Here is a 71,115-nt window from a genome sequence, read left to right on the forward strand (position 1 = left end):
GAGACGTCACCGGGCTGCACGTGTGTTGAACGCGGAGGTGCCGTGCGTTCGGCACTTGGTCATCGGTGATTTGAATCACGACGAGTACGACTCCATCAACCCCGTTCACTTGAACGCTTCCGCTTAGCGATCTACAAGGGTATGTAGATGCACTCTCCTTCCCCTCGTTGCTGGTCTCTCCATAGATAGATCTTGGTGACACGTAGGAAAATTTTGAATTTCTGCTACGTTCCCCAACAATGGCATCATGAGCTAGGTCTATTGCGTAGATTCTATGCACGAGTAGAACACAAAGTAGTTGTGGGTGTTGATTTTGTTCAATATGCTTGCCGTTACTAGTCTTATCTTGATTCGACGGTATTGTGGGATGAAGCGGCCCGGACCAACCTTACACGTACTCTTACGTGAGACCGGTTCCACCGACAAACATGCACTAGTTGCATAAGGTGGCCGGCGGGTGTCTGTCTCTCCCACTTTAATCGGATCGGATTCGATGAAGAGGGTCCTTATGAAGGGTAAATAGCACATATCACGTTCTGGTCTTTGCGTAGGTAAGAAACGTTCTTGCTAGAAACCCATAGCAGCCACGTAAAACATGCAAACAACAATTAGAGGACGTCTAACTTGTTTTTGCAGGGTATGCTATGTGATGTGATATGGCCAAAGGATGTGATGAATGATATATGTGATGTATGAGATTGATCATGTTCTTGTAACAGGAATCACGACTTGCATGTCGATGAGTATGACAACCGGCAGGAGCCATAGGAGTTGTCTTTATTTATTTATGACCTGCGTGTCAACTTAAACGTCATGTAATTACTTTACTTTATTGCTAACCGTTAGCCATAGTAGTAGAAGTAATAGTTGGCGAGACAACTTCAAGAAGACACGATGATGGAGATCATGATGATGGAGATCATGGTGTCATGCCGGTGACGATGATGATCATGGAGCCCCGAAGATGGAGATCAAAAGGAGCAATATGATATTGGCCATATCATGTCACTATTTGATTGCATGTGATGTTTATCATGTTTATGCATCTTGTTTACTTAGAACGACGGTAGTAAATAAGATGATCCCTCATAATAATTTCAAGAAGTGTCCCCCCTAACTGTGCACCGTTGCGACAGTTTGCTGTTTCAAAACACCACGTGATGATCAGGTGTTTTATTCAGACGTTCACATACAACGGGTGTAAGACAGATTTACACATGCAAACACTTAGGTTGACTTGACGAGCCTAGCATGTACAGACATGGCCTCGGAACACAGAAGACCGAAAGGTCGAGCATGAGTCGTATAGAAGATACGATCAACATGAAGATGTTCACCGATGTTGACTAGTCCGTCTCACGTGATGATCGGACACGGCCTAGTTGACTCGGATCATGTAATCACTTAGATGACTAGAGGGATGTCTATCTGAGTGGGAGTTCATAAGATGAACTTAATTATCCTGAACATAGTCAAAAGATCTTTGCAAATTATGTCGTAGCTCGCGCTTTAGTTCTACTGTTTAGATATGTTCCTAGAGAAAAATTAGTTGAAAGTTGAAAGTAGCAATTATGCGGACTAGGTCCGTAAACCGAGGATTGTCCTCATTGCTTCATAGAAGGCTTATGTCCTTAATGCACCGCTCAGTGTGCTGAACCTCGAACGTTGTCTGTGGATGTTGCGAACATCTGACATACACGTTTTGATAACTACGTGATAGTTCGGTTAAACGGTTTAGAGTTGAGGCACCGAAAACGTTTTTGAAACGTCGCGAAACATATGAGATGTTTCGAGGGCTGAAATTGGGATTTCAGGCTCGTGCCCACGTCAAGAGGTATGAGACCTCCGACGATTTTCTTAGCCTGCAAACTAAGGGAGAAAAGCTCAATTGTTGAGCTTGTGCTCAGATTGTCTGAGTACAAAAATCATTTGAATCGAGTGGGAGTTGATCTTCCAGATGAGATAGTGATGTTTCTCCGAAGTCATTACCACCAAGCTGCTAGAGCTTCGTGTTGAACTATAATATATCAGGGATATATATGATGATCCTTGAGATATTCGCGATGTTTGACACCGCGAAAGTAGAAATCAAGAAGGAGCATCAATTGTTGATGGTTGGTGAAACCACTAGTTTCAAGAAGGGCAAGGGAACAAAGGGATACTTCATGAAACGGCAATTCAGCTGCTGCTCTAGTGAAGAAACCCAAGGTTGAACCCAAACCCGAGACTGAGTGCTTCTGTAATAAGGGGAACAGCCACTGGAGCAGAATTACCCTAGATACTTGGTAGATGAGAAGGATGGCAAGGTCGATAGAAGTATATTGGATATACATTGTGTTGATGTGTACTTTACTAGTACTCCTAGTAGCACCAGGGTATTAGATACCGGTTCGGTTGCTAAGTGTTAGTAACTCGAAATAAAAGCTACGGAATAAACGGAGACTAGCTAAAGGTGAGCTGATGATATGTGTTGGAAGTGTTTCCAATGTTGATATAATCAAATATCGTACGCTCCTTCTACCATCGAGATTGGTGTTTGTGTTGAGCATAGACATGATTGGATTATGTCTATCGCAATATGATTATTCATTTAAGGAGAATAATGGTTACTCTGTTTATTTGAATAATACCTTCAATGGTCTTACACCTAAAATGAATGGTTTATTGAATCTCGATCGTAGTGATACACATGTTCATGCCAAAAGATAGTAATGATAGTACCACCTACTTGTGGCAAAGCCACGTAAGTCATATCGGTATAAAACGCATGAAGAAGCTCCATGTTGATGGATCTTTGGACTCACTCATTTTTGAAAGGATTGAGACATGCGAACCATGTTTGTTGGTAGATATGCATGAAGAAACTCTATGCAAATGGATCGTTTGGACTCACTTGGTTTTGAACCACTTGAGACATGCAAATCATACCACATGGGCAAGATGACTGAAAGCCTTGTTTTCAGTAAAATGGAACTAGAAAGCAACTTGTTGGAAGAAATACATTTTGATGTGTGCAGTCCAATGAGTGCTGAGGCGTGTAGTGGATATTGTTATGTTCTTACTTCACAGATGATTTGAGTAGATATTGAGTATATTTACTTAATGAATCACGAGTCTGAATTATTGAAAGGTTCAAGTAATTTCAGGGTGAAGTTGAAAGATCGTCATAACAAGAGGATAAAATATCTATGATATGATCATAGAGATGAATATCTGAATTACAAGTTTGGCACAGAATTAAGACATTGTGGAAATTGTTTCACAACTAATACAGCCTGGAACACCATAGTGTGATGGTGTGTCCGAACATCATAACTGCACCCTATTGGATATGATGCACACCATGATGTCTCTTATCGAATTACCACAATAGTTTATGGGTTAGGCATTAAAGACAACCACATTCACTTTAAGTAGGGCACCACGTAATTCCGATGATATGACACCGTATGAACTATGGTTTAGAGAAACCTAAGCTGTCATTTCTTAAAAGTTTGGGGCTGCGACGCTTATGTGAAAAAGTTTCAGGCTGATAAGCTCGAACCCAAAGCGGATAAATGCATCTTCATAGGACACCCAAAACAGTTGGGTATGCCTCCTGTCTCAGATCCGAAAGCAATAAGGGATTGTTTCTAGAATCGGGTCCTTTCTCGAGGAAAAGTTTCTCTCGAAATAATTGAGTGGGAGGATGGTGGAGACTTGATGAGGTTATTGAACCGTCTCTTCAACTAGTGTGTGGCAGGGCGCAGGAAGTTGTTCCTGTGGCACCTACACCAATTGAAGTGGAAGCTTATGATGGTGATCATGAAACTTCAGATCAAGTCACTATCAAACCTCGTGGGATGACAAGGATGCGTACTACTTCAGAGTGGTACGTAATCCTGTCTTGGAAGTCATGTTGCTAGACAACAATGAACCTACGAGCTATGGAGAAGCGATGGTGGGCCTGGATTCCGATAAATGGCTTGAGGCCATATAATCCGAGAGAGGATCCATGTATGAAAACAAAGTGTAGACTTTGGAAGAACTACTTGATGGTCGTAAGGCTGTTGAGTGTAGATGGATTTTAAAAGGAAGACGGACAATGATGGTAAATGTCACCATTAAGAAAGCTCGACTTGTCATTAAGATGTTTTCCGACAAGTTCAAGGAGTTGACTACGATGAGACTTTCTCACTCGTAGCGATGCTAAGAGTCTGTTGGAATTATATTAGCGATTACTGCATTATTTATGAAATCTTGCAGATAGGATGTCAAAACATTGTTTCCTTGACGGTTTTTGAGGAAAGGTTGTATGTGATACAAACCGGAAGGTTTTGTCAAATCCTGAAAGATGCTAATAAGTATGCAAAGCTCCAGCATCCTTCTAAGGACTGGAGTAAGCATCTCGGAGTTGGAATGTATGCTTTGATGATGATCAAAGATTTTGGGTTTATACAAAGTTTATGAGAAACTTGTATTTCCAAAGAAGTGAGTGGGAGCACTATAGAATTTCTGATGAGTATATGTTTTAACATATTGTTGATCGGAAATGACGTAGAAGTTCTAGAAAGCATATAGGGTTATTTGGAAAGTGTTTTCAATGGAAAACCTGGATTAAGCTACTTGAGCATTGAGCATCAAGATCTATAAGTATAGATCAAAACGCTTAATGGTACTTTCAAATGAGCACATACCTTGACATGATCTTGAAGTTGTTCAAGATGGATCAGTCAAAGAAGGAGTTCTTGCTTGAGTTGTAAGGTATGAAGTTAAGACTTAAAGCTCGACCACGGCAGAATAGAGAGAAAGGACGAAGGTCGTCCCCTATGCTTAAGACATAGGCTCTACAGTATGCTATGCTGTGTGCCGCACCTGAAGTGTGCCTTGCCATGAGTCAGTCAAGGGGTACAAGAGTGATCCAAGAACAGATCACAGGACAGTGGTCAAAGTTATCCTTAGTAACTAGTGGACTAAGGAATTTTCTCGATTATGGAGGTGGTAAAAGAGTTCGTCGTAAAGGGTTACGCCGATGCAAACTTTGACACTAATCCAGATTATTCTGAGTAGTAAACTGGATTCGTATAGTAGAACAGTTATTTGGAATAGCTCCAAATAGAACGTGGTAGCTGCATCTAGGAGATGACATAGAGATTTGTAAAGCACACACGGATCTGAAAGGTTCAGATCCGTTGACTATAACCTCTCTCACAAGCAACATGATCAAACCCAGAACTCTTTGGGTGTTAGTCACATGGCGATGTGACCTGTGAGTGTTAATCACATGGCGATGTGAACTAGATTATTGACTCTAGTGCAAGTGGGAGACTGTTGGAAATATGCCCTAGAGGCAATAATAAATTGATTATTATTATATTTCCTTGTTCATGATAATCGTTTATTATCCATGCTATAATTGTATTGATAGGAAACTCAGATACATGTGTGGATACATAGACAACACCATGTCCCTAGTGAGCCTCTAGTTGACTAGCTCGTTGATCAATAGATGGTTATGGTTTCCTAACCATGGACATTGGATGTCGTTGATAACGGGATCACATCATTAGGAGAATGATGTGATGGACAAGACCCAATCGTAAGCATAGCACAAAGATCGTATAGTTCGTATGCTAAAGCTTTTTCTAATGTCAAGTATCATTTCCTTAGACCATGAGATTGTGCAACTCCCGGATACCGTAGGAGTGCTTTGGGTGTGCCAAACGTCACAACGTAACTGGTTGGCTATAAAGGTACACTACAGGTATCTCCGAAAGTGTCTGTTGGGTTGGCACGAATCGAGACTGGGATTTGTCACTCCGTGTAAGCGGAGAGGTATCTCTGGGCCCACTCGGTAGGACATCATCATAATGTGCACAATGTGATCAAGGAGTTGATCACGGGATGATGTGTTACGGAACGAGTAAAAGAGACTTGCCGGTAACGAGATTGAACAAGGTATCGGGATACCGACGATCGAATCTCGGGCAAGTATCGTACTGCTAGACAAAGGGAATTGTATACGTGATTGATTAAGTCCTTGACATCGTGGTTCATCCGATGAGATCATCGTGGAACATGTGGGAGCCAACATGGGTATCCAGATCCCGTTGTTGGTTATTGACCGGAGATCGTCTCAGTCATGTCTGCATGTCTCCCGAACCCGTAGGGTCTACACACTTAAGGTTCGATGATGCTGGGGTTATAAAGGAAGTTTGTATGTGGTTACCGAATGTTTTTCGGAGTCCCGGATGAGATCCCGGACATTACGAGGAGTTCCGGAATGGTCCGGAGGTAAAGATTTATATATGGGAAGTCCTGTTTTGGTCACCGGAAGAGTTTCGGGGTTTATCGGTAATGTACCGGGACCACCGGGAGGGTCCCGGGGGTCCACCAAGTGGGGCCACCTGCCCCGGAGGTTTGCATGGGCCAAGGGTGGTGAGGGACCAGCCCCTAAGTGGGCTGGTGCGCCTCCCACAAGGCCCAAGGGGCAGCTAGGAGGAAAAAAAGGGGAAACCCTAGGCTTAGATGGGCCTAAGGCCCACCCTAGGGGGCGCCTCCCTCTCTCCCCTCTTGGCCGCCCCCCTTGCTCCCCAGCTAGGGCTGCCGCCCCCCTAGGGGTGGGAACCCTAGAGAGGGCGCAGCCCCTCCCCTTCCCCTATATATATGAGGCCTAGGGCTGCCCATAACACGCGCGATTCGATCTCTCGTTGGTGCAGCCCTGCATCTCTCTCTCCCTCCTCTTCTGGGGTGCTTGGCGAAGCCCTGCAGGATTGCCACGCTCCTCCATCACCACCACGCCGTTGTGCTGCTGCTGGATGGAGTCTTCCTCAACCTCTCCCTCTCTCCTTGCTGGATCAAGGCGTGGGAGACGTCACCGGGCTGCACGTGTGTTGAACGCGGAGGTGCCGTGCGTTCGGCACTTGGTCATCGGTGATTTGAATCACGACGAGTACGACTCCATCAACCCCGTTCACTTGAATGCTTTTGCTTAGCGATCTACAAGGGTATGTAGATGCACTCTCCTTCCCCTCGTTGCTGGTCTCTCCATAGATAGATCTTGGTGACACGTAGGAAAATTTTGAATTTCTGCTACGTTCCCCAACAAGTTCATGATAAATTTAAGTTCAATTAATCATATTACTTAAGAACTCCCACTTAGATAGACATCCCTCTAATCCTCTAAGTGATCACGTGATCCAAATCAACTAAACCATGTCCGATCATCACGTGAGATGGAGTAGTTTCAATGGTGAACATCACTATGTTGATCATATCTACTATATGATTCACACTCGACCTTCCGGTCTCAGTGTCCCGAGGCCATATCTGCATATGCTAGGCTCGTCAAGTTTAACTTGAGTATTCCGCATGTGCAACAGTTTTGCACCCGTTATATTTGAACGTAGAGCCTATCACACCCGATCATCACGTGGTGTCTCAGCACGAAGAACTTTCACAACGGTGCATACTCAGGGAGAACACTTATACCTTGGTAATTTAGTGAGAGATCATCTTATAATGCTACCGTCAATCAAAGCAAGATAAGATGCATAAAAGATAAACATCACATGCAATCAATATAAGTGATATGATATGGCCATCACCATCTTGTGCTTGTGATCTCCATCTCCGAAGCACCGTCATGATCACCATCGTCACCGGCGCGACACCTTGATCTCCATCGTAGCATCATTGTCGTCTCGCCAACTTATGCTTCTACGACTATCGCTACCGCTTAGTGATAAAGTAAATCATTACAGGGCGTTTGCATTGCATACAATAAAGCGACAACCATATGGCTCCTGCCAATTTCTGATAACTCGGTTACAAAACATGATCATATCATACAATAAAATATAGCATCATGCCTTGACCATATCACATCGCAACATGCCCTGCAAAAACAAGTAAGACGTCATCTACTTTGTTGTTGCAAGTTTTACGTGGCTGCTACGGGCTGAGCAAGAACCATTCTTACCTACACATCAAAACCACAACGATAGTTTGTCAAGTTAGTGTTGTTTTAACATTCTCAAGGACCGGGCGTAGCCACACTCGGTTCAACTAAAGTTGGAAAAACTGACACCCGCCAGCCACCTGTGTGCAAAGCACGTCGGTAGAACCAGTCTTGCGTAAGCGTATGCGTAATGTCGGTCTGGGCCGCTTCATCCAACAATACCGTTGAACCAAAGTATGACATGCTGGTAAGCAGTATGACTTATATCGCCCACAACTCACTTGTGTTCTACTCATGCATATAACATCTACGCATAAAACCATGCTGGTAAGCGGAAGCGTTAGCGCAACACGATTGATGTAGTCATATGTCTTCACGACCCGACCGATCAAGTACCGAATGTACAACACCTCAGAGTTCAGCACACGTTCAGCTCGATGACGTCCCTCGAACTCCGATCCAGCCGAGCTTTGAGGGAGAGTTCCGTCAGCACGACGGTGTGGTGACAATGATGATGTTCTACCGACGCAGGGCTTCGCCTAAGCACCGCTACGATATTATCGAGGTGGATTATGGTGGAGGGGGCACCACACACGGCTAAGAGATCAAGATATCAATTGTTGTGCCTAGAGGTGCCCCCTTCCCCCATATATAAAGGAGCAAGGGAGGGAGAGGCGGCCGTCCAGGAGGAGGCGCGCCAGGGAGGAGTCCTACTCCCACCAGGAGTAGGACTCCCTCCTTTCCTAGTTGGAGTAGGAGAAGGGGAAGGAGGAGGGAGAGAGGAAGGAAAGGGGGCGCCACCCCCTCCTTGTCCAATTCAGACTAGAGGGGGAGGGGGCGTGCGGCCTGCCCTGGCCGCCCCTCCTCTTCTCCACTAAGGCCCATCTTGGCCCATTAAACCCTCGGGGGGGGGGGGGGGGTTCCGATAACCCCCGATACTCCGGTAAAATCCCGATTTCACCCGGAACACTTCCGATATCCAAATATAGGCTTCCAATATATCAATCTTTATGTCTCTACCATTTCGAGACTCCTCGTCATGTCCGTGATCACATCAGGGACTCTGAACTATCTTCGGTACATCAAAACACATAAACTCATAATATAACCGTCATCAAACTTTAAGCGTGCGGACCCTACGGGTTCGAGAACTATATAGACATGACCGAGACACATCTCCGGTCAACAACCAATAGCGTAACCTGGATGCTCATATTGGTTCCTACATATTCTACGAAGATCCTTATCGGTCAAACCACATAACAACATACGTTGTTCCCTTTGTCATCGGTATGTTACTTGCCCGAGATTCGATCGTCGGTATCTTAATACCTAGTTCAATCTCGTTACCGGAAAGTCTCTTTACTCGTTTCGTAATACATCATCCCGCAACTAACTCATTAGTTGCAATGCTTGCAAGGCTTATAGTGATGTGCATTACCGAGTGGGCCCAGAGATACCTCCCCGACAATCGGAGTGACAAATCCTAATCTTGAAATACGCCAACCCAACAAGTACCTTCGGAGACACCTGTAGAGCACCTTTATAATCACCCAGTTACGTTGTGACGTTTGGTAGCACACAAAGTGTTCCTGCGGTAAATGGGAGTTGCATAATCTCATAGTCATAGGAACATGTATAAGTCATGGAGAAAGCAATAGCAGAATACTAAACGACCGAGTGCTTAGCTAACGGAATGGGTCAAGTCAATCCGAATAACACTGGGATTTAAGATAGTTTTTTTGTAGAATTCTGAAACTGAAATCCGAATAAACCATATCTTCAAAGGTCTGCATAATGGCACTTCAAATAAATGCTAATCTGCACTCACACTGCAGTTTGGTGCACGTTGTTCCTGTGATTTGGTCAAAGCTAATACTCACTCCGTCCCATAATATAAGATCGTTTTTGACACTACGCTCTTATATTATGGTATGGAGGGAGTACTAAGCAACAATATTTTACATGCTATAAAAACCAAGTTATGGCTTTTGTGTTCCGAGATAATAACTAACAAAAAAACAGGGGATTATTATTTATAATACGGTTTACTCAAGCTTATTAACTCTAGGTCCTTTGGTATGCTAACCATTTTTTGTGATACTGAATATTGTTTCACATAACCCATCATTTTTTCATCATCGACGCAAGCATCGACCCCTCTGTCACGACCCAATTTTTTGACGCGGCGAACGACTAATTGATCACAACTGAGGTTTGCTCCATAGCAGAGCGGGGCATTGTGGGCATTAATTGTGTGTCAAAGCCGCAAGGGAAGGGAGGACCAAGGAGAAGCCAAGCCGAGAAGGAGATTAGATTCGGGCCTAGGCCACTCTTACTAGGTGGTGCACGAGCCCTATAAGTCAACGAGTTGCATACATAGGGCTCGTGCTCAAGGTTGAGACGTAGAAAGTGGCTCGTTCTCAACTTATATTGATCTCAAGATAGTTTCGAGTTAAATAAGATGATTTTATTAATGATCTAAGACAATTTTTCAAACATGATGGGCCACAAACAACATAGGAAACCACTAATTTTTTGACTTATTCTCTCTCAACTCAAGACTAGCACTTGATAACTAGGGATCATGGATGAACTAGAAAGATAAAAAATGAAGGTGCATCCGCTCTTAAACTTTGGCTGAGAATAATAGGATATTTAACAAACAGGTGATCAAATACCATATCGAGGATAAGTTTTCTCTGTGCTTAATTAGGCTTACGTGTTTGCTACTAGGTAAAGTTGAGAAAATTCATACACAACATATATGACAATAAATTATCATATTTCCATTTAATATATGTCAAGATTGTTTTATATAATTATATGACATCGAGCTATCGAGCTAAAATCGAGCGAGTCAGTGTTGGCTCAAGATTAGCTCATCTCACTATCGAGCTACATAAAGTGTTCATACTTAGCTCATTTCTTTTCGAGACGATATATCTCGACTCGAGCCAAAATACGAGTTGATCTTGAACGGCTCATGAGCCTCGAGCTTTTCTTGCAGCTCTAGTCATGTTCGACGTCTCGGTGGCCACAGGCCCGGGCCGCCTCAATGATTGAGCCATCGATGAGTTACAACCAGGAGCACCATGCCTCTCATGTAAGTGCATTCACATATTTCATGGTTACCTGCGAGAATTTGTTTCTCCCATTGCAATGCACAGTCTATGTGCTAGTACTAATAATTTGCGTAGCATATCCACTCCCATGCGGTTGGGATTAGCAGTGGGGCCCACCCACCTTCTCTCTCTTTCCTCTCTCCTCGAGCAATCGATCCCACCTATGCACACACACACACACGTCGTCCTTGCTTCACCGCCGACCCATCCGCCGGGAGAGCCTATACCTTCAGCTTGATGACATTTTATGAGTTAGCGCCATTTGGATTCTTGGGAAAGCAGAACAAGCCATCTTTAAATCAGAAAGCTTCACCGTAAGCAAGAACATGGAAAAACATAAGTGGGTTCTTAGATCCTCCATCTAGCGACTACAAAACAAGATTTGCAGATCTAATTACATTACACAAGACTTTAAGACCTATGATCATGCACCAATGCCCTCTACCGACTGCAGAACAAGACTTGCAGATCTAATTACAGTACCCGTGGACGTGGCGGTGATATATATACTTTAATGTATGAGTACTGAATGCAAATAGTGTAGAGTTTTTTTTTTGGGGGGGGGGGAGTGCTCTCCCCCACTAATGCCAAGTATTGAATAAATAGGATACATAAGGGCTTGCATGCCCCAATGCCATCTAGGATCATGCACCAATGCCATCTAGGATCACGTGGGAGAATTGGTTGACAGCCAGCACTGGGAGCTTTTGGTTGTCGTTGATCCAGAGCATCCTTATGGTGTGCCATTGAATGTGACCGGGATCGGGCCATATAGAGGATAACCCAAGAATCTGAATGTGATCTTTTCATCGAGCTCAGCTATTCTTGTATGTTACCGACGAGGTTGTAGCTATAGTAAGATCAAGTTTTTGCAGCTTTTGCACCGAGGAAGCGAAGTCTGCGGTCAGCGTCCAGCCTCCTGATGATGTGTTCATCATATTGTTCTAGAGGGAGGTGTGGACAATATTTCCCAGGCCAGTGAAGAAGTCCTAAATAATTGAGTTTAAGAGAAGGTTTCGTTGAGGTTGACGTGTTGGAGGTTGGACATGCCATGGAACGAAGGGAGTAGGGCAGAGACGGAGTTGTTCCTAAGGTTGATGTTCCACATATATTGGAGGTTGGAGATGCTTGGAGGCAAGCAACCCACAGGGCCTACCGGTTAGAGTTTGATTCTTACAACATGACCAACAGGGTTGCAAGTGACCCTCTACCTGGGAGCGTGTAGGGTTCGATGATGTTTGGTGATGTTCGATAGCTTGTTCCTTCTAGTGGTGATGGTCCAGTGAGTCACTCATCCAAATTTGGCGCTCCTTGGATTAACGGAAGTGAGTGGAAGGTAAGTATTTGCCCTGATCGTGCAAATAGCATATCTGTTGCACAATGAGGATGTACAAATTCAGCTAAGGCTGGATAATATTGGTTTGCCTAAGACAAATAAGGCAATATCTTGTTGGGCTCATAAATGAATCTTGAGATAGAAAAATATTGAAGAGATATAAATGTGGTATCGTGAGAGAAAGGGAGGGGGTGTTACCCTCCCCCATCTCCTAATTTATTTGTACTTGCATTGGATCATCTCTCTCGATTTCTCTACGGCAAGTGGCAACTCGTATAGTAGTAGCACATTGCTCCTTGTTTTTTCCTTGACGTGAGATAGCCGGATCCCGAGTGACCTAATCAATTCATCTAAAGAGAGGTGCAACACGCTTAGCCAAGGCATGGACGGTCTAATCAATTCAGTTTGGAATGTTTCATTTATAGACTGCAGAGCTTGATTAACTTTTCTTGCACCATGTGACTGTGACCTAGCAAGGAGTCTTGACGTGTATGCTATAGATTTGTGGTACGTGCCTTAACATGTAAGCTCCAAATTGTTCACATCTTTATGCAAAGTTGTTTAAATTGCATTCTTGAAAGGAAAAAAACTATTATTCCAAAGGATAATTGCCTAACATAATTCAAAACATACACAAAATGATCAAAATACTCTAGTAAATATTGTGAGTGCCAAGCGCCCCTCTGTTATGCAAATAGTACAAAATGCTATAATATCCATATACCATGGAATTTACTGCCTACATGTTCTAATACTATGGTTTTTAAAATACCATATATCGAAGTGTTTTATTAAAGAACACCTTTATATTGCAAACTGTGGGTATTCCTAAAACTGTTGTTTTAGAATATAAAAAAAATTCAAGATCCAGCGACTTTTTTAAAAAGTCAAGAAGAAAATGTTTATTGCTTTCCCTTCATCTCTTATGTCGGGCCAAGTGACATTAAATATCTACAGTGGAAGTATTCTTCTGCATTTTTTTGAGAAGTAAGTATTCTTCTGTGTCGCTTACAATTGTACAATATACCAAGAATATGTAGTTCCGTCAACTGGCATTGCACATTAAGCAATGGAAATATTCTTCTATGTTGCTTTGAACTGCATTCCATAGCAAAAATATGTAACTGACATCACATATGAAGAGTGGAAATATTCTTTTACATTGTTTAATAAATGTGTACAATACCAATATTATGTACTTCGGTCAACTAACATTGCACATGAAGGAGGAGAAGTATTGAGTGTGGCGTTTTTCTTTTGAAAAATATCCAAAAATATTTAGAAGTTTCAAAAAAATTCTACAAGTACACATATACATGGTCTCTAAGTATCTATAAAGTTCCTCCAATAATGCAGTTATTTGCGGGCTACACAAAAAAGACAAAATATCTGGCCCAAATACAACAAATAAAAAGCCCCCCCTTTTCGAAAAAAAAACAACAAATAAAAAGCTCATTTTAATCTATGTATTTCTCATTTTTGTGTACATCACATATGAACATATATATTCATGAAATTTCGCGCTATTTATCACCGTAGGTGAGGAATAGTTATTCTTCACCCCTCTCTTATTACATTAAAAACCACATTTTTATGTCCCGTTAATTTGTCTTACGTCGGATTTTTTTTGAGCATTACCCGAAAAGATTAGGCTACACCATTACAATCATCACCCAGGGTATATAACACATCATCAGTCACTGAACCCAACTGGACAAAGTCCCCAGAGCTCTTGGCTCGGCTCGCTAAGCTGTGTGCTACTTTGTTCTGCTCCCTCCTGACCCAACTTATCTTGTACCCACTGAAACCTGCTAACAATGTCTTAATATCTGCGACAACCGAAAACAAGCCTGATATATTTGTAGCACCTGGTTTCAGGGCCTTGGACAGAAACAAGCAATCCACCTCCATCTGAATTGGTCTTATGTCGGAATTGAACGAGAAGATAAGAAAATGTATATCGGTCGAAAAAAGATATTTTAAGTAACGTAAAATTGCGAATGTAAAAATATAATATAAAATATGTTGGGGACCGTAGTAATTTCAAAAAATTTCCTACGCACACACAAGATCATGGTGATGCATAGCAATGAGAGGGGAGAGTGTGTCAACGTACCCTCGTAGACCGAAAGCGGAAGCGTTAGCACAACGCGGTTGATGTAGTCGTACGTCTTCATGATCTGACCGATCAAGTACCGAACGTACGACACCTCCGAGTTCAGCGCACGTTCAGCTCGATGACGTCCCTCAAACTCCGATCTAGCCGAGCTTTGAGCGAGAGCTCCGTCAGCACGATGGCGTGGTGACGACGATGATGTTCTACCGACGCAGGGTTTCGCCTAAGCACCGCTACTATATTATCGAGGTGGATTATGGTGGAGGGCGGCACCGCACACGGCTAAGAGATCAAGAAATCAATTGTTGTGTCTAGAGGTGCCACCCTGCCCCTGTATATAAAGGAGCAAGGGGGGAGAGGCGGCCGGCCAGGAGGAGGCGTGCCAGGGAGGAGTCCTACTCCCGGTGGGAGTAGGACTCCCTCCTTTCCTAGTTGGAGTAGGAGAAGGGGGAAGGAGGAGGGAGAGAGGAAGGAAAGGGGGGCGCCACCCCCCTCCTTGTTCTATTCGGACTAGAAGGGGAGGGGGCGCGCGGCCTGCCCTGGCCGCCCCTCCTCTTCTCCACTAAGGCCCATCTTGGCCCATTAAACCCCCGGGGGGGTTCAGGTAACCCCCGGTACTCCGGTAAAATCCCGATTTCAACCGGAACACTTCCGATATCCAAATATAGGCTTCCAATATATCAATCTTTATGTCTCGACCATTTCGAGACTCCTCTTCATGTACGTGATCACATCCGGGACTCCGAACAATCTTCGGTACATCAAAACACATAAAATCATAGTATAACCGTCATCGAACTTTAAGCGTGCGGACCCTACGGGTTCGAGAACTATGTAGACATGACCGAGACACGTCTCCGGTCAATAACCAATAGCGGAACCTGGATGCTCATATTGACTCCTACATATTCTACGAAGATCTTTATCGGTCAACCGCATAACAACATACGTTGTTCCCTTTGTCATCGGTATGTTACTTGCCCAAGATTCGATCGTCGGTATCTTAATACCTAGTTCAATCTCGTTACCTGCAAGTCTCTTTACTCGTTTTGTAATACATCATCTCGCAACTATCTCATTAGTTGCAATGCTTGCAAGGCTTATAGTGATGTGCATTACCGAGAGGGCCCAGAGATACCTCTCCGACAATCGGAGTGACAAATCCTAATCTCGAAATACGCCAACCCAACAAGTACCTTCGGAGACACCTGTAGAGCACCTTTATAATCACCCAGTTACGTTGTGACGTTTGGTAGCACACAAAGTGTTCCTCCGGTAAACGAGAGTTGCATAATCTCATAGTCATAGGAACATGTATAAGTCATGGAGAAAGCAATAGCAGAATACTAAACGATCGAGTGCTAAGTTAACGGAATGGGTCAAGTCAATCACATCATTCTCCTAATGATGTGATCCCGTTAATCAAATGACAACTCATGTCAATGGCTAGGAAACATAACCATCTTTGATCAATGAGCTAGTCAAGTAGAGGCATACTAGTGACACTCTGTTTGTCCATGTATTCACACAAGAATTATGTTTTCGGTTAATACAATTCTAGCATGAATAATATTATCATGATATAAGGAAATAAATAATAACTTTATTATTGCCTCTAGGGCATATTTCCTTCAAACTATACATATAAATGTAAAATTTGTAGTTTTATAGGTGCTACTTTTGTTCTGAATATTTATATATTTTACAGTACTATACGCATATCAATTGTTATTTTCAATATAATATGAAAATAGCAAATAGATTTAGCTTAGTTACCATCTCTTCTTGCAAATACGACTAACAAAATTATCTGTTTGAATTATTCTTTTTTCTTGTGGGTGGTGTAACCTGTTGGAAAAGCAAGAGATGAAATGCACCATGTTGGCCTTGGTCATCAAGCAGGGGCGGAGCTAGGAATTGTTTTCCATTGGATTCACTCACTAACTTGTTATAAAAATTTGGTATGAATTAGTTAAATGTAAAGTGAAATTTTATACCATCTCACAACCATATTATAGCACTAGGATAGTGTATTGGAGCTTGAGCTCATCTACACCCATTGTGAAAATTAAATTCGAAAAAATAGTAGCAAACATAAAAGAAACTCTTTTTTTGCATCAAAGATGCTCAAGTGTACCAGGTGCTTCCAAACTTTCAGGGTGAGATGCTCTGGACAAAATAAACAAAACCGGACCTCTCAAAAAGCTTTAGAAATAGACATTTTGAAGCAATTTTGTTTGTTATGTACAGAGCACCACGACAGTCATTGTGGAAGCAAATTTTGGATGCACCCAGAACATTGGACCATCTTTGAATTCCAGATATTTCAGATTTTATTTCATTTACTATTTTTTCGAATTTTTTGTCCACTGAGAGTAGATGAGATCGGGCTCCTGTAGAAATTTTCAATATGATATCGCTTATCCAATGTTGTGCTACATTAAAAACTGAATACTGCCATCATAAGGAAACTGATCTAAATTAATTTTCTACGAAAAAGGCTTCAGAAGACTACCTGCAGTGACATTTGATGCGTTTTGCCTACATCTTTATCTTAATCTGGTGATCGATTTCTCTTCGAGAAATGGCAACCCATGGTATAGATCAATCAAGTACGTAAAAGAAGTAATTAGAAAACTACGGCATGTAGAATAGAGAGGAGATTTGAGGACGACTCAGTACCTCAAATTTGGTCTACAACTGCAGGCATGATCGCCGCTTCCGACCAGAAGGGGTGGGAGATCGCAAAGTTTTATAACTTTGTTGGCTCAGTGTTGGTCGAGGCGAACAGAAGAGGGTAGATCGAGTTGAGGTATTGAGGAAGCGACAGAAAAAATAAAGGGTCTGTTGCGGCTGGCGGCTGGTATAGGAGAATAGGAATTGGGGCAGGAAGCCACGAACAAGCCTAGGAGGCTCCACGGAAGGTTTTACTTTGTGGGCTTTTGGGCTTCTCATCAAGCGATGCAAGTCGATGGGTTCAATCCTTATTTTTTACCGGGTTCAAGTACGTACGTATATGTGTATACATACCTGGACAGGACAAATCGTTGGTTCAGCTGAACCCAATGCTCCTGTGCTGGCTCCGCCCCTGTCATCAAGACGTCAACTTTGATGTGTGTTGCCCGTTTGTGCTCTCGGCCAACAATACCATACAGAGCGCCTAGCTTGTACAATGTAATGAGATATACCTCTGTCGGTCGACCCAACCGTAATTCCGTGTCATACACACCAACGCTCGAACTTTGTGTTGATTAACAATGATGATAAAATAATTTCTAATTTGTATTAAAATTTTATACTTATGTTAATTAAGTTTACATGCTTGTGACTTTTTACTACTTAGCATCATTAACTTTGTAATAATATTTATGATTATATATTAAGGTAAAACAAAATCTTATATAATCTTAATATTTATCAATGAAAATTTATTTGGCTACATTTAAATTGGATTTTTACTAGCATAAATTGTGTTAATTTAAGGCATTGTTGTTTTAAAAGATCTTTCGATAGACTAAACCATCTTAAGTAGAAAAAAAATTATTTTATGCCTATGCATAATTTGTGGCATTTACATGAATTATAGTCTATACATACATATGTGTGAGGCCGCATATATGTTAGTATCCTTCAATGCCTTGGTACCGAGGTCTACAGCGTATGGTCTAAGATATATATCTTGCTAGTGGTTTCTAGTGGTTATTATGGTTTTCGTAAATTGCGAAGTATAGAGCCAGAGTATTTAATGTTCTCAAGTGGATATTGTGGTTGAATTGTTGGCATTTTTTTTCTCAGTCTCGATCAAATATGTCTTACATCTTCACATGGGGTCAATAATCTCATGGCAACTCATGGTTGTTACGTTGTTCGTATTGAAATAGCATCAGTTTTAACAAAGATGGAAGCTTTCTAGCTACTTTTCTTTTTCTAAATTATGCGACAAATATGCATTCTAAGGTGGAAAATTGAAGTCTGCAATTAAGTAAGAAGTTAACAATGTTTTATAACATATGTGCTAGTTACCATGATGGAATTGGTTGTCATAAGCTATCAAGTATTCTAGGCTTTTGATAGGAGCTCCTCAACATGAGCACTAGTGTTCTTGGATGCTTATGGAGACCGGACGTATTCTTCCAAATTACTACATACGTACAAGTTGTGCCCAAATGGAAGCACACCCGACGACGCACGAGCTTGATCCAGCTTGTGCCGACACCAAAATTGTTGAATAAAAAAAATACATACGTACAAGTTTGCACAATACCAAGAACAAAAATATGTACTATTCCTACAATTTTTTCGGTACTTAAACCCGGAGAGTCGTCGTCTCGTTAGCACCAAGCCAACAACAGATGGACGGCAATGCACGTCCACCATACCCCATCCTTTCTTCCCTTCTCTCCAACACTCTCCACGTACGGCAACGCACCTCTCCTCATTCCTCCATCTCTCCCTTCTGCTAGCTCCGATGCAGCCATGCCTCTACGGGGCTAAATTTCGTGTTTTGACCCTTCTGCGATATAAATTCAGGATCTGACCTCGGTTGGGAAAAAATTCGGGATTTGACCCTTTCGCTACCGCCAGGGGACCTGGCGGTAGGGTGCGGCGGAGGGGGACGGCGGCCGTTTGCCCGTGCTGACGTGGATTAGTACCCTACCACCAGGGCCCCTGGCGGTAGCCCGTCTAACCCTACCACCATAACCCCTGGCGGTAGGGTGTGGCTGGGTTTTACCTTCGCAAAGTTTCTGTAACGAAATATGGAAGTGCCCTGGCGGTAGGTTCACCCTACCGCCAGGGGGGTTGGCGGTAGGCTGTGTGACCCTACCGCCAGGGTCTTTGGCGGTAGGGTCCTGTGTTTTATTGTTTCAAGTTCATTTGCTTGCTTCTTTTCAAAAACAATATCACAGCAATATGACAGCAAGTTTCACAAATATGACAGCAATATCACATATCTTAAACAATTAAACTTGGCATCCCATACACATTAACAAAACTTGAAGTGCATAGAACATTTCAAACGAACTTCAACTAATTAGTAAACGGAGTTCCACATAGTTTCACAAATAGCAAACACATAGATCCACAAATAGCAAACACATAGTTCCATGTAGTTTCACAACCACTGGAAAAGTTCAAACCAAATAGCAATCACTAGACAACCCAACCACAAGAGCCAAGTATCCAAGAGATGAATCAGTTGCTCCTTCCCCTCTTGGAGGTACGGCCTCATTACTCTTTGAACGAGTCTCTTCAGTCTTCTTCTTGGGCCGTCGAGTAACCGGTCTCTGTAAAGGGTCTGGACTCAGCAAATCATTCTTCTTCGGATTCCTCTTTGGCAGCTGAGGTGGTTGAGATGATTGAGTTGGTGGAAGTCCATAATCTTCATCGTACTCCTCCTCCCCGTTGCTCTCCTCCTCCTCCTCCTCCTCAACCAACCTAGACGACGAGGGAACATGGCTCAATGAGCCGTTGTGACCCTGTGTGGCTACAGGCCGATAAGCTTCAACCAACCCAGCTCCAGCACACCCAAGCAGCCCTACTAGCTTGCGACAACGCTTCACGAACTTCTGCACTCACAATGAAACAAGGGCATAATAAGTACCAGGTTTATGATTGCAAGTGAACAAGATGCATCTGTTCCGAGGAGGCTAAAATTCTACCTTCATCGTCCCCCTCATTTTGTTCTCAGATTGTACGCTCCCAGGGGCATCACCTAGTGCATCTGAGGCTTTAAAGATGCATCTGTTCAGCTCACCAGACTACAACGACATAAGTCGGTCACGATGACGAATAAAATAATTTAAATACAACCGTCGGTTCAGACTTACCACTCTGTTGATGAGGGGTGCAAACTCCCTAAATCCACTGTGCATGTCTCTGATGCCGGTCTGGTAGGCCTCTTCCTCGGGGGTCATCCCTCTCCAGCTCCACGATGTCTTCCTCCGTCCACCTAGGCCTAAGATGAAGACGGTGCTTCGGGCCATCATCGTACCACCTCATGTGTCGGTCCAGGTAAGCATCCCAGTCAGTCACTTTCCTCTCCACATCTTTCCGGTACCTCCGTCGATTCCACTCCGTCACATGAGTTTTATGCTCCTCTCCCAGTCTGTGATCGACTGACTTCTGCCGGCTCATCCTGCAAGGCATAGGCCACAAGAAACATCATAATAAAGTCGCCATGCAATGAAATCATGGGCACGGAGAACAAAGCGCTCATAGGTGGAGCGCGTGGCCGCCGGTATCGATGGCGGGCCCGGTGGGTTATGCTGATACACCCCAAACTGCGTGGCCACATGGTGTGGCAAGTGCCACTTGACGGCGTACACACAGATCATGGGCACGATGCACCGCCAGAGACCACGGTACGCATCGCACATCACGTTCAGATCGAAGTCCCACTCTCGGTCATGATACGGCCACCATTTTACCTATTACATATACGTTGGTAAGTTCCCACTCTCGGTCAAAAGTGGAATCAAAGAGAAAGGTATTGAGCGAGTTCATATACCTGCGTATGCGTCAAAGCGTCCAACTCGTTGATGTAGGTCTTGTACGAAGTCTTGTTTAGGCCCGTGTAGAGTTTGACAACGTCCCACTCGTAAGCTACGGTGGGGTGTCGAGTCTCATCGCCGTCTTCGCTATAGGCACCCCATGGGCGTCTTGGCAACTTCTCCGGACGCCCCATCGGCAGCCGCTCCCACATCCAAATGGGGAAGGCCCAGACAAAGCCACCCATATTGGACTTGCCTCCCGTCCTCTGTGTTGCGTCGTCAAGCTGCAAAACATCAAATAATGATCAGATACAACAAAATGTCATGGACATACTTTCGTAGGTAGGCAATTAGATGCTCTCTTATCGAATGGTATAGGTAGGCGAGAGATGCGGTCCCCCAACTGTACCCTGCATCCCAGTCCGCTAGGAAGAACAGATACGACTAGTTGGCAGAGTTCCCGGAGCTATCTAGAAACACGACCTCCGTGAGAAGATACCACAGGTAGGCCCTAGCGTACCACTCCACAGTCGTCTCATCGGCGTCTTCGGGGCATGTCTTCCGGTGCTCCGAGAGCCAGGGCAACGACACACCATATTTACGGTTACCCTTAGCACCGGGGCAGTCGCCGATGAGGGTGGTAACCCTCTGCTGCCAGTTGGTCCTCTCCACTCTCCCGGTGAGTGCATGACCCTCGATCGGCATGGCAGTAATCTGAAGGAAATATGCCCTAGAGGCAATAATAAAGTTATTATTTATTTCCTTATATCATGATAAATGTTTATTATTCATGCTAGAATTGTATTAACCGGAAATATAATACATGTGTGAATACATAGACAAACAGAGTGTCACTAGTATGCGAAAATGCCTAACGGCGGACGAGCACTATGAGGACTTTATCCAGTCCGTCTGTTTTACATATTGGCCATCTTCATCACGGTATTTGCGGGAGATGTCCCCCCCGTAGACGATTCCAGCCCACGTATTCTGGTTGCCAGCTATGGCGTTGTAGCGACAGAATCTAGCTCTGTGTTGATGTACCAGGTACACTCGAGCATGCGCATGCAGCAAAAAGTGGGTCGCCCATATGGACAGTTGTTCGCCGTCGCACGTGAGCCACTCCATTAATCCCCCGTCACTGCTATGGTTCAATATGTACAGACAATGCTTCATTAACAGCATATTAGCGCGAGATGGACCAGATTCAATCAAAGACCACCAGCTGTTGATCGACCAGCTTCAATCAAGTACCAGCACTCTTTTGTTTTGCCAACGACTACATCATGTAGTATAATCAAAGGAGTTAGCGGTTGGATAATCACAATAGCCCGCGAACTATCGTACTTAATCACAATCAGTCCCCGTTTTAGGCATGGGTTCCACCATGATTTTGTGCCTCGGTAATTAAACATGTTTTTTGTTTTTACCAGCACACCGTGTAATTTGTTGGTTAGGGCCGTGGAGGTCAAGATTCGCAATGGGCCGGATGGAACAGCTGCCATCACACTGTTTTCGTCACGTCTCGACGTACAAAAAGTTGCCTGATGGCCCACCACACATCAATTCTTATCAGTGGGGTCTAGCCATCTTCAAACTCTTGTTCTGTGACCATGTGATGCACCAGCTTGTGGAATTCACTCTTGAAATCAGACTTCTTGCTCCATAAAAGCCCCATAGATTCTTTTGCTTTCTTCAGCACATGCCATTTACATCACCTGTGAGTGGTGTTAGGCATTTCTGCTTCTATAGCCAACTCCATCGATCGTGCCTAGTCTGCAAATAAATGGATAATTTCATCATGTCAGAGTCTTACAGCGTGAACATCATTCTAACCTTAAAAAAATTCAGAACTGTTTTCAACTACAGCCGTACCGGTTAAAATTGTTTGCGGGTGTTTGCCGCCAACCATCCTGATGAATTCACGGAAAACCCACTTGAATGTGTCCTCCTTTTCATCCCTCAACATGACACCTCCAAAAATAATGCTCTGGAAGTGATTGTTTACTCCAACAAACAGTCCAAATGGCATATCATATAGATTTGTCCTATATGTTGTATCGAATGTCACAACATCTCCGAAACACCTGTACTGTTCTACACTGCGGCCGTTTACCCACATAAGTGTTTTTATTCTGCTCTCATCATCAACCTGGACAGTATAGTTGAATTCTGGATCGTTTGCCTTCATCTCTGCTAGTATGTCCATTGTCTTCCGAGCATCTGAATCAGACTGTTCTTTGTTCAGCTTGCAGCACAGCGTCCTCAGCGACCTTTTTGTAAATGGCACATTGTCTACTGATCCAAAAAAACTTCCAACTATGCTAAAAACCTTTCCAAGGCTAACATTATTTTCTCTTAGCTGCCTAACAAGATCTTTAGCGTAGCGATCAATGAGCCTGTGTGAAGGCCAGTGCATTTTCTCGCCACAAGTACTTGACAGAGAGTGGTTGTGAAGCGGCCTATGCTCTGAAATATACCATCCATTGTCATCCGACCTCAGTAGCCTGATCCTCGCAGCACAGCCGCACCTAGTTGATCTTGTATTCTCCCTCTCCGGTTTACCCCTGCAAATGGACATGGAATGAATTGTCAGTACAAAACATTTTTGTTCGGACAGTACTTCGTGTTTCCTTCTCATGGACAGAAATATTTAGAAACGCACCGCGCATCCACATACAATCTCCTGCATGCACTTGACCCTCTCCACATTTAGCCTGCTTTTCGAATACCTTATGCCAAATCCAACCTCCTACGAATATAGATTGTAGAATTGATACGCCTCATCCAGTGAATCAAATGAAGTGCCGACTGCTAGGTTGACTACATTGCCATCTTGTTTACTTATGAACGCCCTCATGGATAGTTCAAGAGCACTTTTCCGGTTCGGATTTAGCTCTCGCTCCGCAGGGGCTTTCCTGATCCTTACTCTGTCGTGGTCCAATTATAAGTTTAGTTATTCGCACATATTAGAAAAATCAAATCAGCTTTAGAAGTGCAACACACCAAAACAAATCCCCATTGCCTGACTACAAACATGATGCTCATATAAACATCTTCATCAGTCTACAAAAAACTTGTAGAAATTGAGACCGAACACCCTGGTTAAATTTTAGGAACTAGGTAAATCTACCGTAAATTCCTACAGATCATACAGCTAGGCAAGCCTGACATCCAAGCTACACATATGCCAAACAGATAAACAAAATAAACTAAGTACTAATACCTGCGTGTCCATCCGCTGGTAGCCTCCGAGCACACTTGCAAAAGCCGGTCCTCGCCAGATCCTGCATTTCCGCCGCCGCTGTAGAGGTCTCCGGCACGGCGAATGTCGCCCTCAGCGACGCTGATAGATGCCTGGGATTCCATAGGGCGCCCAAAATCAGTCCCCCCCATCTGCCCATGGCTAATCCTGCGTGCAAAAAATGCGACCAAGAAATCTTAGGAAACCGCAGCGACTACATACAATAACCAAGCGGATCTAATCATACCTTCAGCTAGAGGGAGATTAAGTGGCATTTTAATTACCTCTTTTCTGAATCACCCTGGGGCGGCACGAACAGGTCCATGGAGCCCTATCTAAGGTCTGGATCTGGAGGAAGAAGACGAGCTGGAGAGAGGAGCAGCAGGCGTCGCTTGGATCTTGGTCGCCCCGTCTCGATCCGGAGGAAGAAGACGAGCTGGACAGAGGAGCAGCAGTCGTCGCTTCGACCTGGGTCGCCACTGACGGACCGACCCTACTTTTGATTAATGAATAGCTGAACAGTTTGGTGTGGACAAGCTGTCCCACAACCTGGGTCACGTGATCTTGCAAATGCACCAAAGGAGCTGCACCAGTACCACATCGCGCTGTTCGCTGGTCCAGCCTCAAATCCACGAAACATTTGTTCCAAATCAATACGCCTAAGGCCCCTACCACCTATCCCTATCGATAGAGCATGGGGGGACAGCGACTTGACGTTTGCTCATCTCCATGAATCCACCTGCGGCCAAGATTAAGTCCGCACAAGCCCGCGTCCACCGAAAAGTTGCTTCGCACTAGTATGCCTCTACTTGACTAGCTCGTTGATCAAAGATGGTTATGTTTTCTAACCATAGACATGAGTTGTCATTTGATTAACGGGATCACATCATTAGGAGAATGATGTGATTGACTTGACCCTTTTCGTTAGCTTAGCACTTGATCGCTTAGTTTGTTGCTATTGCTTTCTTCATGACTTATACATGTTCCTATGACTATGAGATTATGCAACTCCCGTTTACCGGAGGAACACTTTGTGTGCTACCAAACGTCACAACGTAACTGGGTGATTATAAAGGTGCTCTACAGGTGTCTCCGAAGGTACTTGTTGGGTTGGCGTATTTCGAGATTAGGATTTGTCACTCCGATTGTCGGGGAGGTATCTCTGGGCCCTCTCGGTAATGCACATCACATAAGCCTTGCAAGCATTGCAACTAATAAGTTAGTTGCGGGATGATGTATTACAGAACGAGTAAAGAGACTTGCCGGTAACGAGATTGAACTAGGTATTGAGATACCGACGATCAAATCTCGGGCAAGTAACATACCGATGACAAAGGGAACAACGTATGTTGTTATGCGGTCTGAACGATAAAAGATCTTCGTAGAATATGTGGGAGCCAATATGAGCATCCAGGTTCCGCTATTGGTTATTGATCGGAGACGTGTCTCGGTCATGTCTACATTGTTCTCGAACCCGTAGGGTCCGCACGCTTAACATCACGATGACAATTTCATTATGAGTTTATATATTTTGATGTACTGAAGGTTTTTCAGAGTCCCGGATATGATCACGGACATGACGAGGAGTCTCGAAATGGTCGAGACATAAAGATTGATATATTGGACGGCTATATTCGGACACCGTAAGTGTTTCGGGTGATTTCGGAGAAAACCGGAGTGCCGGAAGGGTTACCGGACCCCCCCGGGGAAGTATTGGGCCTTAGTGGGCCTGAGGGGAGAGAGAGGGCAGCAGCCCAGGAGGTGGCGCGCCCCCTCCCATGGGGAGTCCGAATTGGACTAGGGGAGGGGGGAGCAGCCCCTCTTTCCCTCCCCCTCTCCCTCTCATTCCTTCCCCCTTCCCTCTTCCTAGTTGGACTAGGAAAGGGGAGTCCTACTCCTACTAGGAGGAGGACTCCCCCCTCCTCGGCGCGCCTCAAGGGCCGGCCGGCCTCCCCCTTGCTCCTTTATATACAGGGGCAGGGGGCACCTCTAGACACACAAGTTGATCTTCGTGATCGTTCTCTTAGCCGTGTGCCGTGCCCCCCTCCACCATAATCCTCGATAATATTGTAGCGGTGCTTAGGCGAAGCCCTGCGACGGTAGGACATCAAGATCTTCACCACGCCATCGTGCTGACGGAACTCTTCCCCGACACTTTGCTGGATCGGAGTCCGGGGATCATCATCGAGCTGAACGTGTGCTAGAACTCGGAGGTGCCATAGAGATCGGTCGGGACGTACGACTACATCAATCGCGTTGTGCTAACGCTTCCGCTTCCGGTCTACGAGGGTACGTAGACAACACTCTCCCCTCTCGTTGCTATGCATCACCATGATCTTGCGTGTGCGTAGGAATATTTTTGAAATTACTACGTTCCCTAACAGTGGTATCAGAGCCAGGTTTTATGTGTTGATGTTGTGCACGAGTAGAACACAAGTGAGTTGTGGGCGATATAAGGCATACTGCTTACCAGCATGTCATACTTTGGTTCGACGGTATTGTTGCATGAAGCGGCCCGGACCGACATTACGCGTACGCTTACGCGAGACTGGTTCTACCGACGTGCTTTGCACACAGGTGGCTGGCGGGTGTCAGTTTCTCCAACTTTAGTTGAACCAAGTGTGGCTACGCCCGGTCCTTGCGAAGGTTAAAACAACACCAACTTGACAAACTATCGTTGTGGTTTTGATGCGTAGGTAAGAACGGTTCTTGCTAAGCCCGTAGTAGCCACGTAAAACTTGCAACAACAAAGTAGAGGATGTCTAACTTGTTTTTGCAGGGCATGTTGTGATGTGATATGGTCAAGACATGATGCTAAATTTTATTGTATGAGATGATCATGTTTTGTAATCGAGTTATTGGCAACTGGCAGGAGCCATATGGTTGTCGCTTCATTGTATGCAATGCAATTGCGCTGTAATTCTTTACTTTATCACTAAACGGTAGCGATAGTCGTGGAAGCATAATATTGGCGAGACGACAACGATGCTACGATGGTGATCAAGGTGTCGCTCCGGTGACGATGGTGATCATGACGGTGTTTCGAAGATGGAGATCACAAGCACAAGATGATGATGGCCATATCACATCACTTATATTGATTGCATGTGATGTTTATCTTTTATGCATCTTATCTTGCTTTGATTGATGGTAGCATTATAAGATGATCCCTCACTAAATTATCAAAGTATAAGTGTTCTCCCTGAGTATGCACCGTTGCGAAAGTTCTTTGTGCTGAGACACCACGTGATGACCAGGTGTGATAGACTCTACGTTCAAATAGAACGGGTGCAAAACAGTTGCACACGCGGAATACTCAGGTTTAACTTGACGAGCCTAGCATATAACAGATATGGCCTCGGAACACGGAGACTGAAAGGTCGAGCGTGAATCATATAGTAGATATGATCAACATATTGATGTTCACCATTGATACTACTCCATCTCACGTGATGATCGGACATGGTTTAGTTGATTTGGATCACGTGATCACTTAGAGGATTAGAGGGATATCTTTCTAAGTGGGAGTTCTTAAGTAATATGATTAATTGAAGGTACTTCGGAGATGGAGATCGCAAGTACAAGAAGATGATGGCCATATCACATCACTTATATTGATTGCATGTGATGTTTATCTTTTATGCATCTTATCTTGCTTTGATTGACAGTAGCATTATAAGATGATCTCTCACTAAATTATCAAGAAGTGTTCTCCCTGAGTTTGCACCATTGCCAAAGTTCGTCGTGCCCAGACACCACGTGATGATAGGGTGTGATAAGCTCTACGTCCATCTACAACGGGTGCAAGCCAGTTTTTGCACACGCAGAATACTCAGGTTAAACTTGACGAGCCTAGCATATGCAGATATGGCCTCGGAACACTGAGACCAAAAGGTCGAGCGTGAATTATATAGTATATATGATCAACATAGCAATGTTCACCATTCAAAACTACTCCATTTCATGTGATGATCGGTTATGGTTTAGTTGATTTGGATCACGTAATCACTTAGAAGATTAGAGGGATGTCTTTCTAAGTGGGAGTTCTTAAGTAATATGATTAATTGAACTTAAATTTATCATGAACTTAGTACCTGATAGTATCTTGCTTGTTTATGTTTGATTGTAGATAGATGGCCCATGCTGTTGTTCCGTTGAATTTTAATGCGTTCCTTGAGAAAGCAAAGTTGAAAGATGATGGTAGCAATTACACGGACTGGGTCCGTAACTTGAGGATTATCCTCATTGCTGCACAGAAGAATTACATCCTGGAAGCATCGTGGGTGCCAGGCCTGCTGTTGGAGCAAAACCAGATGTTATGAACGTCTGGCAGAGCAAAGCTGATGACTACTCGATAGTTCAGTGTGCCATGCTTTACGGCTTAGAATTGGGACTTCAACGACGTTTTGAACGTCATGGAGCATATGAGATGTTCCAGGAGTTGAAGTTAATATTTCAAGCAAATGCCCGGATTGAGAGATATGAAGTCTCCAATAAGTTCTATAGCTGGAAGATGGAGGAGAACAGTTCTGTCAGTGAGCATATACTCAAAATGTCTGGGTATAATAATCACTTGATTCAATTGGGAGTTAATCTTCCAGATGATTGCGTCATTGACAGAATTCTCCAATCACTGCCACCTAGCTACAAGAGCTTCGTGATGAACTATAATATGCAAGGGATGAATAAGACTATTCCCGAGCTCTTCGCAATGCTGAAAGCTGCGGAAGTAGAAATCAAGAAGGAGCATCAAGTGTTGATGGTCAACAAGACCACTGGTTTCAAGAAAAAGGGCAAAGGGAAGAAGAAGGGGAACTTCAAGAAGAACAGCAAGCAAGTTGCTGCTCAAGAGAAGAAACCCAAATATGGACCTAAGCCTGAAACTGAGTGCTTCTACTACAAGCAGACTGGTCACTGGAAGCAGAACTGCCCGAAGTATTTGGTGGATTAGAAGGATGGCAAGGTGAACAAAGGTATATGTGATATACATGTTATTAATGTGTACCTTACTAGAGCTCGCAGTAGCACCTGGGTATTTGATACTGGTTCTGTTGCTAATATTTGCAACTCGAAACAGGGACTATGGATTAAGCGAACACTGGCGAAGGACGAGGTGACGATGCGCGTGGGAAATGGTTCCAAAGTCGATGTGATCGTGATCGGCACGCTACCTCTACATCTACCATAGGGATTAGTATTAGACCTAATAATTGTTATTTGGTGCCAGCGTTGAGTATGAACATTATATCTGGATCTTGTTTAATGCGAGACGGTTATTCATTTAAATCAGAGAATAATGGTTGTTCTATTTATATGAGTAATATCTTTTATGGTCATGCACCCTTGAAGAATGGTCTATTTTTGATGAATCTCGATAGTAGTGATACACATATTCATAATGTTGAAACCAAAAGATGTAGAGTTGATAATGATAGTGCAACTTATTTTTGGCACTGCCGTTTAGGTCATATCGGTATAAAACACATGAAGAAAATCCATACTGATGGACTTTTGGAATCACTTGATTATGAATCACTTGGTACTTGCGAACCATGCCTCATGGGCAAGATGACTAAAACACTGTTCTCCGGTACTATGGAGAGAGCAATAGATTTGTTGGAAATCATACATACAGATGTATGTGGTCCAATGAATGTTGAAGCTCGTAGCGGATATCGTTATTTTCTCACCTTCATAGATGATTTAAGCAGATATGGGTATATCTACTTAATGAAACATAAGTCTGAAACATTTGAAAAGTTCAAAGAATTTCAGAGTGAAGTTGAAAATCATCGTAACAAGAAAATAAAGTTTATACAATCTGATCATGGAGGAGAATATTTGAGTTACGAGTTTGGTCTACATTTGAAACAATGCGGAATAGTTTCGCAACTCACGCCACCCGGAACACCACAGCGTAATGGTGTGTCCGAACGTCGTAATCGTACTTTACTTGATATGGTGTGATCTATGATGTCTCTTACAGATTTACCGCTATCGTTTTGGGGTTATGCTTTAGAGACGGCCGCATTCACGTTAAATAGGGCACCATCAAAATCCGTTGAGACGACGCCTTATGAACTGTGGTTTGGCAAGAACCCAAAGTTGTCGTTTCTGAAAGTTTGGGGCTGCGATGCTTATGTGAAAAAGCTTCAACCTGATGAGCTCGAACCCAAATCGGAGAAATGTGTCTTCATAAGATACCCAAAGGAAACTGTTGGGTACACCTTCTATCACAGATCCGAAGGCAAGACATTTGTCGCTAAGAATGGATCCTTTCTAGAGAAGGAGTTTGCGCACACATGAGAGTTGCATAATACACATTGTCAATATTTATCAATATGACTTTGCGCACACATGAGAGTTGGCATGTTCTTCTAGGAGCCGTTACCAGCTATTTACTCGGGTCATCTCCATCTGTACGTGAACCTATGGGGTCGCGCTTAAGCGGCGGGAGCCCATTCAGTTTTGATCTGATTCAAAATTGGGTGTGGAATTCTAATGGGCCTCAAGTGTTGGCCCAGTGGAGGGGTGATATCCTCGAAAGTGTTTGACCACTCTCATGACCTAGCCACCACCATTTCCACGCTCTCACATCATGTGATCGGATCTAGCAGTATGTCGTCCAACCTTCCTCCCTGTACATGTGGACACCTTGGAGGCGTTGCACCTACGACGCTCTGACGAACTATTTGAGGGAACTATGAAGAACTGTACGAGGGATCCACGAGAAGGAGATGAAGGAAATATGCCCTAGAGACAATAATAATGTTATTATTTTATTTCCTTATATCATGATAAATGTTTATTATTCATGCTAGAATTGTATTATCCGGAAACATAATACTTGTGTGAATACATAGACAAACTAAACGTCACTTGTATGTCTCTACTTGACTAGCTCGTTAATCAAAGATGGTTATGTTTCCTACCATAGACATGTGTTGTCATTTGATTAACGGGATCACATTATTAGGAGAATGATGTGATTGGCATGACCCATTCCATTAGCTTAGCACCCGATCGTTTAGTATGTTGCTATTGCTTTCTTCATAACTTATACATGTTCCTGTGACTATGGGATTATGCAACTCTCGTTTGCTGGCGGAACACTTTGTGTGCTACCAAACGTCACAACGTAACTGGGTGATTATAAAGGTGCTCTACAGGTGTCTCCAAAGGTACACGTTGGGTTGGCGTATTTCGAGATTAGGATTTGTCACTCCAATTGTCGGAGAGGTATCTCTGGGCCCTCTCGGTAATGCACATCACCTAAGCCTTGCAAGCAATGCAACTAATGAGTTAGTTGCGAGATGATGTATTACGGAACGAGTACAGAGACTTGCCAGCAACGAGATTGAACTAGGTATTGAGATACCGACGATCTAATCTCGGACAAGTAACATACCGATGACAAAAGGAACAACGTATGTTGTTATGCGGTCTGACCGATAAAAGATCTTCGTAGAATATGTGGGAGACAATATGAGCATCCAGGTTCCGCTATTGGTTATTGACCGGAGACGTGTCTCGGTCATGTCTACATTGTTCTCGAACCCGTAGGGTCCGCACGCTTAAGGTTTCGATGACAGTTATATTATGAGTTTATTAGTTTTGATGTACCGAAGTTAGTTCGAAGTCCCGGATGTGATCACGGACATAACGAGGAGTCTCGAAATGGTCGAGACATAAAGATTGATATATTGGACGGCTATATTCGGACACCGGAAGTGTTCCGGGGAAGTTTCGGATAAAACCGGAGTACCGGGGGGTTACCGGAACCCCCCGGGGGGTTAATGGGCCTCATGGGCCTAAAGTGGAGAAGAGGAGGGGTGGCCAGGGCAGGCCGCGCGCCCCCTCTCCCCCTAGTCCGAATTGGACAAGGAGGGAGGGGCGGCGCCCCACCTTTCCTTCCTTTCCTCTCTCCCTTCCTTCCCCCTCTCCTACTTGGACAAGGAAAAGGAGGGAGTCCTACTCCCGGTAGGAGTAGGACTCCTCCCTGGCGCGCCTCATCATGGCCGGCCGCCCCTCCCCCTTGCTCCTTTATATACGGGGGCAGGGGGCACCTCTAGACACAACAATTGATCCTTGAGATCTCTTAGCCGTGTGCGGTGACCCCCTCCACCATAATCCTCGATAATATTGTAGCGGTGCTTAGGCGAAGCCCTGCGACGGTAGAACATCAAGATCGTCACCACGCCATCATGCTGACGGAACTCTTCCCTGACACTTTGCTGGATCGGAGTCCGGGGATCGTCATCGAGCTGAACATGTGCTAGAACTCGGAGGTGCCGTAGTTTCGGTGCTTGATCGGTCGGGCCGTGAAGACGTACGACTACATCAACCGCGTTGTTATAACGCTTCCGTTTTCGGTCTATGAGGGTACGTGGACAACACTCTCCCCTCCCGTTGCTATGCATCACCATGATCTTGCGTGTGCGTAGGAAAATTTTTAAATTACTACGTTCCCCAACAAAAAAATGTGTTGGCTGTAGGAAAGATAATGTTGGGGAACGTTGCAGAAAACAAAATTTTTCCTACGGTTTCACCAAGATCCATCTATGAGTTCATCTAGCAACGAGTGATCGGATGCATCTACATACCTTGTAGATCGTGAGCGGAAGCGTTCAAAGAACGGGGATGAGGGAGTCGTACTCGATGTGATTCAAATCACCGGAGATCCTAGCGCCGAACGGACGGCACCTCCGCGTTCAACACACGTACGGTCAGCATGACGTCTCCTCCTTCTTGATCCAGTAAGGGGAAAGGAGAGGTTGAGGAAGATGGCTCCAGCAGCAGCACGACGACGTGGTGGTGGTGGAGAAGCAGTTTCCGACAGGGCTTCGCCGAGCTCGACGGAGGAGGAGGGGGTGTTGGAGGGGAGAGTGAGGCTCCAGGGGCATGGGTGCGGCTGCCCTCCCTCCCCCCCTCTATATATAGGGTCCCCAAGGGGGGGAGGGGCGCCGGCCCTGGAGATCCAATCTCCCAAGGGGGCGGCGGCCAAGGGGGGTGGAGTGCCCCCAAGGCAAGTGGGGCGCCCCCCACCCTAGGGTTCCCAACCCTAGGCGCAGGGGGAAGGCCCAAGGGGGCGCACCAGCCCACTAGGGGCTGGTTCCCCTCCCACTTCAGCCCATGGGGCCCTCCGGGATAGGTGGCCCCACCCGGTGGACCCCCGGGACCCTTCCGGTGGTCCCGGTACAATACCGGTGACCCCGAAACTTGTCCCGATGGCCGAAATAACACTTCCTATATATAATTCTTTATCTCCGGACCATTCCAAAACTCCTCGTGACATCCGGGATCTCATCCGAGACTCCGAACAACTTTCGGGTTACTACATATTCATATCCCTACAACCCTAGAGTCACCGAACCTTAAGTGTGTAGACCCTACGGGTTCGGGAGACATGTAGACATGACCGAGATGGCTCTCCGGTCAATAACCAACAGCGGGATCTGGATACCCATGTTGGCTCCCACATGCTCCTCGATGATCTCATCGGATGAACCACGATGTCGAGGATTCAAGCAACCCCGTATACAATTCCCTTTGTCAATCGGTACGTTACTTGCCCGAGATTCGATCGTCGGTATCCCAATACCTCGTTCAATCTCGTTACCGGCAAGTCACTTTACTCGTACCGTAATGCATGATCCCGTGACCAGACACTTGGTCACTTTGAGCTCATTGTGATGATGCATTACCGAGTGGGCCCAGAGATACCTCTCCGTCATATGGAGTGACAAATCCCATTCTTGATCCGTGTCAACCCAACAGACACTTTCGGAGATACCCGTAGTATACCTTTATAGTCACCCAGTTACGTTGTGACGTTTGGTACATCCAAAGCACTCCTACGGTATCCGGGAGTTACACGATCTCATGGTCTAAGGAAAAGATACTTGACATTAGAAAAACTCTAGCAAACGAACTATACGATCTTGTGCTATGTTTAGGATTGGGTCTTGTCCATCACATCATTCTCCTAATGATGTGATCTCGTTATCAATGACATCCAATGTCCATAGTCAGGAAACCATGACTATCTGTTGATCAACGAGCTAGTCAACTAGAGGCTTACTAGGGGCATGTTAGTGTCTATTTATTCACACATGTATTACGATTTCCGGATAACACAATTATAGCATGATTAAAAGACAATTATCATGAACAAGGAAATATAATAATAATGCTTTTATTATTGCCTCTAGGGCATATTTCCAACAGATAAATCATAACACAAGAAAACCATGGATACATGTATTAACAAATGCCATTAGGAGCGTGACCAGCAGCAAAATAACATCAAAGGAAGAATCTTGAATGATACAAAACAGGAATTGAAATACAGTGCATTTTCCAAAAGGATACTAACCCCAGCCCATAATTAATCAGCCCATAAATATATAAAAAAACAAAAGCCTCCTACATGCATAGATAATAACGACCTAACATGGCCAATGGCAAGGAATTGCCTCACAGCGTATCATGACATCAATGAGAACAAGGCATCTGTTTCGATCGCATAGATCCTTCCTCAATCATTAAGTATATCATAAAAGCAGGAATACCAAACCTGAAAGTCTGTGAGGGATGATGAAGCAACAAACAAAATACTAATTGGCATTGTACATCTATTTTCACTAATGTGATGGCACAACCCACAGCCTACCCGTGTCTCGGTTCTGATAAAGTGTGTAATCGGAAAACTATTTCAGTTCTGCAGAGCAACCCAAACCATGTACCCCCATCTACTTGTTGTAGAAAGATTATCCGCTCATGAGGACCGGGACAACAATAATGAAACCAATTCGAGATTATCGAGTTCATCTTATACTTCCTGGATCCATGGGAGCACAGACATGTATTTTGTACTATTATTGAGAATACATATTTTAAGAACATCAATCTCATAATATAACACAGGAAATAATTTGAATGCAGAGTACTCCAATATAGAACATATAACCCTTGGATTAACTGCATAGAACGAAGGGAAGGGAAGGGTCGGACCTGTCCTTGACGAGCTGCTCCATGGCGTGCCTCTCCTCACGAGCACAAGCAGGTCCTGTCCCAGCGCGGATCTGGCCGCCGCCAAGATGGCCGGATCGCTAGGGTTGGAGGAAGGGAGGGTATGGTGGTGCTTCTGCTGCTGGCCGCACCTACAGAGACGACGAGAGATGGGGGATCAGATAAAGAGTCAGAGAAGAGATGGGGGAGTAACACCATACCGCCGTCGTCAAGGTAGCCACCGTCGTTGTCGTCGCCGTCTGTCACCATGGCCCGGCAGCTAGGGTTTCCAGCGCGAAGAGTGAGGGAGGGAGGGAGGATCTAAGCGCGAAGAGTGAGGGAGGATGGGCGGATCTGAGCGCGCGAGGGAGGAAGGGAGCTAGGGTTTCGGGCTGGCGGCGGCGGCGTGGGGGGAGGCGACCAGGGGAATCGGGCAGAGAGGAGAGAATGAGAGAGAGGGTGAGGGCCGGCTCGGGCAGAGGCTTTGCCTCCTCAGCCGGCTAGGCTGGTGGGCCAGAGCGCCGAGGCCCAGTGGCCCATATGGCCTTTGCCGTCATCCCCAGTACACACAGACGGCAAAGACGGTCTCCCGTTTTCCCACCGTCACCTGCATACATTTTGCTGTCTTTGAATCTTTGCCGTCATCTAACATCTGTCTTTGCCGTTAGCTGGAAAAAACACAGACGACAAAGTATGCTTTTGCCGTCGGCAAAACAAAAACAGACGGCAAAGTATGTCTTTGTCGTCGGTTGTCCTTTGCCGTCAGCCACAGACGGCAAAGTATGTCTTTGCCGTCTGCCACGATGAAAAGCTGACGGCAAAGTGCAGTACTGACGGCAAATTAGCTGATTCCTGTAGTGTATGAAGAAGCGATGGCGGGCCCAGATTCCGACAAATGACTGGAAGCCATGAAATCCGAGATAGGATCCATGTATGAAACGAAGTATGGACTTCGACTGACTTGCCCGATGATCGGCGAGCCATAGAAAATAAATGGATCTTTAAGAAGAAGACAGACGCGGATGGTAATGTAACCATCTATAAAGCTCGGCTTGTCGCTAAGGGTTATCAACAAGTTCAAGGGGTTGACTACGATGGGACTTTCTCACCCGTAGCGAAGCTGAAGTCCGTCCGAATCATGTTAGCAATTTCCGCATTCTATGATTATGAGATATGGCAAATGGACGTCAAAACGGCATTCCTTAATGGTTTCCTTAAGGAAGAATTGTATATGATGCAGCCGGAAGGTTTTGTCGATCCTAAGAATGCTGACAAGGTGTGCAAGCTCCAACGCTCGATCTATGGGCTGGTGCAAGCATCTCGCAGTTGGAACATTCGTTTTGATGAGATGATCAAAGCGTTTGGGTTTACGCAGACTTATGGAGAAGCCTGCATTTACAAGAAAGTGAGTGGGAGCTCTATAGCATTTCTCATATTGTATGTGGATGACATACTGTTGATGGGAAATGATATAGAATTCTTGGAAAGCATAAAGGCCTACTTGAACAAGTGTTTTTCAATGAAGGATCTTGGAGAAGCTGCTTACATATTAGGCATCAAAATCTATAGAGATAGTTCGAGACGCCTCATTGGTGTTTCACAGAGTACGTACCTTGACAAGATATTGAAGAAGTTCAATATGGATCAGTCAAAGAAGGGGTTCTTGCTTGTGTTGCAAGGTACGAGATTGAGCACGGCTCAATGCCCGACCACGGCAGAAGATAGAGAAAAGATGAGTGTCATCCCCTATGCCTCGGCCATAGGGTCTATCATGTATGCTATACTGTGTACCATACCTTATGTAAACCTTGCCGTAAGTTGGTAGGAAGGTACCAAAGTAATCCCGGCATGGAACACTGGACATCGGTCAAGAATATCCTGAAGTACCTGAAGAGGACTAAGGATATGTTTCTCGTTTATGGAGGTGACGAAGAGCTCGTCGTAAAGGGTTATGTCGATACTAGCTTCGACACAGATCTGGATGACTCTAAGTCACAAACCGGATACGTGTATATTTTGAATGGTGGGGCAGTAAGCTGGTGCAGTTGCAAGCAAAGCGTTGTGGCGGGATCTACATGTGAAGCAGAGTACATGGCAGCCTCGGAGGCAGCACAAGAAGCAATCTGGGTGAAGGAGTTCATTACCGACCTAGGAGTCATACCCAATGCGTCGGGCCTGATGACTCTCTTCTGTGACAACACTGGAGCTATTGCCCTTGCCAAGGAGCCCAGGTTTCACAGGAAGACCAGGCATATCAAGCGTCGCTTCAATTCCATTCGTGAAAGTGTTCAAAATGGAGACATAGATATTTGTAAAGCACAAACGGACCTGAATGTAGCAGATCCGTTGACTAAACCTCTCCCTAGAGCAAAACATGATCAACACCAGAACTCTATGGGTGTTCAATTCATCACAATGTAACTAGACTATTGACTCTAGTGCAAGTGGGACACTGTTGGAAATATGCCCTAGAGGCAATAATAAAATGGTTATTATTATATTTCCTTGTTCGTGATAATTGTCTATTGTTCATGCTATACTTGTGTTATCCGGAAATCCTAATACATGTGTGAATACAAAGACCACAACACGTCCCTAGTGAGCCTCTAGTTGACTAGCTCGTTGATCAAAAGATAGTCATGGTTTCCTGACTATGGACATTGGACGTCATTGATAACGGGATCACATCATTAGGAGAATGATGTGATGGACAAGACCCAATCCTAAGCATAGCTCAAAGATTGTGTAGTTCGTTTGCTATAGCTTTTCCAAATGTCAAGTATCATTTCCTTAGACCATGAGATTGTGCAACTCCCAGATACCATAGGAGTGCTTTGGGTGTGCCAAACGTCACAACGTAACTGGGTGACTATAAAGGTGCAGTACGGGTATCTCCGAAAGTGTCTGTTGGGTTGGCACGAATCGAGACTGGGATTTGTCACTCCGTATGACGGAGAGGTATCTCTGGGCCCACTCGGTAATGCATCATCATAATGAGCTCAATGTGACCAAGTGGTTGATCACGGGATCATGCATTACGGTACGAGTAAGGTGACTTGCTGGTAACGAGATTGAACGAGGTATTGGGATACCGACGATCGAATCTCGGGCAAGTAACGTACCGATTGACAAAGGGAATTGTATACGGGATTGATTGAATCCTCGACATCGTGGTTCATCTGATGAGATCATCGAGGAGCATGTGGGAGCCAACATGGGTATCCAGATCCCGCTGTTGGTTATTGACCGGAGAGTCGTCTCGGTCATGTCTGCATGTCTCCCGAACCCGTAGGGTCTACACCCTTAAGGTTCAGTGACGCTAGGGTTGTTGAGATATTAGTATAAGGTAACCCAAAAGTTTGTTAGGAGTCCCGGATGAGATCCCGGACGTCACGAGGAGTTCCAGAATGGTCCGGAGGTGAAGATTTATATATAGGAAGTCGAGTTTCGGCCATCGGGAAAGTTTCGGGGGTAATCGGTATTGTACCGGGACCACCGGAAGGGTCCCGGGGGTCCACCGGGTGTGCCCACCTATCCCGGAGGGCCCCATGGGCTGAAGTGGGAGGGGAACCAGCCCCTGGTGGGCTGGTGCGCCCCCCATGGGCCTCCCCCTGCGCCTAGGGTTGGAAACCCTAGGGGTGGGGGCGCCCCACTTGGCTTGGGGGGCAAGCCACCCCCCTTGGCCGCCGCCCCCCTTGGAGATCCCATCTCCTAGGGTCGGAGCCCCCCCTATGGGTCCTATATATAGTGGGGGGAGGGAGGGCAGCCGCACCCTAGCCCCTGGCGCCTCCCTCTCCCTCCCGTGACACCTCTCCCTCTCGCTGAGCTTGGCGAAGCCCTGCCGAGATCACCGTTGCTTCCACCACCACGCCGCCGTGCTGCTAGATCTCCATCAACCTCTCCTTCCCCCTTGTTGGATCAAGTTGGAGGAGACGTCTTACCAACCGTACGTGTGTTGAACGCGGAGGTGCCGTCCGTTCGGCGCTAGGTCATCGGTGATTTGGATCACGACGAGTACGACTCCATCAACCCCGTTCTCTTGAACGCTTCCGCTCGCGATCTACAAGGGTATGTAGATGCACTCCCCTTTCCCTCGTTGCTAGATAACTCCATAGATTGATCTTGGTGATGCGTAGAAAATTTTAAATTCTGCTATGTTCCCCAACATTCAATGCATTGGATAGCAAAACAATTTACTTTCTTGGCTAAAACAACGCCTTTTAACTTTCACGCCCACTCATGGCGGCAGAAGAAAAAAACCACAACAATTTAAGCGAAAGAGAGCGAGGGAGAGAACCTTGAAGAAGTTGAAGCCGACGTGACCAGGAGGATGAATCGCGCAGATCGAGGGAGCAGACCTCCAGCGCATCGCAGCAGATCAGCTCCGGACATATGGTAGCGCCGGCGAACCCCTGCCCGCTAGTCATCGCGAACCACACGTCCTCGATCCCCTCGTTCTCGCTCAGATGCATCTCGTCATCGCGAACCAAACTTCCTTGATCCCCTCGTTCTCGCTCAGATGCATCTCGGCTGCAGCTTCAGGCATGGGGATACGGGGCGGGCGGCGGCTCACGGCAACCGTAGCGGGTCTCAGCCAGCGACGCGGCGTGGCCGTGGAGGAGAAGAGGGAAAGAGGGGTCCATCACGTGGGGCGGCGGCGAAGGCGGGAAGGGCGTCCATGGGGAGAGGGGGAGCATGGCGGTGGGAAGGGAGACGGGGGCGCAGTCGGGGCGGGGGATGATTCTGATTTGTTGGGGCTGAGATGCGTGATGTGCGGTGGCCTCTTTGCCTCATGAGGTGGAGCGAGGGAGGGGCAGGCCGTGTGCGGCGTAGTCTGCCCGGCATAACTTTTAATCTGGGCCATCAGTTTGTATGGCAGACCATTGATGTAATATGCATTGTTGGATGTTATTTAGTCTGATTGATCTAACGTCTTTGGTACTTCTGTGTACATTTTGTTGTGTGGCTTTAGAGGGATTTAAGTTTGTTTTTTAATAGTAGTATAGAAGTATAGATATAGATGTCGGCTCTGGTTTGAAATACAGTGACAGCACCACAGTTTGCTCCATTAATTTCGTCTTCCCATGCTACACGGCACACGCACTTCTATACATCCATGGTCCCCGGCCGGCTATAGCTTAATTTGCTTTCTCTCCATCCATGCATGCACTTGCCGCGTGAATCACCATCACCACTTCACCACGACCCCAGACTTGTTGCCTTGTGCGCCAGTGGACACGAACGCTGCGTACGGCAGGACGGCCACTCGCATCCACTCATCCTTTCTTCTCTTCTCTTCTCTCTAGCGTACTCTCTCCACGCACGGCCGGCACGGCACCTCGCCTCCCTTCATCCTCTCTCTCCCTCGGTCCCTCCACTCCAGCTTCGGGGCAGCCTTCACCCATGCCGTTGCACCTCTGCTGCGCCGCCGGTGCCGCGGCGACCACCGTCGCCGCACTGCCCTCCTGGTACGTCGGCTCCGTCCAGGGTAGGCTCCCCCGAGCTCCGGCAACTAGCGGCCGTAGCAGCCTGCTCCTCCGCTGCTCCGCGTCGGGTGGTGATGGCGCTGGCGGCCCCGACCCGGCCCTCGAGGAGCAGACGCAGCAGAAGCGCCGGGCCGAGCTCCCCGCTCGCGTTTCCTCCGGCGAGTTCACCGCCCAAGGCCCCGGGTCAGTGTTCCCCGTCAATTTCGTTTTCATCTCTACGCATTTCTTTCTCCTCGTGTAGCTCCGGTGGTGATCGGGTGAGGCGGGCCCTGAATCTTTTCTTGTTCAACCTTCAGATCACCGGAAAAAATAGTGTGCTACAGCGCCGTTAATAGCACGTTACAGTGTGCTCCGAAATGGCGCGCTAAATAAATTAGTGTACAATGTCTTACTAATAGTATGAGATAGCACCTAACCGTGGATTTTAAGGCCGGCGCTAGTTTACTATAGCACGTTGGTTCAGATGGCTTGAATCTTCTCTTGTTAGATGGCTGGCCAAGCTGGGCCCACCGGGGGCGCTCGCGGCTGGGCTGTTCAAGGTAGCGGGCGTCGGCGCGGCGCGCAGGGGTCCGGAGCTGCCGCAGGTGGTGGGGTCGCTGGCGGCCGTGGACGCCATCTTCCTGCCGCTCTACGACCACTTCCTCACCCACGGTGGCGTCTTTCGCCTCAACCTCGGGCCCAAGGCGAGCGCGCCACTAAAGCTAAAGAATTGCTACCAAAATTGCACCTCTTTTAACGTCGCCATGTTGCTAATGGCCTCTAATTTTTTTTCCTTTCAGTCTTTCGTCATTGTCTCGGATCCAGATATAGCTAAGCATATCCTGAGGGACAACTCCAAGGCTTATTCCAAGGTTTGGTTCTGAATTTGGTTATAGTCATTTTCATTTATTTTTATTAAAAAGAGGTTATAATCCTAAAAAAATCAAAAAGAGGTTATCACCCACGGGCCTCTACATCGCTTGATCCCGAAGCTTTCTTTTATTGCAAAGTTTCTAGTTATTTTCAACAGTAAAGAAATGCCGCGCTTTGGAAATAAAAAGTATGTAGCATCATGTTTGATTCGGTCATTGTTTGTTTGATCATGGTGGTGGTGTAGGGTATTCTTGCGGAAATACTGGAGTTTGTGATGGGTACGGGTCTGATCCCAGCTGACGGGGAGGTTTGGCGTGTTCGACGGCGTGCCATTGTACCATCATTGCATCAGAAGGTTTTTGTGTAACCAATTTTGAACTAAACCAGGACACTTATTTTGGAACGGAGGGAGTAGCTTTCTACTCGCTATTAAGGTTTTGTGTTTACTGCTTTCTTTCTATTGGAATTTTGTTCACTTTTGAATTATGTTGAGCAGTTTGTGACCGAGATGATAGGTCTCTTTGGGAAAGCTTCAGACCGGCTATGTCATAAGTTGGACAAGGCGGCATTGGACGGGGAAGATGTGGAGATGGAATCTTTGTTCTCTCGACTAACATTGGATGTCATTGGGAAGGCAGTATTCAATTATGATTTCGATTCGTTATCTTACGATAATGGAATGGTTGAGGTTATTATTCAGATCTTGCAATATTACTGAGTATATTACGAAATTTCATTCGCTTGTCTTTCTTTCTTTTTCTGTTAAATTTACTATTTGGTTTGTTGGTGCATGATCAGGCCGTGTATGTAACACTGCGAGAAGCAGAAATGCGGAGTACTGCTCCTATACCAACTTGGAAAATACCCATATGGAAAGACATCTCCCCTCGGCAGAGAACGGTTAATGAAGCTCTTGTGCTGATAAATAATGTTCTTGATGAACTAATTTCAACATGCAAGGTAAGCCCTTTCTTATACTTCGATACCAATTGTTGTGTTTAGAAAAATCATGACCCTAAGAATCCTGCTGCAGAGGATGGTAGATGAAGAAGATCTGCAGTTTCATGAGGAATACATGAATGAGCAAGATCCTAGTATTCTCCGCTTTCTATTGGCATCCGGAGATGATGTATGATATACAAGCACTTGTAAAGTATTTGTGATATTTTGATTTTCTGATATTTAGAGTGCTTCATTGTTAAACCCATCTACCTTAGGTGTCCAGCAAGCAGCTCCGTGATGATCTCATGACAATGCTCATAGCTGGCCATGAGACCTCTGCAGCCGTCTTGACATGGACATTTTATCTTCTATCTAAGGTGTGATATGGTTAATAACTCAAAACTCAATGTTGTAATAGTATAGCAATATCATGTGATATTATATCATTGTTCATCTTCAGATTCATTAAACCAATATTTTTGTTACTTATTCTCATTGTGTTTTAAATTGCGAACTTGTAGTATCCAAAAGTAATGTCCAAGCTCCAAGCTGAGGTAGACTCAACTTTTACCTCTAATGTGGTTTTTACATGCAGGTTCACACTTCTGGATTGTAAAAATGACAACTGACATTTTCTTTGCTCAATTATCCACAGGTTGATGATGTTCTAGGAGATGGTTTACCAACAATTGAGGATGTAAAGAAACTAAAGTATACTACTCGAGTTATTAATGAAGTAAGTACCAACCGTGCTACTTGTCACATAATGAGTTTTGTCACCGAATGAGTACATTAACATTTTTGCAGTCTTTGAGACTATATCCACAACCGCCAGTTTTAATTCGTCGGTCCCTTGAGGATGATATGCTGGGGGAGTACCCAATTGGCAGGTAAACATTTTCTAGCAAAATTACATTTATTAGTTCACTAATGAACCGGTCGGATATAGTCTCACTTCACGTGTCAGGTATAACGACAATTTATTAATTTGTCACAAAAGCATCATGATTACCATGGACTTATAATCCTTTTGCCTAATTTGGGCCTTTCCTCATCCTTTTCCCTTGGATACCCATGTGAATAACATATTAGCATTGAGTGCCCCTGCCTTTTCCCAGTCTTGTGCAGACTAATTTGCTCAAAATTTGCTTTACCTGCCTTTCCTTATGTTGTTTCCGGTAGCTAAGTTTGTTTAATTTTTGTTATTGTTGGGCATTTGCATGTGGGATGTTGTTATTTTAGAACTTCCATAGAAACCTAAACTTTTTTAGTTTTAAAAAATACACTACTCTTTTCAAGGGGAGAAGACATTTTTATATCCGTCTGGAATCTTCATCGCTGCCCAAAGCACTGGGATGAAGCAGATGTTTTCAATCCAGAAAGGTGGCCTTTGGATGGACCAAATCCAAATGAGACAAATCAAAAATTCAGGTTCCATCCCTATTACTGTAATGGAATGTTGATGCCATGTGTCACCCAAGTTATGAAGTATATTAGTTGTTTTTAATTCTGTTGCAAGAATTGGAAGACCTTTGAAAGTTTGAATATGTTAGTGATGAATCATAAATGGTATGCATTAAGCTCTAATTAGAATTTTGGTTAATGGAATGAAAACTCATGCCCATGGTAATCATGTTAAAAAGCTAGTCCAATCAACATCTTTTGCGACTATGTTGTTGATTTGTGAGTGTCCATAAAAGGATTCACACAAATGCCTTCCCAATAACCATTACATACTATAAATAGAAATGTATTAGAGATTGTAACTTTGTATAGGCTAGTAAACTTATATGTCACAAGTTAGTACCTAGATTATTACAACCGGTAAATACTTTAACAACACACCTCTTTTTAGGACCTAGGAAGGCCAAACATGTAGATGAATATTTTCTTCATGGGAGATATATTTCTGGAGTTTGTATAATCCTTAGTGTCATGGGCGATAAATCATAATGCTCATGCAATACCTTTCTAAAGGGGCTGGGTGTAATTGATATATTCTTGATATTAATATATTATATTTCATTAAAAAGTACATTTCTAAAGGAGTACAGACTAGGGGGTTAATTTAAATCGCTATGAGGGAACAATTTGAATTATTGAAGAGGGTTGAGGCAAAGACAGATTACAAGATACAAGTTGTCTCCTAAGTATCCCTCTGAAACTCAAAACTAGTAAGAAAACAATATTCGGTACAATTATGTTCTTGTGTCTTTTTTGCTTGTGTTTCTCTGTGTCACTATTTTTTTCAATTTACACCAGGACCATTATTACAGTAAAATTGATATATGTCTTATGAGAGCACATATGTCAAATAAACATAAAAAGGTATTTGTCATGTCAAACTCTTAGACATCCATTGGGTGCTTGTGGTAACTTTCCTTTTGAAGAATAGTGATGCCATATGTTTGCTATCATTATTTAACTAATGGCTTACAAACCTATTATAGGTTATGACTATTGTATTTACATAGTCTTGTTGAATTTTCAGTTACTTACCATTTGGTGGCGGACCAAGGAAATGTGTAGGTGATATGTTTGCTACTTTTGAGGTAAACCATTCTGATTATTTGGTGTTCGCAGCTGATAACTTCAAAATAGCATTTTGCGATATCATAAGCTTTACTAGATTATAGTGATTTAATTTATAAGGCCTTCTTATTTTTCCATATTTAACTTAGGCTTCTTGGAATCTATGATATTTTTTCTGGTGAAAGAAATATATGTGGCTTTCCTAGTCAATTCATGCGCCAAGAGGACGCACATCCTACACTGTCATTTTTTCTGCGACTATTGAGAATCCCTAACATTTATGTAATTTTTGTGCAGAATGTGGTGGCAACAGCAATGCTTGTCAAGCGGTTTGATTTTCAGATTGCTCCAGGAGCACCTCCGGTTTGTTCCCCACCAACTTTATGGTTCGTCATAACAATAAAATATATTCTAACATCTATGAGCACTATTATAGGTGGAGATGACAACCGGGGCAACGATTCATACAACTAAGGGGTTGAACATGATTGTTAGTCGGAGGACAAAGCCACCTGTAGTTCCAACTTAGAGATGAAAGTCGTATCCGATAGAAGGAAGTGCATGTTCTGCTGCATCAGTGGTTGTTTCCACTGTTGGTATTGCTTCTAGAGGAGACCAACAAGCGGAGGTATCAATAACTCAAGTGATACATAATGAGTACGTTCCCATCTCAGATCTACTTGAAAGTTCTACTAATTAATTTTGTATCATTACTTTGCAAAATGCTGTCATGGATCCACTTGATTTATTTGTTCCTTAATTCATCTCTTGCCTTTACTGATACCTATTCTGAGAAATTACGTTGTTTGGCTCGCAATGTGAGAAGACAGGCTACCTTGTTCTGCGAGACTCGTCTCTTGCTACTAGTTGTTCTCTCATTTGTCATGCATTTTATTCCATGGGAAATTCGCACACACCAGACCATGTTTTATGATCATGCATCCAGTGTTTCGTTTTTTAATGGAAATGAAACATGGCAACGGGATAAAAGAGAGCTTAAATTCAAACATGCCTTTATTCAGTGGTTATGTATTTCTCGAACGAAATTGATCCATGAGGGATAGTTTGGAAATCAAATTTATTATCATGATTTATATGTTACTGGCATCTCTAGTATAAATTAGAAAGCAGTTTGTGAAACTTATTGGACAAAACGTTCCTCATCCCAATCCAAGCTGGCTGTAATTTAGCTTTCATGAAAAAAGTTTGTTTTTGGCAACAACAGCTTAGCTTCTGTTTTGTGTCGATGTTCTTTAGCAGCTATCCTCTGGTTATAGAAAAGTTCTACTATATATATCCTGAACCGCTTGTGTCCTCTATGACAGGTGTGTTGATCATCTATCTTGTACTCCCTCCGTGCCATAATATAAAAACATTTTTCAAGCTATTTGCCAACCATCACTCTAACGGTTGTCATAGTTTTTGGCTAAAGCGGCACTCGGCGTTTATGGTCTGCAGAGGTACATCATGTGACATCCCAAGTTATATCATTGGTAATAATCCATCCATCCATGCTCGCCTGAGGAAAAGACCAGGACGGTCTGTGTCAGTGCCTGTTGGCTCGACGCATTTATAGTGAAGTTCGCTGAGATCGACGAAGCCAACCAGTCAAATTAGATTCAGATTCAAGTAGCGTGTCGTCTATCAATGGATGGAGGAAATGGCCTAAAGTCATATCTCCCCTTGTGAGGGTAACAACCAACCGAGCTGTGAAACTGAGCAGGAAGCCCACGTGTTTATCGGCATATGACATGGTGTAAGGTCCTATGTGTCGTGTGAAGCGCGCGGGCAAGCTGCAGACAATAGAAACATTTGGATCGTTGCGACCGGCCTTCGCAATTATACACCTTGCAATTTAAAGAGAGTTCACTCGCGCATGTTCCTCTCAGTTTCGTGGTACCACTGATTGCCCTGTGCACCGCACTCCAATTGATTAAATAATCCTGCATATTTGATTTGCTCAAGCTTTTCATATATTGAAGTGTTGAGAGCAAAGTATTGGTTCTACAAAATGATTTATGTAGTAGTTCATTCTGGCGACAGTTAACTAAAATCAGGGAAGTAGTTACCGATCGGAGTACACAAATGCACACAAAATTTGCAGAAGCTTTATGTAAGAATGGGATTTTCGGCGCATGAATGCTTGATTTAAATCATACTGCTAGCTATAGTTCATAGCCCAGGAAGGAGCTACAGCCCAAGAGCATTTTGTTGTATGGGGCTAAGGTCGCACGGATTCTATTCCCCATGCATGTCCGGGAGGTGATCAAACGCGTACGCCCTCGCGCCCCTCGTCATCTGTATGGGCCGGCCAATTTTTGGATCCCCATCGGTTTTGGAAGGTTCTAGAACCTTCATGAAACAGTTTTCCTTCTTTTCGTTTTTTTCCTGTTTTTTTTCAGAGACAAAGTTTTTTGAAAATTCGTATTTACAGCAAACATGAACAACTTTTGAATTCATAAACTTTTGTGAACCTCACGAACAATTTTCAATTACACAAATAATTTTGATAAATGTTCATCTTTTCCAAAAATGTTCATCGAATTCAAAATTTTGTTCATCAAATTCAAAATAATGTTCAATTTAAAGCATGTTCATGAATTTCAAAAACTGTTCATTTATTTTCAAAAAATAGTTTACAATTCAAAAAATGTTGATGAATTAAAAAAGTCAAACAATGTTCGTATAATTAAAAAATCATCAAATAGAAAAAAATCATCAATACTGAAAAATGTTTATAAAAATATAAAAAATTGTTCATACAAATTTACAAAATGTTCATTTTCAAATAGAGAACATTTTTGAATTAAAAAATGTTTGAATTCGTAATATGTTTTTAAAATTCAGAACATTTTTTGAAATCTAAAACTTCTTTTGCAGACAAAACCCAAACTTTTTAGAGAAGAAAAAAAACAGAAAAGAAAAACAAAAAGGGAATAAATACAAGGGAGCCCTGCCTCGTACCTGGGCCAGGCCAAGTTCGTGCGCCAGGACGCGGAATCACTAGTTAAGGAGTACTCATTGTAAAGATCACTCCCACCTTCCCAGGTTGCGACAAGTGGTGCGCTGCATGTGCGCCACTTGTCGTAACTTGAGTTTTCTCTTTTTTCGTAGATTCGTTTATTCAAAACGTTTTATCTTTTAAACCGTGCGTCTAAATCTCAAACCGTTTTCATCTTTGGCTTCCTCGCGTCGAGATTTTTAAAACTAGATCCCATGTTCATAGGTTTTGGCAAACTTTTTTTGCACGAAAAAAACCAGATGGAAAAATCCGGATGAAAAAACCAAACCGGGAGCATGGATTTCTTTTCCTTTCCGAGAAAGGCATGCATGTGCCTCTCGCGAAATTACAACCGTGACTCTCGCGGAAGCAAAACCATACCTCTCGCGAAAAGAAAAAAAAAAGAGAAAACACTTTTTTCTCGTTTTCGAGGAGGCTCGGCCGTGCCTCTCACGAAAGCACAACCATGCCTCTCGCGAAAGCAAAATCGTGCCTCTCGCGAAAGAAAAAGAAGCAAAAAATACATTTTTTTTCCGTTTCCGAGAGGCACGGCCGTGCCTCTCGTGAAAGCAAAACCGTGCCTCTCGCGAAAGTGAAAAAATAAATAGAAAACACGTTTTTTTCGTTTCCGAGAGGCACATCGTGCCTCTCTCGGAAGCAAAACCGTGCCTCTCGCGGAAGGAAAAAAACAGAAAACATGTTTTCCCCCGTTTGTGAGAGGCACGGCCATGACTCTCGCGAAAGCAAAATCATGCCTCTCGCGGAAGCAAAACCGTGACTCTCGCGAAAGAAAAAAAATATTTTTTCGCGTGAAAAAGAATTTGTCTTTTCGTCCAAAAGTTAAGAAAGACCAGTGAAAAACAAAATGTCAAAAAAACTAGGAAAAAACATTTAAAAAGCTGAAAACGCGTGCAGAAAAATAAAAAAAATCTGAAAGAAGCACCCAAAGTGTGACACGTGGCGGGCGGCTGAGAGCGTGTCGAGTGACACTGATCGTTGTGAGGCTCCTGAATGAGCGCTCGTTAACTAGTTGCTCACGCCAGGACCAGGTGGTGCACGTTTGCTCGTTCTCGCCCGCACAAGTCGGGGTTCACCCCAAGAATTAACATCATCTCCTGCTCGCCCGAATGGTTAGTTTGGGACCCGACCCGTGCCAGGGTGGCCCAACGCGATACCATCACGCTTAAGGCCTACCTATGCCTGCCCCAGTAAACACATCACGCCGCAAACATATATTTTTCTCTTTTTTCTTTATGCATAATTTTGTTTCTCTTGTTATCGAAGAAAAAAGGCACAAAGTTGTTCTTCCACAGAAATATTCAAAATGTGTATTACATGCCAATTAAAATATGTCATTGATTTAAGTTAAGTTTCTAAATGCCTTTTTTGACATGTTACAAGCTGGAATGGACGGCTCAACCTTTAGGAGTCAGTGTAAGTTTTTTGTTTCTGAGCCGCACACATTGTATTAACTAATAAAACATTGCACATATACATGTGGAAATTATCAGAAAGATCAAGACATGACAAGTGTCCAGAAAACTTTGCAAAAAGGACCTCACATAAAAGAATATTAGAGATAAGCCCACCGGAGTCCCTGCAAACAAACAAGTTGGAATTGTCATCGAGCGCCAGCGCCGCCGAGATGCACAACGAGGAAAAAGGAGGAGCAATAACAAACCAAAATCCTGGCTAGCGCCATATGTAGCCTTGTTGACGTTGTGAACGGGGGAGACCAGACCTGTAGAATAGGTGCTTGACGATGTGGCATGTCAATCGAGGACGTTCCCCACGCCGACCTGAATGCAGACAGATGCATCCCAACGCTGTTGTCGGGGAAGAACGCCAAATACGTCGACATTGGGCCACCAACCTTGTGCTGGCACCAATTTGTCCCATTTGCCGGCGCCGTTAAGAGAGAGAACAACTGCCAGACATAGGAAATGTAAGGTCTGCCACTCCAAATGAACGATAAGCAGACGAGGCCATCATTTTAGCAACGCCACCGAAGAAAACGCCACTGTGGTGAGGAAGAGCCCGAGGCCACCTCATTTGACCCAACATCAATCTCATCAAACTAGTCTCGCTTTTTTTTTTTGCGGGGAAACTAGTGTTATTAGACGAAGATGAAACCCTGTGAGAGTCTCTTGCCCTAACACATGGGATACGAGGGAATCCCAAGGCAAGCGAGCATCTGAAACACTGTTGGCCCAGCTCAAAATCGCCATTTTCGCTGGAAATTCGTAGGGGCACACGAGCGCAAAGGCACTCATCTGCCAAGCCTGCTGCCCGTTTGATTTGCCTCGCGATTCGCGTAGTAGTTGAATCTCGCACGAGGGCACACTAAGCTTTAAGTGAAACTTCTGGTTTTTGCATCTAAAATTGTAAAGTTTCAACCAGTTTCCCGGATATAATTTTATGCAAAAAATATTGTGTCGGTCGTAGACACAAAATAATTGATTTTTATTGCTCGCTCATCTAAGTTTCAACATTGAAACTTAGCACATTTTTTAGAAGTCGTCAAAATATATTCAAAATCAATCATATTTGAAAGTGCTGGTCACGAGAAACACGAATATGAAAACATAACTTAATTTGGATTTTTTTTGTTTAGAAGATATAAAACTTTAAAAATCAGAAGCCAAAATAAAAGGCCGGCACTAGGACTTGAGTGCCCTGCACTTGCGTGCCCTAAATTCTTGTCCCATTTTCGCGAAGCGTTCCTTTTATTTATTACCGATACAGATATTAACTCATACTCCCTCCCTAGCGACCTAAGTGCTCTTATATTTCTTCAGGGAGGAAGTATTTTTGTGTAATTGTGTGGTACTTCTGTTTGGTGCTGTGTCTCAAGAGGTCGTAGGCTGACATTCAATCACCATGCGCGCCTCCGGATTTCGTCCATGGCGTCAAGATGACAGCTCGTTGACGGCACACTGCTGCGCGCCTTCTCCACCTCGCAGCAGTTGCACGGCGGGCTCACCACCGGTGGCACGAGCTCGAGGTAACCTTTACGTGCGACAATGACGGAGTAGACCATCTCGGCGTTCTCGGGATGGTGCACGGCCAACACCTGGAACCCGCCCCGCCTGACCTCCGCGGGCTCCACGACGGGGCACAGGAAGCCACGGGCCCCGTGCGCGCTCCGCACAACGAGGGCAGCGCCGGCGGCCATGTGCCGGCCGAGGTGCGCTATCACGCGGGCCTTCTCCTCCGGCGCCACGCCGACGGGCGCCGCCAGGAAGACCACGTCGTATGCGGCGAGCTCGTGCGTGAGGCCCTCGACGTCCGCCGTGCGGAACGACATGCGCGCGGCCACGTTGCCGGCGTCGTTCCCGCGGAGCAGCAGCCTCCGCGCGCGCTCGTTGGCGGCGCCGCACCGGTCGAAGCAGTCGACGGCCGCGTCGGGCATGTGGCGCGCGGCGAGCAGGAGCGCGCTGAGCGGCAGGGATCCCGAGCCGAGGAACGCGACGCGCGCGGGCACGGCGAGGTGGTCGGGCGCGTGGCGGGACAGCAGCGCGTGCTCCAGCTCGCCCAGGCGGACGTAGTTGTCGTGGTAGGGGAAGAGCCTGAGGTGGTCGAGCGGGGCGTCGAGGGCGGCCAGCGCGTCGGAGCAGCGCGCCTCGAGGCGCGCCTCGGCGTCGGCGCAGAGGCGGACGAGGTCGGCCCGCATCCTCCGGGCCCTCGGGCCCAGCGTGGCCACGTCGACGGCGGCGCTCGGCGGGGCGCACGCGGCCACGAGGGCGGTGAAGAGCGCGTCCGCCTCGGGAGACGGGCTCAGGGACGGCAGCTTGGAGATGGCGGCGTGGAGGCCGGCGATCTTCTTCACCAGCGCGGACGCCTCCTTGTTCTCGCCGCCCATCTGAGCGTTGTACGTGTCAAGAAAGACCGGCGTAGCTGCTGATGTCTGGACTCTGGAGCTCCGGACAATGGCGGGTTTGATGACCTCTGGACTTGACCGGTGATGGAAGTGATATATATAAGCTGGGTGGCACTGCACTGCAGCTCGATCGTGGCTCGCTTCACGCGTGCCATGCCCAAGGCCAGTTTCATGCCTGTGTTACGACTGGTACCTACGTTGGCTACGTACGTATCAGGCCAAAATTCAAAATTATGGTGGCACTTTTGAGCCCTCATGTGTGAAAGTTGAGTTTATTATTTCCGCCGAGATATTGCATCCAACACTTTCGGTGGAGCTTGTGTTGTGCGAAACCATCCGGGTCCAAGTATCTCCTGCTTCCTGCGCAGAGATGCTGTCATTTTTATTCACGGTGAGTTGCGACGGAATGCATATTATCATGGTGTCCAATAGGGCAAGGAAGATGAAGATCAAGGATAACCAAATGCTCAGAAACAATGACGAACGAAATGAGAGCCCAAGAACAGAAATTTGTATCAATACACGGGGTGTATCACAACTGTTAAATATCCACCTCAATAACCATTTTTTCGCAACCAAGCGGACAGCTTGGTAAGCTACCAACAGAAAATTGCAATAAAAAAATAACCATTTTTGGCCCCAAAGAAATAACCATTTGAATCGCTACAGTGTCAGTGACCCAAAAAGGACTACAAACTCATGTGTGTAGTTTAACTCAGTTTCTTGCTCTCCTTTTTGTTGAAATGACTGGAACAACAATTACATGTCGCATGAATATGTGATGGGAGGTGATTGTCCGTATAGCTTCGGGTTTTTTCTATTGGAGACCATAAGTGGATTGAAATCAGCTCATGGCAAGTCGCCAACTTCTCCAACTTTATAAACTATGCAACTGTTCTCTTTTTGCAATATGCAAGTGTTTTGACTCCACAAAATTTCACCGGTCCAATAAAATATAGCAACTTGATCGGTGATTCTATTGGCTCGGGCTTGGGGAACTCCGAGAAGATGGAAAAGCAACCGAATTTTTGGACCGCCTGTTATAAAGCCCCCCCCCCCCCCCCCCCCAAAAGCATATACTAGATTATTCATTGAATTGTGTCACTCCCAGTTTAGCTCATATGTATAAAATGTGCTTGGGATTGTAGGACACACCGAGCATCCATGGGCTTTTCGTCGAGCCCGGGAACTTCAGTATGCTACCGAGGGGGATGAAAGTGATACGATCGAGGTGTTGTGGCTTTCGCACCGAGGAAGCAAAAGTCTTTGGGCAGCATTCAGTCTCCGGATGACGTTTTTTGTACATCATTGTAGAGGGAGATGTGGGCAACATTTTCCAGGCATATGAAGAAGTCCTGGGCAAAGTAGTTTTCATCGAGATTGAGTGCTGGAGGATAGACATGCCATGAAAGGAAGGGAGTGGACCCAAGAGCGAGTTGTTCCTAATGTTGATGTTCTTGAGATATTGGACACTGGAGATGCTTGGAGATAGGCAGCCCAAAAGGCCTGCAGATTGGAGGTTTATGCTTACAATATGCCTAATTGGACACGGGTTATATTATAGCGCCACATTCACTCGTTGTCTCCCCATGTTAGAGCAACTAGGAATACTAGTGAGGGAAGGGTGATGACGTCGACGTGCCTTCGACTTGCTCATGTGTTTGTAGTTGTCATCAAGTGGTCTATGAACACTGTTGTACTTACTTTGTTCCTTTATGTAAGGTGTATTTTTTTGGCATGGTGACCAAGGCACCAAATTTTATAAAATTTAGGATGAAATTGTCCTTCGCTAATTTGTTGGTTAGCGACAAGTAAATCAATTAGGTCGGGAAAGGAAGTGATATATGCAATCAGGAGAGAGATGCTTGTTTTTCTGGAGGGCTAAAAAAGGAATTACGAGAAATTGGAAGAAATGTTTCTTACATTGTAGAATTTTATCAAAAAACAAATACACCTTATATAAAGAACAGAAGGAGTAATTTCCATTACTTCTTCTGTTCTTTGTATTGTCATGATGTTTGATGAATAAATCGAGAGTTTTCCTTGCAAAAAATACTATAAAATCTAGCCGATAGACATGCATAGTGGCAAGAGTGACTTTGGCTTGATTGTTCACGGGAGATAGCATGGATGGATTGATCATCACCACTCAACTCGGGCCATGCCTTTCTACAGACCAGACATATTGAGTTCTTCTTTGGTCAAGTGGAAATTGTGGCGACAATGAGGCAGAACACATGGATAGTAGTTATTCTAGCATCTACAAGTCAAACAGACACCTGCCATAGAGGACACAAACGGTTTATAATATATGTAGGTTTTTCTGTAATCAAAGTATAACCACTGAAGAACATCAACACAAAACATAAGCCAAGCTCTTTATATGTCATTGCCAGAAAACAGATTATTGTCATGAAAACTAAATTATATCGAGCTTTGATGGGGATTAAACTTAAGCATTCATTTGAGTTGGGATTAAGGAATGTTTTCCAAATAATTCCACAAATTACTTTCAAAGTTTTACTAGAGATGCATGGACAAAAAAATCATGATAAAAATTTGGTTTTCAAACTACAAAGTCACCTAGCCGAATAGTCCCCTGAAGGGCTGAACTTTGAATTTCATCCCTCTTTCACCCTGTTGTCATGTTTCATTTTCATTAAAAACAAAAAACGGAATGCATGTTGATAAAAATATGGTGATTGAATATCAGTGGCTAACGAGATGTTTTATTAGTGTTGTCGTTACATTCCTCAAAATATTTTTGTTATCCAATGCATGGAAAATTCTCTGATTCTACTGTGCGTGGAAAATGAGGTTCTGACAAGGACTAAAAAGGTATAAATGAGAATGAAGATGTAATTACTATCAAAAGGATCAGTGATGATTATGAACAAGGTAACGTGGAGCTTACAAATGAAGTAAATTTTATTGCCAAATTGTAGCACCAGAGTCGTGTTAGAATTCGTCGTCCTTGCATTCATGAATGGATAAGCTTATCATATATGAATACTTACCTAACAACAACTTGTGCCTTCCTTTTTGTATGTTATGTTCGCTTATCACTTGAACTTCTTAGATTGGCAATTGATATTATTTATAACAAACTAATGCTTGTTGACATTTCAAGATGCTGCACCAAAAATCATAGTTTGATTTGCCAACTAGATTCAAAATAATATAGGGGGTCGCGAGAGGATTTATGTATCTCCGCCAATATTAAAGTTTCAAGGTAATTCATAGAGATAATTCGTCATCCAGAAGTCTTATTAAGAGAAAAAAATGGAACCACATGCAATATACAAAATCCATCAGCGAGGACTGTATCATTTAGCGAGCTAAAAACTTGAGGAACATGCCTTCCTCCACTAGCGGGTTTCTTTGGAAAACTCTATCTATTCTAGTGTGGATGGCAAGCGGGCCTATATTTTTTGGTTTCAATAGGACTCCTTGTTGGGGAACGTAGTAATTTCAAAAAATTTCCTACGCATACGCAAGATCATGTTGATGCATAGCAACGAGAGGGGAGAGTGTTGTCTACGTACCCTCGTAGACCGGCAACGGAAGTGTTGACACAACGTAGAGGAAGTAGTCGTACGTCTTCCCGATCCGACCGATCCAAGCACCGAACGTACGGCACCTCCGAGTTCTAGCACACGTTCAGCTCGATGACGATCCCCGGACTCCGATCCAGCAAAGTGTCGGGGAAGAGTTCCGTCAGCACGACGGCGTGGTGACGATCTTGATGTTCAACTGTCGCAGGGCTTCGCCTAAGCACCACTACAATATTATCGAGGATTATGGTGGAAGGGGGCACCGCACACGGCTAAGAAAACGATCACGAGGATCAACTTGTGTGTCTATGGGGTGCCCCCTGCCCCCGTATATAAAGGAGTGGAGGAGGGGAGGGCCGGCCCTCTCTATGGCGCGCCCTAGGGGAGTCCTACTCCCACCGAGAGTAGGATTCCCCTTTTCCTAGTCCAACTAGGAGTCCTTCCATGTAGTAGGAGTAGGAGACAAGGAAGGGGAAGAGGGAAGAGAAGGAAGGAGGGGGCGCAGCCCCTCCCCCTAGTCCAATTCGGACTAGGCCTTGGGGGGGCGCGCGGCCTGCCTCTCCCTCTCCCCTAAAGCCCAATAAGGCCCATATACTTCTTCCCCCGTATTCCCGTAACTCCCCGGTACTCCGAAAAATACCCGAACCACTCGGAACCTTTCCGATGTCCGAATATAGTCGTCCAATATATCGATCTTTACGTCTCGACCATTTCGAGACTCCTCGTCATGTCCCCGATCTCATCCGGGACTCCGAACTCCTTCGGTACATCAAAACTCATAAACTCATAATATAACTGTCATCGAAACCTTAAGCGTGCGGACCCTACGGGTTCGAGAACAATGTAGACATGACCGAGACACGTCTCCGGTCAATAACCAATAACGGAACCTGGATGCTCATATTGGCTCCTACATATTCTACGAAGATCTTTATCGGTCAGACCGCATAACAACATACGTTGTTCCCTTTGTCATCGGTATGTTACTTGCCCGAGATTTGATCGTCGGTATCTCAATACCTAGTTCAATCTCGTTACCGGCAAGTCTCTTTACTCGTTCCGTAATACATCATCTCGCAACTAACTCATTAGTTGTAATGCTTGCAAGGCTTATGTGATGTGCATTACCGAGAGGGCCCAGAGATACCTCTCCGACAATCGGAGTGACAAATCCTAATCTCGAAATACGCCAACCCAACATGTACCTTTGGAGACACCTGTAGAGCTCCTTTATAATCACCCAGTTACGTTGTGACGTTTGGTAGCACACAAAGTATTCCTCCGGTAAACGGGAGTTGCATAATCTCATAGTCATAGGAACATGTATAAGTCATGAAGAAAGCAATAGCAACATACTAAACGATCGAGTGCTAAGCTAACGGAATGGGTCAAGTCAATCACATCATTCTCCTAATGATGTGATCCCGTTAATCAAATAACAACTGTTTGTCTATGGTTAGAAAACTAACCATCTTTGATTAACGAGCTAGTTAAGTAGAGGCATACTAGTGACACTCTGTTTGTCTATGTATTCACACATGTATTATGTTTCCGGTTAATACAATTCTAGCATGAATAATAAACATTTATCATGAAATAAGGAAATAAATAATAACTTTATTATTGCCTCTAGGGCATATTTCCTTCACTCCTTACAAGCGTTCTTTTTATCGGATAGCCCAAAATGTCAATAGTTAGCTCTAGGTATTGCAGTCAAAAAAGAAAGATGAAGGCGTGTAGGTGCACTATTACGCGGAAGGGATTGCAATTTTTCTTGCTAGTTAGTCCCTTTTGGCTACGATGGAACCTAGATCAACAGGTCATTGGGTCAAGAGAAGTTTCGATTGGACATTGTAGGTAACTACTTATGCAACCCTTGCTCTATGGTTTTCATGGTGTAGTTTAACTCAATTTCTTTCTCCAATTTTTGTTGAAACAACTAAGACAACAAATTACATGTCGCATGAATATGTGGTGGAAGGTGAATTATCCGTAAAGCGGACATCTATAGCTTCAGGGTCTTTCTGTTGGAGATCATAAGTTTGAAGATCGGCTCATTGCAAGTCACCATCTTCTCCAACCTTATAAACTATGTAATTATTTTGAATCCACAAACTTTCATTAGTCCAATATAAAATATAGCAACTTCATCAGTGATTCTATTTGCTCAGGCTTGGGAACTTTGGGAAGATGGAAAATCAACCGAATTTGTGGGCCGCTTGTTATAATATATTCAATATGGATTCCTCAAAAAAAATCTTTAATATGGGATCAAGTTATGTTTGAGATCTCTGTGAATTATGTTTAATATGGGATCCTACGAGAAAAAGATGAGGTGGGGGTGGGGGCCTTGGTCCCCTCCCCTCAAAAGCATACACTAGGTTATTAGTTCAATTATGTCAATCCCACTTTAGCCCATACATGTGTGGCTCCCTGTCATTACAATGTGCCCGGGATCAGGCCATTAGAGGTATTTGTAGGACAACGTCCAGCCTCTGGATGACATGTTTGATATATTGTTCCAAAGGGAGATGTGGACAACGTTTTCCAGGCATGTGAAGAAGTGCTGGGCAGTTGAGCCAAAGTATTTTTCGTCGAGGTTGACGTGTTGTAGGCTGGACCTGCCATGGAAGGGAGTGGACGAGAGAGGGAGTTCTTCATAAGTTTGATGCTCTGCAGATATTGGAGGCTGGAGGTGCTTGGAGGTAGGTAGACCACAAGCTCTGTAGATTGGAGGTTGATGCTTACAACATGCCCAGCAGGGTTGCAAGTGACCCCTGTCACCCTAGGAGCGTGGTGGGGTCAGTGTTGTATGGCCGGGACATAACCTATCGATTGGTCATTGATCTTCGGATTTCCTCGAGCACCGTCGGGTTATTTGGCTGATGGTGGCACCAACGTGAGGCATGGCGGACGAGAGAAGGACGAAAGTGTTGTGCCCTTGCATCTCCAATAGCATGGACATGGGACCATGGGAGGAAGGTGGAGGAGGACATCAGGAGGATGATGGACGATGAGGATAGCAGGAACAAGATTGGCAAGGAGAGGAAGAAAAAAATCACAGGAGGTCTTACATCAACAACTCATTCCTTTTGGTGGTTAATACCCATCCAAATTTGGCGCTCGTCAGATTAACTCGAAGTGCGTGGAAGTCAGATTAATACCTTTTGTCTTAATCCCACAAATAAATGATGTATCCAATTAAATTCCAAAAGCTGCCGTGAATCACAATGAGGCATCCTCCGCTAACTAGATTTTACCTTTATATTTCGAAAATTTAGAGGCTAGGGTGCTCCTTGGCGCGGCTGCTGATCCATACATTTTCTCTCTCTTACAAACAATTACAAAAAGGTAAATAAATGGCACATACACAAACATTCAATTGGTAACTCTTATTCATTATGTGATGGTAGACGGTCCTTAAACTGCAATACTGTCCACACCACAAATTGCTAACGTTCTTTGACAAAATTGAGATGGTAAGGTTTTTATGCTCACTTAGAAAACGAATGACTACCCCTGGAAACAAAATGTTGATAATCATCATTAGCTCCAATGTTTCTCTTTGCCCTGGACTCGTCTTCAATCAACCCTAGGAAGAAACGAAAAAGATTATTTGCATAGGCTGTGGCTAGGTCTCAATCAAGACTTAACCAAGTCCCAGTCAAGTGCCATAGTATATAAGAAGAAAAACTGAAAAACTAAAAAGAAAAAAAATGCATGGGTCTTCATGCAATGCAAGATTAAACGAATATAGCATGGAAGTCTCAGTCGACTAGGACTTAGCAATATTGATTTGAATATATCATATATGTGGACTTAGCAATATTGATTTGAATATATCATATATGAAGAGTGGCCGCACTAACTCAGTTTTTTTTTCTGATTTTTTTACTTCCTGACAATGTAGGTGGCAAAGTAGAGATTGATCAATATACTTGCACCAGTTTGGATTAATCAACTCGTAAAATGTTTGAAGTTGCAAGTGCAGCGAATAAATAAGTTACATGCATGATGCATGTGTGCATGAAGGAGAAATTGGTAGAATTCCAACCGCTTTCCCCGCCATTTTCCTCTCCTCTCCTCTCCTCTCCTCTGCTTTGCACAGCCCCGCGAGGACGAGGGCCACAGGCAGACCACGAGCACCACCAAATCCCAACGTACCAAAACAAGGAATCGATCACCCCGGCATGGCTCCGCTCCTGCGGCTGCTGGCCGGCGTGGCCGCGCTGCTACTCGCCGTGGGCGTGTCCCCGGCGAGCTCCGCCGTGGACCTCGGCGTGAACTGGGGATCGCAGTGCACGCACCAGCTGGACCCCTCCGAGGTGGTCAAGATGCTCAAGGCCAACGGGATCATGAAGGTGAAGCTGTTCGACGCGGACCCCTGGCCCGTCGGCGCGCTGCTCGACTCCGGCATCGAGGTCATGCTCGGCATCCCCAACGACATGCTGGAGGCGATGACCAGCTACGGCAACGCCGAGGACTGGGTGGCGGAGAACGCCACCAGCTACGGGGACAGGCTCAAGCTCCGCTACGTGGCCGTGGGGAACGAGCCCTTCCTCAAGAGCTACAACGGCAGCTTCATGGAGAACACCGTGCCGGCGCTCAAGAACATCCAGAAGGCGCTGGACGAGGCCGGGATCGGCGACAAGGTCAAGGCCACCGTGCCGCTCAACGCCGACGTCTACGTCGGCGACAAGCCCTCCGAGGGCAAGTTCCGGCCCGACATCGACGACGTCATGACCGACATGGTCAAGTTCATGCACGACCACGGCGCGCCCTTCGTCGTCAACATCTACCCCTTCCTCAGCCTCTACCAGAGCGACAACTTCCCCTTCGAGTTCGCCTTCTTCGACGGCGGCCGCAGCATCCAGGACAACGGCGGCGTCAGCTACTCCAACGTGTTCGACGCCAACTACGACACGCTGGTGAGCGCGCTCAAGAAGGCCGGCGTGCCCAGCCTCAAGGTCGTCGTCGGCGAGATCGGCTGGCCCACCGACGGCAACAAGAACGCCAACCCCAAGCTCGCGCGCCGCTTCTACGACGGCCTCCTCAAGAAGCTGGCCAAGAACGAGGGCACCCACCTCCGGCCGGGCAAGATGGACGTCTACCTCTTCGGCCTCTTCGACGAGGACATGAAGAGCATCGCGCCGGGCAACTTCGAGCGGCACTGGGGCATCCTCACCTACGACGGCAAGCCCAAGTTCAGCATGGACCTGTCGGGGCAAGGGAACGACAGGCGGCTCGCCGCCGTGTCCGGCGTGGAGTACCTGCCCAAGCAGTGGTGCGTGTTCGACGACGAGGCCGCCAAGGACGAGGACATGGACAAGCTGGGGGGGAACATCCAGTACGCCTGCGCCAGCGGCGACTGCACGGCGCTGGGCTACGGCTGCTCCTGCAACGGGCTCGACGAGATGAGCAACATCTCCTACGCATTCAACATGTACTTCCAGATGCAGGACCAGGACGTGCGCGCCTGCGACTTCGACGGCCTCGCCAAGATCTCCGACAAGAACGCGTCCACCAAGACCTGCCTCTTCCCGGTGCAGATCATCAGCGCCGCCACCGTCCCGGCACGCCGATGGCCCGCGTCGTCGCTGCTGCTGGCCTTGGTGGTCGCGCATGCTCTCGTGTCATGACGACGGGTTCTATCATGTAGACATCGGAGGAGGAAATCGGATGATTAATTTGTTCCAGTATCTTTTTCCTTAGAAATCTCCACTATTATTAAAAGAGCCAACAAGGGGCAGACGAAAACTGCCCTCCCACGTTCGGCCAAAAGAAAAACGAAAATGTTAACGCCCACACGTGTGGGCGTTGACTATCTTGACCACACGCATCCATCACCGTTCAGTACTATATGCACGAATCTTGACACAATCTGGCTGATTTTCTGTGCCACGTAGGACAAGGCGTGTGTGTGGTGTGTGACATAGTTCACGCACACATCCGTTTTACCACACGGAGGGGCCGGTGTGTGGGCGTTTAGCAGTTCACCCACACACCAGTTTTCAGTCACGCACAAGGGCTGGTGTGCGGGCATTTGTCATCTCGCCCACACGCCCGTCTCCTCTCCCATACGTTAGCTGCTAGTTGCCATGTGTTTTTGCAGCGCATATGGAAACTGCCTCTAGTGTGCTTTATAAGCAGGTGGCAACTCTCTTTTTTTACGCGAGTTGCCATGTGTTTTTGCAAGGTACACGGCAACTGCCTAGTGTGCACGTAAGCATATGGCAACTGTCTTTTACCGAGTTGCCATGTGTTTTTGCATGGTACATGGCAACTGCCCCAACGTGCACATAAGCAGATGGCAACTCTTTCTTTTTACATGGCAACTGCCCTAGCATGCTTGTGAGCACATGGCAACTCTCTCAACTGCCTAGTGTTAGTATGTGGCAACTCCTAAAGTTATGAAATCATGGCAACTACATTAGATCAGACCATACATGGCAACTGCAATTGAGCAACCATGGCAAGTGCAGTTGTCCGACATGGCAACCGTAGTTCAGCGACATGGCAACTGCAGATAAACGAACATGGACGAGGGTCTGGACCATAGCAACTGCGGGCGCGCGGTGGGCGTCACGCGTCGCGTGCGGGACCAGAAGGGTACGAGGCCTGATATACGGGCGTGTGGGCGTTATCAACTTCGCCCACACGCACGCGTGTGAGAGGGTTTAGGAGGGAAAAAAAGATGTGTGTGGGCATTAGTTGTTTTGCCCACACGTAGGTGTGTGGGCTGGTTGCTGTCCATGCTACACGAGGCGTGTGGCACAACTACCCGATACACCACACGTGTGGCAATTATCGGGACCCAAGAAAAAATAAAGTCCACCTAGGAAATATTAATATGCTTACAAGGGAAAACATCACGTAATCTCTGGATGGGTTGTTCAACTGCACAGGAACAAAAAAAAACAGAGCCGGCCCTCCAGGCATCCAGATTGACCTACGCCCTACGCAGCCGCCGAGGCACCCGGCGACGGACGCGACGAGGAGTACGCCCTACGCAGCCGGCGAGGCACCCGGCGACGACGACTACTTCGCCATCACAGGTCTATGCTCTTCTGGACTTCGTGAGGCTTTTACATGCCGCCACCGTCCGGCTTGGTGACGCTTTAAGACGCCGCCGCCCAGGCTATCCTGCCTTATCGCCGTTGAGCTCTTACCACGCCGTTACCGTCCACGAACTCCTCTGCAATGCAGGTGCGCCCTCATTCCCTCTTGTTTCCATCATGCGATATATACTAAAACACATCAGCGGCGGCCAGTCTGTAATTTAACCAACACATGAAAGCAGTGAAGAACCATTCTTACATCCCAGATTTGTTAGACTCTCTGTAAATTGCAGACGAATAATGAGGCACCTATGAAAACTCATCCCTGTAACTGCTGAAGATGAATTTCATAAGAAAATTAGTCACAACTTCCAGAACAAATCACTACTTTTAGATCTGAAAGTCCTCAGTCGGATGCCACTTCAATTATAATTGTATTATAACAATTTGCCATTCATAGGGTTCAAGAACTTCGTATGGCCCCTACCACTCCCAACGGGGCGCGCACACCGTTCTAGGATATAACCAACACCCACTCCTTGGGTACTTAACCCAATCACTCGATTTCTTATTTATTTTGCTCAGCTGCTGAACTGTGTCATGACTTGCAGACCGTAAAGAGATAAAAAGGCAGAGGGAAAGAGAGCGGTATGCACAAAATAGGGATGAGATAAATAAAAGACGGCGTGAAGCCTACAAACAAAAAAAAATGTCGCAGCAGACGTCAATGGACTGGAAAACAAAACACACACACACACAGTTGGCTGTATCACAAGGTAATGAATGTCGACTTTGGTGATGTATAGCCCAATGGTATTGCCATATAATGATCTACTCTTTGTCTATTCAGACGATAATGGGCTGGAGATACGGGGGGAAAGGGAGCAGTATGCACACAATACAGATGAACTATTAAAGGGACAACCCATATCCAGCGAGCATAATAAGCATATTGATGCCATCGCCGATGGCAGTAACATTGTCTCACAGGTGCGAGCTACCGGACAAACGACAGTCACACAACTTCAGACGATAACATGTGTACAAGAGCCTAGACCAAATTCAATGCAGCTCAACGAGAATATTTATGATGACAATGAGACCGATTGGTTGCACAGAAATGATGCGTACCAGATGCAGCGACATTCACGATGATTGCCATTCACCCAGCTGTCAGGGGAGGAGAACCCCCAACTCAGTACAATCGTGAACCTACATAACCCAGATGAGTCTTTACAAAACAAATGTTAGTTCATTGAAATATTTATGCTACAAATATAATATTTCATTCAGCTACAATAATGTCATGATGTACCAATACAATATAAACAACAAAATGGGCCCTCTTTTGAGTGATTGTACTGAGTTGGGGGTTGTCTTTTGTTCATTCAGGTCTATTGTTGCTACAATAATTTGGGCCCTCTTTTGTTCATTCAGGTACAAAGTCTATTTATGGAAGCAAACAACCTGTACCGATCCAGCCAACTTACAATAGTCCAGGAATGGAAACGATCCCTGATGCTCGTCGTGCCACACAGAATCCTCATGGTATATTTTTACTAACACCTGGTTCATAACTTCAATTCATCTCTGATTCTTACTCATTTTTCCCATATAAAATGTTATTATCAGGCGACAACCACGGCGAAGATCCATATGGAATACTAGAGCCTGATGCCCACACGATTAATATTGATGGTATGCATAATTATCATTTTAAGTCTCCTCTCCCCCGGTTACCTTTTTTTCATGTCCTAAGCGTTATTTGAAACACCTTTTGCATTATCGAATGTGTTGGCGGCTAGACTGCTTGGCAGGCGACAACCTTGGAGATGATGACCCTGATGAGGAAGCTAGGATGTTCGCCCAACCAGGTCTATTGTTGCTATCATGATGTACCAATAGACTATATAATACAAAAAAATGGTTTGTTTTGTAAATTAATTTAATGCAAATGTGTACACTTTTCCAGACGTTGCTTTCCAATCCTACCTTGTGGATCGGAATCATGATGATGGAACTCACACTAATGACACTCATGACAGACTATACATGAACCTGCCCAAAAAGCACCATGTCCTTAGAAAAGTTAGCGACTGCTGCCACTGTGGAGCATTACGGTTTCAATACGAGGGGCCTGCATTTTGTTGCAGAAAGGGCAAAGTGGGTGTGTTTACTCCAGAAGTTTCTGACGAATTGAAACGGTTGTTTACAAGTCAATCTGATGAGGATGCTAAATATTTCAGAGAGAATATACGTTATTTCAACTCTCACTTCTCATTCACAACTCTTGGTGTCACTCTTGATCGTCAAGGCAGCACTACCGCACGAACCGGTGTCTACACATTACGTGCGTGTGGCCAGTTGTACCACGCTCTTGATGATCTGATGTCCGGTGAATATGGCCCTCGGCATCTGCAGCTATATATTTACGATACGGATGAAAACTTGATTCACAGGGTTAAGAGGTCTCCAGATCTTAGGCTAGATCTCATACAGAAGATTCTGACAATACTACAACATAACCCTTATTCTCAAGCTTTTAGAAGCATTGGTGCTGTTCCGAATCTGGATGAATATAGGATCTCACTGAACACAGATATCAACCTTGATCAGCGAAGGTACAATGCACCAACTACTTCGCAGGTAGCAGCAATATGGGTTGAAGGAAGTGACCCTCAAAATACCTTTGATAGGAGTGTTGTCATGTACGGCAAAGGAGATTGTCCCGTGTATATTAGAGCATACTATGGCTGCTACGACCCATTGTCATATCCACTATTCTTCCCACGTGGGGAGATCGGTTGGAATCGTTGGATGCCATATATTGGGCTCCCCGATGCCACAACCCAAGGTTCAGTGCATGATTCTGCACCACAAAGGACCCAAGCTACTGATTTTCGTTCAGGTATGATGTTCATAGCAGATTTATATACATATTGGTCAAATTAAAACTTAGACAGTCGTCCATCTTACAGACAACAACATGATGGGAGAACAAGTTGGTCATACCACACAGCTTGAAGACCAGGCCACTGATTTACCTGCAGGTATTGCATGTACTTGCTGTTTTTTATATTCTTATGATTCTATCTATCATACCAACTTTTTTTGTTAATCAATTTTTAGATGACAACGATGATAACCTGGAGGAGTTTGGAGACAATGAGATTAATGCCATAAAATCCAGGAAATTTGTTAGCGCGAGGGAGTACTATTGCTTCAAGCTACAGGTCCGAAAAAAGCTTTTTAACATCATCTTATTCGGGGGGCGCCTTTTCCAACAGTGGGCTGTTGACATGTACATCAAGATTGAGACAATGAGGCTTGACTGGTACTCATGGCCAGAAAATCAAAAGGTTATACGTGCTGACCTATACCAGGTAACATGCTTCTGTTAATACCAATAAATCACATTATATATGATGCACTCATTGCTTCAACCTTGTACACTACTTACCGTCAAATATTGATTCATTATAGGGTCTTGTTGACACCGTCTATGCCGGCGAGTCACGTGGTGATCGGATTGGCAAGAGAATAGTGCTTCCACGTACATTTCCTGGTGGTGATCATGACATGCAGCGCAGGTTTCTGGATGCGATGGCAATAGTACAACGATGGGGTAAACCGGATTATTTTATCACCATGACATGCAATCCCTACTGGAAGGAGATAACTAAGGAAATGTTGCCTGGACAACTACCGCAAGATCGTCCAGACCTTGTGGCAAGAGTATACAGAGCTAAACAGCGAAGTATGATGGACCTACTAATTAAAGGTAAGCATTTCGGAGAAGTTGCGGCTTATGTACATGTCACCGAGTTTCAGAAATGAGGTCTCCCTCATGAGCATATACTTTTAATCATGAAAGCCAAAAGCAAGTTAAGGACCCCAGATGACTATGATCGGGTGATATCTGCAGAGATACCCGACAAGAAGAAATATCCTGTTCTCCATGATCTGGTAGTCAAACACATGTTGCACGAACCATGTGGTGTGCTGAAGAAGAGTTGTCCTTGCATGATAGATGGACAATGTCGGTTTCATTACCCACAAGATTTCTGTGATGCCACATTACAAGGGAAAGATTCATATCCGATCTATAGAAGGAGGGACGATGGGGTTCGAGTTAGGATCAGAGGAGCAGATTTGGACAACAGATGGGTGGTCCCTTACAACCCCTTCCTGCTAATGACATACAACTGTCACATTAATGTCGAAGCATGCTCGAGCATCAAGGCAGTCAAGTACTTGTTCAAATACATCTACAAAGGGCATGATAAGGCATCATTTGCATTTGAGCAAGATATTATCAATGATGGGGGAATCATCAACGAAATCCGACAGTATAGGGATGCATGCTATATATCTCCTCCGGAAGCTATTTACAGGATATTTGGCTTTAAAATATTTGGTGTCAGTCCATCTGTGTTGCAGCTCCAACTTCATCTACCAAACATGCACACAGTTGCATTTAGGGCTTATGAAAATCTGGAAGATGTTGTCGCTCGGCCATCTTCTTCCAAATCCATGCTTACCGAGTACTTTGAGATGAACCAGAAGTATCCAGAGGCACGGAAATGGCTGTACAGAGAGATCCCAGAACATTATAGGTGGATTGCCGGTAATAAGAAGTGGCAACCGAGAAAAAATAATAGACCACAGATTGGAAGACTGGTGTATGCACACCCTACTGAAGGAGAGAGGTACTACTTGCGGGTGCTCCTCAGCCATGTCCGAGGTGCCACTTCATTTGATGATTTTAAAACAGTGAATGGCAATCCATGCAGTTCCTTCAGAGAGGCGTGTGAGCACTTAGGACTCATTGAGCATGACAGGACACTTGATGATTGCATGACAGAGGCAGCAACATTTCAGATGCCTCCAGACCTAACGACGGTTGTTTGCAACTATATTGGTATTCTGTGAGGTAATAGAAATCCGTCAGTTGTGGGACAAACACCTAGCATCGATGTCTGAAGATTACCGCCGTACTCAATCAAATGAGGCTGCACTTGAGCAAATGGTCCTTAGGGATATCAGGGATCTGATGCAATCCATGGGAAAGGATATTAAAATGTATGGGCTTCCGGATTTGGTTGACACAGATGGTTCTTCAGACGCCGAGTATAGGGAGGTAACAGAGGAGAGGCAAGTCAAAGCAGATCAAGAACATCTAGATCTATTCAACTGCCTGAACCAAAAAAGCCAGATATTCTTTGTCGATGGTCCTGGAGGCACTGGGAAGACGTACTTGTACAAGGCATTGCTTGCGAGGGTCCGTTCGATGGGCCTAATAGCGATCGCAACTGCTACGTCAGGTATTGCAGCGTCGATAATGCCTGGGGGTCGGACTGCACACTCCAGGTTCAAAATTCCAATCAAGCTCACTGACAACAACATGTGTAGTTTCACAAAGCAGAGTGGTACGGCAGAGTTGCTTAAACAGGCATCCTTGATAATTTGGGATGAAGTTGCTATGACAAAGCGTCAAGCAGTTGAGACGCTTGACAGATCGTTGCAGGATATAATGGAATGTCCTCTACCGTTTGGTGGAAAGGTTGTCGTCTTTGGTGGGGATTTTAGGCAGGTCCTCCCCGTTGTAACCCGAGGGACAAGAGCACAGATCACGGATGCTACACTTTTGAGATCCTATTTGTGGGAGAAGATCCGCAAGATACGCCTCACGCGTAATATGCGAGCACAAGCGGACCCTTGGTTCCCCGAATACCTTCTTAGGATAGGCGATGGAATGGAAGAAACAATTGGTGGCGACTATGTGCGTCTCCCTGAAGACATTGTGATTGCTTATACCGAGGACGAAGAACCTGTTAACAAGCTCATCGAAGATGTCTTCCCATCCCTACACACCAATGCTATGTCGAGAGAGTATATGAGCACACGTGCAATCCTCTCGACCAAAAACGAGCATGTGGATGACCTGAATGACAAGATGATCTCCAGGTTTCCGGGCGAAGAAAAGGTGTACCATAGCTTTGACTCTATCGAGGATGACTTCCAGAATAATTACACGATTGATTTGCTGAACTCGCTCACACCAAATGGGTTGCCCCCGCATGTGTTGAGAGTAAAAATGAACTGCCCAGTCATTTTGCTTCGGAACCTCGACCCTCATAATGGGCTATGTAATGGAACACGACTTATGATCAGAGCTTTCCAGGATAATGCAATCGATGCGGAGATTGTTGATGGTCAGCATGCTGGAAAGAGGGTGTTCATACCTAGGATCCCTATGTCACCCTCGGAGGACACCTCACTTTCCTTCAAGCTTAAGAGAAAACAGTTCCCCATCCGCCTGAGTTTTGCGATGACCATTAACAAGGCACAGGGTCAAACTATCCCAAACGTTGGTATTTACCTTCTGGAGCCTGTATTCTCACATGGCCAGCTATATGTTGCATTGTCAAGAGGTGTGTCAAGACAGGCAACGCGGATTTTAGCCAAGCCTAACAGGGAGGTTGATAAATCTGGAAGAAGCACCAAAAACATTGTGTACAGAGATGTATTAGAGGGGTGAGGTTCATGCGATCGTTCATGTTTTCTTCGCACCTTTTGCTTTTCTATAACTAATTCTGGACCTAGCACTTATCTTTTTTCTTTACTTCTAGGTTTTTATCAGATCGCAATAATCATGAAAAAAGAAGGATGTCGATTTGACCTTCGACTCTACATATTTGTATCGTTTATTCGTGTGATTTAGTTATTTGTAAATAAAAAGCGCAGCAGCACACCTGAAGTATTGTAACTTTATGATGGCTGGATTTACTAGCACTTATCTTTTTTTTTACTTCTAGGTTTTTATCAGATCGCACTATATTATAATCATGAAAGAAGAAGGATGTCGATGTGACCTCCGACTCTGCATATCTGTGTCGTTTATTTGTGTGATTTATTTATTTATAAATAAAAAGCACACTAGCACACCTGAAATATTGTAACTTTATGATGGCTGGATTTACTAGCGTCTATCTTCTCAATGCAAATTTACCTTTTACTCATGACCAGGGATAATGAGAAAACAAAATTACGAAACTCACCTTGATGGTTACACATCAATGCCAAGAGTTTTCAGCTGTAGTACAACATTTGCGATGTTACATCCTTCAATCTCAGGAATATTAGATTCCGCCGGGTTAGCAAACTCATAACTAAAAGCACTTCGCTGGCCCCTCCTATCCAGCACGGCCACTGATGGTACAATAAACTGGCAAGAGAAAGGACACAAGAATTATATTTCTTTATAGAAAGGTTTAAGCTTTATCTGTACAAAATGGTAAAGGAAAGAAGACACAAAATTGAAGAAACGTTCCAATTAGCTTAACTCGATATTTCTGTATAAAATGTATTACAAAAATAACTCAATTAATTTAATGTGCTTGGGTATAAATAAAAGGAAAAACAATGTGGGGCCTGAGATAAATCAACGGAAAGCGTGGGGCCAGAGATAAATCAAAGGAAAGTGTGGGGCCTGACATAGCGATCACGATTCCCTTTCCTCCTCACGCTATGGAAGTCCTTCCCGTGACTACCGCCTTGTATATTGCCTAGACCTAACGACCTCTCAATCTGGAGCCCAAATAAGAAAAGGGTTTTGCACCGTAGTGTTTCCCTTCAACCTCCCCTGAATCCTGCTTTGCGAGCTCGCTGCCGCATCCTCACACTCCTCCACCGCGAAGGCCTCCACCTTGCTGCACACATCTGCCGGTGGTGACCTATCATCGTCCTCCATGTCTGCGCCACAATCCTCGGAGGCCTGTACGGTTCAATCTACAATAATCATGGTAATGGTATCTCTCTGCAATTTCATCCTATTCATGATTTCGCATCTGCAAAACAACATAGTCACCAGAGGAGATCCAACTAAGTAAAACAACATGATCGGTGTGACCCTACAAAATTACCAACATGCTCTGTGTGACTTAGGAAATTCTTATTATTGCAACATCCAGATGATCTGTGTGACCCTACAAAATTACCAACATGCTCTGTGTGACTTAGGAAATTCTTATTATTGCAACATCCAGATGATTAGTCACGCAAGTGAATCTCAAAAAGTTGACTGGATAATTGAACAAAGAAATAGATCATTATAATTTAGGTGGAAACAATATTCTGGTAGCACTATGTTAAGTAAACGTGTACATATATTTACCACATGAGGTCTGCCATCAATTAATTCAGCAATTCAGCCCAAGTAACCATTGAACATGAAACAATGGCAAAATTATGTCAGATGGACATCTATTCCAGAACAGAATTTAACGATTTATATATGCTTGGGTTTTCAGGAACTCATCGACAAGGGAGCCAAGGACGAGCATACACAAAATATTCAGATTGAAGGCATGATAATCAAAGATGAGGATATGAACACCGAGTCAACAAAGGCAATAGAAGAACAAACCATCAAGGATGATACAGAAAATATGGAGATTGATGAGGTGATACTCTAAGTCGATAAAGACGGTTTTTATTTTCACATGTCATTATTATTTTTATTCTGGTGGGACAAAATAATATGTAAT

At 44.8% G+C, this 71,115-nt stretch overlaps 6 protein-coding genes and 2 pseudogenes across 7 annotated transcripts; 5 read left to right on the forward strand and 3 right to left on the reverse strand.

Moving 5' to 3' along the window:
- Window positions 1–20,604: 20,604 nt before the first annotated feature.
- On the reverse strand, window positions 20,605–21,712 carry LOC147966753 (serine/threonine-protein phosphatase 7 long form homolog). Its single transcript, XM_087530943.1, has 4 exons — window positions 21,528–21,712; window positions 21,342–21,417; window positions 21,025–21,291; window positions 20,605–20,652 (listed from the first exon to the last, which is right to left on the reverse strand). Exons 1-4 carry the CDS (start codon window positions 21,710–21,712, stop codon window positions 20,605–20,607), a joined length of 576 nt encoding a protein of 191 aa, XP_087387069.1.
- A 501-nt stretch (window positions 21,713–22,213) lies between these two features.
- On the reverse strand, window positions 22,214–24,857 carry LOC147966754 (protein FAR1-RELATED SEQUENCE 11-like). Of its 2 annotated transcripts, XM_087529087.1 has the most exons (5): window positions 24,536–24,857; window positions 24,234–24,419; window positions 23,673–23,937; window positions 22,883–23,574; window positions 22,214–22,783 (listed from the first exon to the last, which is right to left on the reverse strand). In XM_087529087.1, the coding sequence occupies exons 3-5, from the start codon at window positions 23,717–23,719 to the stop codon at window positions 22,779–22,781; spliced, it is 744 nt and encodes a 247-aa protein (XP_087385213.1). In that variant the 5' UTR covers window positions 23,720–23,937; window positions 24,234–24,419; window positions 24,536–24,857; the 3' UTR covers window positions 22,214–22,778. The 2 variants fall into 2 exon arrangements, with proteins under 2 accessions (XP_087385213.1, XP_087385214.1); XM_087529088.1 differs by having other exon boundaries at window positions 23,673–24,419.
- Window positions 24,858–40,458: 15,601 nt separating this feature from the next.
- Window positions 40,459–46,950, forward strand: LOC125515513 (protein LUTEIN DEFICIENT 5, chloroplastic). The gene is made up of 16 exons (XM_048681011.2): window positions 40,459–40,930; window positions 41,235–41,430; window positions 41,527–41,598; window positions 41,844–41,954; window positions 42,096–42,287; window positions 42,398–42,559; window positions 42,633–42,728; window positions 42,817–42,918; window positions 43,063–43,095; window positions 43,197–43,277; window positions 43,349–43,431; window positions 43,841–43,972; window positions 45,033–45,093; window positions 45,371–45,436; window positions 45,510–45,730; window positions 46,399–46,950. Exons 1-15 carry the CDS (start codon window positions 40,665–40,667, stop codon window positions 45,600–45,602), a joined length of 1,746 nt encoding a protein of 581 aa, XP_048536968.2. The 5' UTR covers window positions 40,459–40,664; the 3' UTR covers window positions 45,603–45,730; window positions 46,399–46,950.
- A 3,702-nt stretch (window positions 46,951–50,652) lies between these two features.
- LOC125513062 (nicotianamine synthase-like 5 protein) lies at window positions 50,653–52,183 on the reverse strand. The gene has a single exon (XM_048678108.2). The coding sequence runs from the start codon at window positions 51,934–51,936 to the stop codon at window positions 50,950–50,952; it is 987 nt and encodes a 328-aa protein (XP_048534065.1). The 5' UTR covers window positions 51,937–52,183; the 3' UTR covers window positions 50,653–50,949.
- Window positions 52,184–59,676: 7,493 nt separating this feature from the next.
- Window positions 59,677–61,402, forward strand: LOC125515514 (glucan endo-1,3-beta-glucosidase 8 pseudogene; annotated as a pseudogene).
- A 642-nt stretch (window positions 61,403–62,044) lies between these two features.
- LOC147966755 (uncharacterized) lies at window positions 62,045–67,498 on the forward strand. Its single transcript, XM_087530944.1, has 11 exons — window positions 62,045–62,117; window positions 62,414–62,563; window positions 64,004–64,114; window positions 64,199–64,264; window positions 64,384–64,440; window positions 64,512–65,474; window positions 65,545–65,616; window positions 65,696–65,799; window positions 65,854–65,949; window positions 66,050–66,347; window positions 66,441–67,498. Exons 1-11 carry the CDS (start codon window positions 62,045–62,047, stop codon window positions 67,496–67,498), a joined length of 3,048 nt encoding a protein of 1,015 aa, XP_087387070.1.
- Window positions 67,499–67,541: 43 nt separating this feature from the next.
- On the forward strand, window positions 67,542–69,107 carry LOC147966756 (uncharacterized). Its single transcript, XM_087530945.1, has one exon. It carries the CDS (start codon window positions 67,542–67,544, stop codon window positions 69,105–69,107), a length of 1,566 nt encoding a protein of 521 aa, XP_087387071.1.
- A 1,319-nt stretch (window positions 69,108–70,426) lies between these two features.
- The window catches only part of LOC147966757 (uncharacterized), a 23,832-nt pseudogene continuing 23,143 nt past the window's right edge, over window positions 70,427–71,115 (forward strand).

Source organism: Triticum urartu, chromosome 6A, assembly GCF_056163025.1.
Source record: "Triticum urartu cultivar PI428250 chromosome 6A, HENAU_Tu73, whole genome shotgun sequence".
Lineage (NCBI taxonomy): Eukaryota > Viridiplantae > Streptophyta > Magnoliopsida > Poales > Poaceae > Triticum > Triticum urartu.

Excerpts from the sequence above, each read along its gene's own strand:
- LOC147966753 (XM_087530943.1), bottom strand. The coding sequence starts at position 21,712 with ATGCCGATCGAGGGTCATGCACTCACCGGGAGAGTGGAGAGGACCAAC. Across the intron at positions 21,418-21,527 it reads GATGAGACGACTGTGGAGTG|GGTACAGTTGGGGGACCGCA; the intron begins GTACGCTAGGGC and ends ACTGGGATGCAG. Across the intron at positions 21,292-21,341 it reads CTAATTGCCTACCTACGAAA|CTTGACGACGCAACACAGAG; the intron begins GTATGTCCATGA and ends GATGTTTTGCAG.
- LOC147966754 (XM_087529087.1), bottom strand. The coding sequence starts at position 23,719 with ATGTGGAGAGGGTCAAGTGCATGCAGGAGATTGTATGTGGATGCGCG. Across the intron at positions 23,575-23,672 it reads AGATTGTATGTGGATGCGCG|GGGTAAACCGGAGAGGGAGA; the intron begins GTGCGTTTCTAA and ends GTCCATTTGCAG.
- LOC125515513 (XM_048681011.2), top strand. The coding sequence starts at position 40,665 with ATGCCGTTGCACCTCTGCTGCGCCGCCGGTGCCGCGGCGACCACCGTC. Across the intron at positions 41,431-41,526 it reads GCCTCAACCTCGGGCCCAAG|TCTTTCGTCATTGTCTCGGA; the intron begins GCGAGCGCGCCA and ends TTTTCCTTTCAG. Across the intron at positions 42,919-43,062 it reads CATTTTATCTTCTATCTAAG|TATCCAAAAGTAATGTCCAA; the intron begins GTGTGATATGGT and ends GCGAACTTGTAG.
- LOC125513062 (XM_048678108.2), bottom strand. The coding sequence starts at position 51,936 with ATGGGCGGCGAGAACAAGGAGGCGTCCGCGCTGGTGAAGAAGATCGCC.
- LOC147966755 (XM_087530944.1), top strand. The coding sequence starts at position 62,045 with ATGGACGAGGGTCTGGACCATAGCAACTGCGGGCGCGCGGTGGGCGTC. Across the intron at positions 65,800-65,853 it reads ACTATTGCTTCAAGCTACAG|TGGGCTGTTGACATGTACAT; the intron begins GTCCGAAAAAAG and ends CTTTTCCAACAG. Across the intron at positions 65,950-66,049 it reads TACGTGCTGACCTATACCAG|GGTCTTGTTGACACCGTCTA; the intron begins GTAACATGCTTC and ends GATTCATTATAG.
- LOC147966756 (XM_087530945.1), top strand. The coding sequence starts at position 67,542 with ATGTCTGAAGATTACCGCCGTACTCAATCAAATGAGGCTGCACTTGAG.